General features: G+C 43.5%; 1 protein-coding gene across 2 annotated transcripts; it reads left to right on the top strand.

Annotated features, from left to right (window-relative positions):
* Window positions 1–24,381: 24,381 nt before the first annotated feature.
* LOC112220758 (CCR4-NOT transcription complex subunit 6) lies at window positions 24,382–48,192 on the top strand. Of its 2 annotated transcripts, none has more exons than XM_024382631.2 (12): window positions 24,382–24,591; window positions 25,524–25,659; window positions 25,969–26,155; window positions 26,382–26,467; window positions 26,580–26,684; window positions 26,765–26,833; window positions 27,029–27,186; window positions 27,340–27,494; window positions 28,325–28,479; window positions 40,302–40,535; window positions 41,247–41,455; window positions 42,356–48,192. In XM_024382631.2, exons 1-12 carry the CDS (start codon window positions 24,409–24,411, stop codon window positions 42,590–42,592), a joined length of 1,914 nt encoding a protein of 637 aa, XP_024238399.1. In that variant the 5' UTR covers window positions 24,382–24,408; the 3' UTR covers window positions 42,593–48,192. The 2 variants fall into 2 exon arrangements, with proteins under 2 accessions (XP_024238399.1, XP_024238401.1); XM_024382633.2 differs by having other exon boundaries at window positions 24,383–24,591; window positions 25,535–25,659.
* Window positions 48,193–72,089: the final 23,897 nt, after the last annotated feature.

The following is a 72,089-nucleotide window of genomic DNA, read 5'->3' as shown; positions in this document are numbered from 1 at the left end:
TGGTGATGCATTATACTTCTCTTTAAATTTAATGTTGCAGGGAAAGATTAAATCTATTTTCCCATAAACATTCATTACAGAAACATACAATCTTGTGCATAGGGCACAGAATGTACAAAGTCTCCTCTATTCTCCACTTCTGCCTACTCTTAAATTTCTTGAACTACAGCGCCCTTTACTGGTAAGGTTAAGTAAGCTGCGGAACAGCTTCCTCCAATACCATCAAGTTCAAAAAAAGGAAATAGAAAATGCAGTTTGCTACATGCACATTTTCAATCAGCGTTACACTTTCTAATATGAATTTGCTAGTTATTATAAAGTTAGTTAATTGGGCATGAAAAGCTCTGCTATTAATATACTCTTAGCTATTTTCAAATAAACTATGCAAAAACAGAAACGTCCCCTTTTCAGGACACTATCTTTCGAAGATAATTCTTAAAAATCCAAATAACATCACAGATCTTCATTGTAAAGGGTTTAAACACTGTTTCCCATGCTTGTTCAATGAACCATGAACAATTAATGAACATGCACCTGTGGAACGGTTGTTAAGAAACAAACACCTTACAGACGGTAGGCAATTAAGGTCACAGATATGAAAACTCAGGATACTAAAGAGGCCTTTCTACTGACTCTGAAAAACACCAAAATAAAGATGCCCAGGTTCCCTTTGTGAATGTGCCTTAGGCATGCTGCAAGGAGGCATGAGGACTGCAGATGTGGCCAGGGCAATAAAATGCAATGTACGTACTGTGAGACGCCAAAGACAAATCAAATCAAATTGTATTTGTCACATACACATGGGAAGCAGATGTTAATGCGAGTGTAGCAAAATGCTTGTGATTCTAGTTCCGACCATGCAGTAATATCTAGCAGGTAATCTAACAATTTCACAACAACTACCTTTTACACACAAGTGAAAGGAATGAATAAGAATATGTACATAAAAATATATGGATGAGCGATGGTCGAACGGCATAGGTAAAATGCAGTAGATGGTATAGAGTGCAGCATATACAGTGGGGCAAAAAAGTATTTAGTCAGCCACCAATTGTGCAAGTTCTCCCACTGAAAAAGATGAGAGGCCTGTAATTTTCATCATAGGTACACTTCAACTATGACAGACAAAATTAGAAAAAATCACATTGTAGGATTTTTAATTAATTGATTTGCAAATTATGGTGGAAAATAAGTATTCGGTCAATAACAAAAGTTTATGTCAATACTTTGTTATATACCCTTTGTTGGCAATGACAGAGGTCAAACGTTTTCTGTAAGTCTCCACAAGGTTTTCACACATTGTTGCTGGTATTTTGGCCCATTCCTCCATGCAGATCTCCTCTAGAGCAGTGATGTTTTGGGGCTGTTGCTGGGCAACACGGACTTTCAACTCCCTCCAAAGATTTTCTATGGGGTTGAGATCTGGAGACTGGCTAGGCCACTCCAGGACCTTGAAATGCTTCTTACGAAGCCACTCCTTCGTTGCCCGGGCGGTGTGTTTGGGATCATTGTCAAGCTGAAAGACCCAACCACGATTAATCTTCAATGCCCTTGCTGATGGGAGGAGGTTATCACTCAAAATCTCACGATACATGGCCCCATTCATTCTTTCCTTTACACGGATCAGTCGTCCTGGTCCCTTTGCAGAAAAACAGCCCCAAAGCATGATGTTTCCACCCCCATGCTTCACAGTAGGTATGGTGTTCTTTGGATGCAACTCAGCATTCTTTGTCCTCCAAACAAGACAAGTTGAGTTTTTACCAAAAAGTTCTATTTTGGTTTCATCTGACCATATTACATTCTCCCAATCTTCTTCTGGATCATCCAAATGCTCTCTAGCAGACGGGCCTGGACATGTACTGGCTTAAGCAGGGGGACACGTCTGGCACTGCAGGATTTGAGTCCCTGGTGGCGTAGTGTGTTACTGATGGTAGGCTTTGTTACTTTGGTCCCAGCTCTCTGCAGGTCATTCACTAGGTGCCCCCGTGTGGTTCTGGGATTTTTGCTCACCGTTCTTGTGATCATTTTGACCCCACGGGGTGAGATCTTGCGTAGAGATCGAGGGAGATTATCAGTGGTCTTGTATGTCTTCCATTTCCTAATAATTGCTCCCACAGTTGATTTCTTCAAACCAAGCTGCTTGCCTATTGCAGATACAGTCTTCTCAGCCTGGTGCAGGTCTACAATTTTGTTTCTGGTGTCCTTTGACAGCTCTTTGGTCATGGCAATAGTGGAGTTTGGAGTGTGACTGTTTGAGGTTGTGGACAGGTGTCTTTTATACTGATAACAAGTTCAAACAGGTGCCATTAATACAGGTAACGAGTGGAGGACAGAGGAGCCTCTTAAAGAAGAAGTTACAGGTCTGTGAGAGCCAGAAATCGTGCTTGTTTGTAGGTGACCAAATACTTATTTTCCAACATAATTTGCAAATAAATTCATAAAAACTCCTACAATGTGATTTTCTGGATTTTTCCCCCTCATTTTGTCTGTCATAGTTGAAGTGTACCTATGATGAAAATAACAGGCCTCTCTCATCCTTTTAAGTGGGAGAACTGACTAAATACTTTTTTGCCCCACTGTACATATGAGATGAGTAATGTAGGGTATGTAAACATTATATAAAGTGGCGTTGTTTAAAGTGGAATTTATTACAACAATTTTTTATTATTAAAGTGGCTAGAGATTTGAGTCAGTATGTTGGCAGCAGCCACTCAATGTTAGTGATGTCTGTTTAAAAGTCTGGTGGCCTTGAGATAGAAGCTGTTTTTCAACAATGTCGCCTATGGGCACAAACCCACTGTCGCTGGACCAGACGGGACAGGCAAAACATGCTCTTCACTGACGAGTCGCGGTTTTGTCTCACCAGGAATGATGGTCGAATTTGCGTTTATCATCGAAGGAATGAGCGTTACTCCGAGGCTTGTACTCTGGAGCGGGATCGATTTGGAGGTGGAGGGTCAGTCATGGTCTGGGGCGGTGTGTCACAGCAACATCGGACTGAGCTTGTTGTCATTGCAGGCAATCTCAACGCTGTGCGTTACAGGGAAGACATCATCCTCCCTCATGTGGTACCTTTCCTGTAGGCTCATCCTGACATGACCCTCCAGCATGACAATGCAACCAGCCATACTGCTCGTTCCGTGTGTGATTTCCTGCAAGACAGGAATGTCCGTGTTCTGCCATGGGCCAGCGAAGTGCCCCGGATCTCAATCCCATTGAGAACGTTTGTGACCTGTTGGATCGGAGGGTGAGGGCTGGGGCCATTGCCCCCAGAAATGTCTGGGAACTTGCATGTGCCTTGGTGGAAGTGTGGGGTAACATCCCACAGCAAGAACTGTCAAATCTGGTGCAGTCCATGAGGAGGAGATGCACACACCAGATACTGACTGTTACTTTTGATTTTGACACCCCTATTGTTCAGGGCGACATTATTCCATTTCTGTTAGTCACATGTCTGTGGAACTTGTTCAGTTTATGTCCCAGTTGTTGCTTCTTGTTATGTTCATACAAATATTTACACATATCAAGTTTGCTGAAAATAAACGCAGTGACAGAGGACGTTTCTTTTTTTGCTGAGTTTATGTACTTTCGAGAAGTACAGAGCGGGCTGCGGCAGGTGTCATAAACTGAAGTTGCATGTATCGTGTGACCGTAAAAACAAAAGTTATACTTCTCCTAGCAGCAGGATATTATGCTGGAAGCACAATTGTCCCCCTGCAAAGACAGACTAAACTTTGAGAATATTTTTCAGTCTTTTGTTTTTAATATTGTAATATTTACACTAGCATTTATTTTGAAAGTTTACACAAATACTGGTATGTTTAAAGCTATTGTGTAGGCTATTGTGTGTCTCAATGGCACCGGAGTGGATGGCCTGCCGTTTTACGGGCTCCTAACCAATTGTGCTATTCTGTGTGTTTTAATGTTTTGTAACTTTTTTGGACATAATGTTTCTGCTTCTGTCTCTTATATCGGAAAATAGCTTCTGGACATCAGAACAGCTTTTACTCACCTCAGACTCGAGAAAGACATTTTCTTGAATGAATCGGAGGCAAAAGATTTCCGACCTTTCCCGGACTAGGTCCAAATCCCGTCATTCGCATGAAGAGGAGATGCTGATACAGAGTCCGCATATCCGGGTGCTTCTGGAGGATTCATATGCAAGTTGATAAGCAACCTTTTGTCACAGGTACTAGGTGTGGTGGGTAGGAGTGAGGCGCAAAGAGCAGAGGGTTCGGTGATTAGTAAGATTTATTCTCCGGCACAAAACGGTCTCGCCAAATTACAGGGCGTATAACACTGACCAGCCCAAACACAGGACAAACAGTCCGGAGAAAACAACAACGAGAACACATCCACAACCGACAGAACAAAATAATCCTGCACAAACCTAAACGGGCATAACAGGCTTAAATAGACAAAAATCAAGCAACACAAAAAGGAACAGGTGCAACTAATAAGGCTAAACTAACAGAAAAGGAAAAAGGAATCGGTGGCGGCTAGTAGACCGGCGACGACGACGACCACCGAGCACCACCCGAACAGGCAGGGGTGACACCTTTACCATTTGCCCTACTGGCGAAGGTGCAATCACTGTAGAATAAACTTGATGACCTCGGTTCGAGACTATCCTAACATTAAAAACTGTAATATCTTATGTTTCACTGAGTTGTGGCTGAACGAGGACATGGATAACATACAGTTGGCTGGCTTTTCCGTGCATCGGCAAGACAGAACTGCAACCTCCGGGAATACAAGGGTTGGCGGTCTGTGTCTATTTGTCATTATCAGCTGATGCGCAATCTTGCCTGAGATACAGTACCTCATGAGAAGTTGTAGACCACACGATTTACCAAGAGAGCTTTCATCTATATTTCTCATAGCTGTCTATTTACCTCCACAAATGATACAGGCACAAAGACCTCACTCAACGAGCTGTGTAAGGCCATAAATAAACAAGAGAATGCTCACCCAGAAGTGCCGCTCCTAGTGTCCAGGGACGTTAATGCAGGAAAATGTAAATCCGTTTTACCTAAATTCTACCATCATGTCACATGCAACCAGGGGGAAAAATAACTCTAGACCACCTTTACTCCACACACAGAGACAAGTACAAAGCTCTCCCTCGCCCTCCATTTGACAAATCTGAACATAATTCTATGTACCAGTGACTCGCTCAATACGGAAGTGGTCTTTTGACACTGATACTAAGCTACAGGACTATTTTGATTGCACAGACTGGAATATGTTCCAGGATTCATCGAATGGCATTAAGGAGTATACCACATCAGTCACCAGCTTTATCAATAAGTGCATCGACGACGTCATCCCCACGGTAGACGTAGGTACATATGCCAACCAGAAGCCATGGATTACAAGCAACACTTCTAAGAAATCCCACTATTCCCGCAGACAAACCATCAAACAGCCAAAATGTCAATACAGGACTAAGATTGAATCCAACTACACTGGCTCTGACTGTCACGCCTGCTCCCGCTCTTCCTCCCTCTTGCGCTCGAGAGTACAAGACTCCCCAACATTACGCACTCAAGCCACTTTCAGTACACACCACTGCCTTTCCCCGTAACGCGCATCAGAGCTCATTGGACTCACGTGGACTCAATTACTTGTGTAGTTTCCTAGCTCTGACCCCTGCTTCGGGATTGTTTGTCATATGTCCTTCTTTACCCGTGTGCTGATGCTGTTCCTGTCATGTTCTTTGCCCATTCCTGAATAAATGTTTGACTCCCCGTACCTGTTTCTCCTGTCCGGTGTCGGTCCTTACAGAATCCTGAAGCCGTCACACGAAGCATCAGGGAGTAGTGGCATTCCAGTTGGAGGTGACGTCGGTTCTGGGTTGCCGCCAATGGAACTGGGCGTGCCTAGCCAGCTCGTCGGGCATCCACGCCTAGCTGGCTCGAGAGGTTTCCTTTCCCCGGTTGGCTCGAAAAGCGCCCATCCCAAGTTGGACCTCAGCCGGATTGTTCACCCAGCCGGCTCGTCAGACTGTCATGTCTCCGTCGGATCATCGGGCTTCCACGTCGCAGCGGGATCGACAGGCGTTCATGCCTCAGCCAGCTTGCCAGGCTCCCACGCCCCTGCCTGTTCGTCGGGAGTTTACACTTTGGCTGCCAGGTTCCAACAGTGCTGCGTTTGGAAATGTGTTGAATACCTGAGTAGTGACTTACCCACTCAGCTCCACTAGTTGTAAATCTGTCCCGCAGCATTGGGTAGTACTCTATGAGACGCTTCGCCATTACAGTGAGTTCACGGCTGTATGGATACTGGAAGTCATCCCCTGCTGCTCTCTTCATGGAAATCATGCTTGTTACTGTATTCCTGATTAATCGACAGTGAAGATCTTTGGAAAGGATATAGTCTCCTTGTCCAACACGCTGTTTTTCAAAAAAGGTGCTTCTTGATTGCTCCAACTCTGTGTTTGTGTATAAGACATACTGTGGGCTGACAAGCTGTACGGTTCTGGTGGCACCATGTTGGTCTCTTGGGTTTGAAGAGGGGTGGGGGGATGGAGGGGACAGGAGGGTGGAAGAAGGGGGGTGGGAGTGGGGCTGAAATCACAGGTCCCAGAGGAGGTGCCTGGTCTACACAGGTCTGATTCTTCACCCTGTATAAGGGTTATTCAATGGTAATTATAAAGAAAAAAAGAACACCATACTGTAACAACAACCTAACAGCAAACACCAAAACAACTACATCTTTAGATACATGTATTGTAATGATGGTCAGGAAATGCTACTTTGATAACAGGAAACACTGTCTGCATGGTTAGATTAAATGTCTCCCAAATGTCAAATCTAACATTACCTAATTTTCACCATGAGTAAATCTCCAAATGGTTCTCCTTCTGAAGAAGTGCTCTGGCCCGGGAAAGAGATCACGTAAATCCTCCTTAGAGAGGCTGGGTAGCACGTCTGTGCTTATATTAGCAGCTGAAAAACACATTTAAACACATGGTAAATAGTTAAGTAATTAGCAACTAAATCATAGTTTATAGATGCAAAGTGTCAGGTTGATATAGGTTATGAGACATTAGCATACTGTCTTCCCTTTCCAGTTAATGCAGGAATGATTTACCAAGCTAGCTAATGTTAGCTAACAAAATTAGACTACCAGTATATCATTAACGTTGACGTCAATTACTTTAAGCCGAAGGATACTGCAAACTAATGAAACTAACATTAAATTGTCTCCCATATTGAAAATCTTAGTTAAAGTTAGTTCATCTTTGCTTGCCTAGGTAAGATTGTAGACATTGACTGACACCATCGATAATTTAGCTTCGCCGTCTTTGGCGCCCTTTCTATTTATTTTCTATTGTCAATCGAAAGGGCGTCAAAGACAGCGAAGCTAAATAATCGACGGTGTCATTTACACCTCGTTAACACTATTACTGGCAATAAAGCACGCTCAATCTAACCAAAGTTCAAGCCTTTTCAACGAATGGCCGTTTGTGCAGTTATTAACTGCTAACAGTCAATGTAACCTAGTTAAAATTAGCATGCTAACTTGGTTTGCCAACTTTCCAATTCAAATGAACGTTAGTTAACGTTAGCTTGCTAAGGAGAAAGGTAGACGGTATAAACAAATGAACATGACCTTTTAATACTGCGGTTGATATATGATCCATGCCTGGATACGTGTCATCCATTCCATCTTCATTCATGGTGTTGTTAGATGACTCAAAGATTTGGACCGTCTTTGACTTTTTAGTTATAGGCCTCCCTTATGTAGCTAGATAATGTGACGAACGTACGTCCGTTAAAAGCAATATCACACGAGAGGGAGTGCTGAATATCAGCACGGCTGTTATTCGGTCGTAGGTACGAGTATAACAGCACGACCTCGAGTGTGATATTGCTTTTATACCACAGTTCTACAAGCGCAATTTATTCGATAACAGTAATAAGGGACAACAGATTATGATTTGTTTATTCATTTATTTGGCACCGCCAACACACACAGTTCCACAACTGGACTGGGACTGGACTGTTGCCAAGCACCACATGTACATTTTCCTACACACTAGCTTGCTACTGCTACTTTGTGTAGGTCTACACGTTACCGTCCTCTCCTGACGACCATTCCAAATTTCAAACTCAAATGTTATTTGTGGAAATATGTTCATATTTGCGGTACGAAGTTTGTTACAATTTAAGATAGATAACGACCGTTCATGTAACTAAGGGTTATTAGAACACCTGTAAAGCGGAGTGATACATGTACAGTTAAAAGTCCCAGTGCTGTTTTACTCTACTCCAATCAAATAACTTGATCGTATTATAAATACTTGTGAACATCAGATCATTCCGCCCTTTTCATTGAAAGCAGTGGGAACGTTTCACTTGCGTTTGCGCATAGTAACGTTCAAGATGCTTTTGCGGTGCGTTATCTGCTGTGTTTTTATTACTTTTTCATTGAAACTGGTATTGAGCAATGTCAATAGATTGCACAGTCGCAGCCCTGATTTCTGGTTACTCTGTGGTATTGACTGATGCACTGAGGAATATAGAGGGTATCATTCCTTCTATCCTCACGTAAAGAGAAGACACCTTCAACACCTACTTGATTGCACCCGGACAGATGGACAGCCATCGGAGGAAAGCCAAGTACCACCGGAACAAGTAAGTATCTAGCTAGCATTTATTTTTTTTTGTTCTCTGGATTTAAAAAAATAATTTAATGAATGATACACAGGCCAAAGTCATACTGGTCATAGGCTATTCGATCATTTTAGCCATAATGACTCTTATGGCTAAAGCTGGGTTAATGTGAAAATAATCAATGATAAATTGGAACAAAACACTTAAATAGCTCAATTGGTGAAACTAGATACAATTTCAAATAATCTGTTTCTTTGATGTGTGGTACACAGGACAACATTCAACCCGATCAGCTTCTAGCTAACTCCAGCATCACTGATCAGCAACTCCATTCATCTGACTCAGATGAAGGGCAAAGGGGCATTGACCAACATGGAGCTGTCACAGTGCAACAAGTAAGTTACTCGGTTGGTGGCAATCTACTGAAATTGACCATATTTTTTTAAGTACTTAGATTTACTAATAGCATTCAGAGTCAGTCTTCGCAACCACTTCTCCTGTTACAAACATTATACTTGTCATGAACTAGAAATGTCCAGCCTCAGGATACTATATTCAATGTCAACATTTTTTTAGGATTTGAGAACACATGCCACTGCATTTGTGATAAATGCCAGAGCCAAGGCATCGTCTCTCACAGGTAAGATGCGTTTTCATGCCCAGAGCACAGAATTTGGTTTGTTACATTATGCAGAGAATCTTGTAGTGGTTCAGTGATGGTTGAGTTCATTCTCAGTGCTAGGTTGTCCACCTTACTATTGTTGATCCCTTATGTCCTTATGTTAATGAATATTGTCATAAGCAAATCTGAAGGTAGGTAGGTATAGGTATACATGATGTGATCCAACCTCCATGTCTGTCTGTCTGTCTGTCTCTGTCTCTGTCTCTGTCTCTGTCTATATGCAGGATGAAATGTGGAGGATCAAAATACATTTTCATCAAAGACAAATTCTTTTATAATGTACCATTAGTCAAAAGTCTAGAACAGTTCTTATCCCACCCAAGGATTTTGTCTATGGTTGAAAAGGGACCCCATGTGATGTGTAGGGAAAGTTTTTTTTCATGACATTGTTGATGGTGCTCTTCTAAAATCACATCCCTCATTTTCAGATAAACCAAAGGCATTGCAGATTGTTCTGTACATGGATGAAATAGAAATTTGTAATCCACTAGGATCCTTTGCATCAAAAAACAAGTTGTTAATGGTGTACTACACCCTAGGAAATATAAATCCAAAATACAGGTCTAAACTGGCTGCTATCAGACTACTTGCCATGGCTAGATAGCAGACCGTCAATCTGGTGTAGATGTAATATTGAATAGAATCAAGGAAGACATGGATGCATTGTACAGTGGGGTTAAAATGCTAACTATTAACGGAGAGAAAACGATACATGGTGCCATGGTCTCTCTCTGTGGAGACACCCTGGCACAACATGAACCAGCAGGGTTCAAAGAGGGTGTGGGCTTTGCCTACAGTAAGTGCAGACACTGTTCTTTTGAGGACATGCAGTCACACTTCAATGAGGATGCATATACTAAAAGGACATTGGAGAAGCATGTCAGACGCTGTGATGAAATAGAAAAGGCGCAGACGGACTTGCTACTCAACAGCCTGAGAACAACATATGGGATCAATAGAAAGAGCAAGTTAGTTGAATTCCCAGTCTTTGATATCATACAAACGCCACAAGACATTATGCATTTAATTCTGGAGGGCATAGACCCATTGGAAATCAAATGTGTTTTGTATCATCTTGTGTCAGGACAGATTGATCTGGACTCAGTGAATTCTGCTATTCTTGGTTTCCCTTATTCCCCTCTAGATGTTAGAGATCGGCCATCCCCAATTTCTGTTAGTACATTAACGTCAAGTAAACTAAAACAGTCATCTGGGCAAATGCTTGTCCTGCTAAGGATATTGCCATTTGTTTTGGAGAGTTTGGAAGTCGATGCATATATACGACTGATAATTGAGCTAATAGAGATTGTACAGATAGTATTTGCACCTGTTCTTTCCATTGTGACTGTCTAGGTTGAAGTTACTCATTGAAAATCATTTGAAGCATTGGAAGGAGCTTTTTCCAGACCTCAATGTTGCACCTAAACAGCATTATATGATAAATTTGCCATCACAGATAGTCATTGGGTCCAATGGTTAGACATATGTGTATGCGGTTCGAGTCTAAACATTGTTTCATTAAACAATGATCTTCCAAGCTCAATTTTTAAAAAAATTGAAAGCTGCCAAAATGGTGACAGTTCAATGCACCCAATTGTTTCAAATGAAAGGGAGATGGGACCTGTATCAGAGGTTAAAGATCTACAATATTTACGTGGAAAATTGAGGGACTTTCTAGGTTTCAATGAAGTTAACCATGCTGTATCAGTCAAATGGCTTGTAATCAATACTAATAAATACATAACTCAGAAGTCCATGATCTTTGCCAAAGTACTGAATGGTAATATGCCAGAATTTGGACTGGTCAAAACATATTTCTTGTTGATTCTAGGGTTTATTGTTTGGAATATCAACCATTTCAAACAATACGCTTTGATAGAAACGTCGTGGCTTATCAAGTTGAGGTCCCACACCTTGCACAGGCCACTGAGTTACTGGATACTGAAAAGCTGGTTGATTTTACCTCTTATTACACAATTAGCAACAAGAGCCAAAATGATGTACAAGTCTAATACCATCTTGGGGATGTAATAGAATTGAACAACAGTTCAAATGACTCATAGTGTGTTCCCCAGATATGAAAAGTGTGCTGTCTTTGTTCTGTACTGTATTTTGTCTACACAATAGCTGTGTGTAAGATTGACAATAAACAGTGAATTCCATTTGGTCATTATCTGTTCTTAATATGTGAAGAGATGAAAAGGATAAGATGCTTGAAATAAGAAATTGTGACTTTGACAAAGCAGTTTTGTACTTGTCAGTGTTGATCAAACAGCTTTATAATTCTGGTAATTCTAGTTTTGAGCATTAAGTTACTCAGAACCAGTAATGCAATCTCAGTAACAAGTTATATTATCTTATTAAGATAATTAAGGACAAAACCGCTTGAAACAAGTGAAATTCTCCAACATAAAAACTGCCTGATAATAAGAAATACCTTGTCAGACAAACAAGCATAATATTGCCTTGATTTAAGATATTTAGTCTTACTTAGATTTCAATTTTTGCAGTGTAGACAGCCCCTATGTCCCAGATGATTTAAACCCGGTCCCTTTCAGGTTCTCAGAGGATTGGGGGGTTGCACATGAATCTCAGCACAACGACACCTGTTATTCCCCTACACACATCCCCTTTGGGACATCTCTCTCTCCAGCTCCACATGAGGATCTAACACCATGTCTCAACCAGTCACCCAGCGAACTACCCCACCCCCCCACCAGTACACACAGTTTCAAACAGGATCCAGTCTACCCCCATACCTCCCCTAGCAGTGGGACTGAATTAGGGCTGTTGGAGGCCTGAATCCAGTTCCTGCCCTCCCTCCATAGAGCCAAACCAGCTTGCTCCCCAACGGGCTCCCCAACGGGCTCCCCAGGATTCCCCCCTCCCTCCACAGCTAACCACTAGCTCCACATCCCCATACCGCTTGCATGGGATGAACTTATAGCGATAATAAAAGCCAGCCCAGTCAGACCTCCAGCCCTACGTCCACAGTCATCCAAGCTGGGGAGACCCCAGACTGGGCTGTGGATGAGACTGAGGCGGACCTGGCTATGGATAGCCCCCCAACTGGTTAAATGTGTAGCAGTATCCCCAGTGACCCTCCAATGTTACTGCGGTTCGAGGAGATGGATGGGGAGGCAGAGCCCAGATCTCCTGGAGATTGTCAGGATGGTTTGGGTGCTGAGAGCCTGATGACTACTGCATGGAGGGATGGTAGTGATGGAGAGGAGATGGGTGGAGAGAGGGGAAGGGGTGAGGATCACTCTGAGCCAGAGGTCAGTAGAGGAGACAGGAACTATGTGTGTCCAATCCAGCTCAGTAAACTGAGGCAGTTGACAGCTGGACCTGTTCAAGACCTGGTAATTAGGAGTAATGTATCCCTCTCCTCTGTTTCTCTCTGTCTCTGTGACCCAGGTTAAAGATGTCCAGGTTAGGACAATGTAAGAATTCCATGCATAATAATTTAGCTTTCGAAAAGTAACAAATTCATGGGACCAGCGCCGTTGCTAAAGATTCTACAGGATTAGCATTGAAAATGTGACCAGTAGTCAGGAAATCAAGTAATAAAGTAGCTGTAGATAATTAGAAAAATGTTTAACCCTCAGAGTGGATTTCTGCAGCTCTGTGGAAAGCTAATTAGCATGATTTAGAAGATCCCATAAAAATCTGTCAGTTTCAGCTTGAGATATCGATCCACCGCATCTGTCGATGTCACATTTGCACATCTACGGTGAAAGGTGACAGAGCGGTGTTTGTCAGACCGTGAGACATCCCGAAAAAGAAGGGCACCTATTGGTTTATGGGTAAAAATATAAAATACATACATTGAATATCCCTTTGAACATGGTGAAGTTATTAATTACACTTTGCATGTGTAAAAGGGTTGGTTATTTTCCCCCTTGACACTGCAGAAACATGTATTCGATGTTTATGTATTCCAATTGGCTTGGTTGAATTTACATATCAATAATGTACTATGCCATTGGTCATGCTTGCAAATAGGGGGATATCGCAAACGTACACTATAAATTCTTCCCAGTCATCCCTGTCTGTACCGGACATTGTTAAAAACATGGGCACCTGGGTCATGCAGGCAGCCTGGCTGGCATGATGCTGTCTGTGGAGCAGCATGAGGCTATAAGGCAGGCAACAGTTGGACAGCGCACCAACACCTACTCATACTGCTCCTCCTGTCAGTACCTGTTTTCAGGGAAGCCAATGGTCCCAAAATATTCCACATACAGCAGTTCATAATAACACACACTAGGCTCCCGGAAGAGGTTATATTACATACAAGTTGTGCACAAAGCAGCCAACTTCATCATGGGCACAGTGGGACTTTATATCTGTGTTCAAATGATTTCTTATCCCCTGTGTCTTATCTGCTGAAGGCCCTAGTCATCCCTGCCTTTACCTGACATTGTTGAAAAACAAGTGAACAATGAATAAAGATCATACACAAACAACAGGCTCCTGGAGAAGGTTATTTTACTTTGAAGTTTTACTGAAAGCAGCCAACTAAAGTAATGTAGTTAACGTAAGTTCAATCACAAAGGCTGGTCTGAGTGCCTCTCTTCAGTTTCATTCAGCAGTAAAACACAATTCACGTTGATTTTATCATGGGCACAGTGAGAATTTATTGTGTTTTACACAATATTGCATCATATTTGATGACTTACTGACCTGTCGGTCCACAGGCTCGATGTGCTGTAGTCTCCACATCTGGACGCCTTTGCTCGGATCACACTGGCACAGGATGTCCATGAACCGGATGGTCTGAGGGTTGCACTCCTGTTGGACTGGAAAGCAAAGAGACATTTGGTCAGTGTATTTTTCCATGGTTTATCACCGTCTTTATCTGGACAGAAAACATATTGTTTATTATAACACAAACCCACCTTGGGCAACGTGGCAAGTGGTCCCTTAACACCCAATCCTTATTGTTTGTTCTTGTTTCCCAATCAACAGTCTGGATCTTCCTCTTCTGCCATGGTGGATGAGCTATCTTTTCTGGTAAATACAGGGCCATTTCTCTTTCTCACTGGAAAATGGCAGTTGCAGACCGCGGTGTTGTCACTGGGAATCTGGGCCACCCATCTGAAAGACAAAAAAAAAAGTTTCATTTACTTGCCAGCTAGGTGGATTACTAAAATGGTAACATCTATATTAAAATACCATAACCCAAAGACTTGACTATAGTAACGGTAAAATAGACTGGGCTTTGGTCTATCTGCACATCTAAAATCCTACTATGTGGATTGTACATTTCTGTTGGGATGGAGGAATTATCTGGAATGCTCAACTAGATGATCAGGACAATCTAGGGTACTATTTGTGACAGGGGACCAACAGTGACAGGGGACCAACAGTGACAGGGGACCAACAGTGACAGGGGACCAACAGTGACAGGGGACCAACAGTGACAGGGGACCAACAGTGACAGGGGACCAACAGTGACAGGGGACCAACAGTGACAGGGGACCAACAGTGACAGGGGACCAACAGTGACAGGGGACCAACAGTGACAGGGGACCAACAGTGACAGGGGACCAACAGTGACAGGGGACCAACAGTGATAGGGGGATCGTCTGAAAGGGACTGACATGCAGGGATGAAACATAAGGTGCAGGGATGAAACATAAGGATTTTGGACACTGGCCAGCAGACTACAATTTCTAGACCATGTGATGTTTGTTAAGGCAAAATGTTGCTGCTGTGTGAGGCTCGTTTGTCTACTTGCCCAGTCTAAAAAGTACTAAACATGGGCTAGCTTCATTTCCATCCCGGATGACATGTATAACTGACCTCACAGGTCATTTGATTAGACATGTACAGTACAACAGATGCACTTGTGGAGCAAAACCGATTGTGTTTTGTACGGGAAAATATTGAGCTCACAAGTCCTTTGTTAGCTCACCAACGTTAGCTCACCATTCGTGTAGTCCAGTGGCGACCTGTCATTCAGGGCAGGTGGGGCAGAGCCAGAAGCGTGCAAAGCTGTCATCAAGGCAAAGGGTGACTACTTTGAAGAATTTAAAATATAAAATATACTTTGATTTGTTTAACACTTTTTTGGTTACTACATGATTCCATATGTGTTATTTCATAGTATTGATGTCTTCACTATTATTCTACAATGTAGAAAATAGTACAAATTTTGACTGGTACTGTATATAACATTAACAAACGGGTAGCCTAAACAATTCTCACAACGACACAATAAATGCGCACGATTTGTCTGGAGACAGAAACATGCCTTCATTGCGTCTTTGCCACACACCCATTCCCTCCTTCTTGTCAGATTTTTAAAAATAATAATAATTATACTAAATACACACAGCCTAATTTTTACAACATTAACAAAGAAAGTGCTCGGTTCTAGGCCCTCTCCTCTTCTCTCTATACACCAAGTCACTTGGCTCCGTCCTATCCTACATGGTCTCTCCTATTATGCGGATGACACACTCAACTACTTTTCTCCTTCCCCCCTTCTGACAACAACCAACCGAGCCACTGCCTGTTCACCCCGCTATCATCCAGATGGTGAGGGCTCAGTACAGGTGCATCAAAGCTGGGACCGAGAGACTGAAAACCAGCTTCTATCTCAAAGCCATCAGACTGTTAAATAACCATCACTAGCACATTAGAGGCTCCTGCCTATATACACTGCTCCAAAAAATAAAGGGAACACTTAAACAACACAATGTAACTCCAAGTCAATCACACTTCTGTGAAATCAAACTGTCCACTTAGGAAGCAACACTGATTGACAATAAATTTCACATGCTGTTGTGCAAATGGAATAGACAACAGGTGGAAATTATAGGCAATTAGCAAGACACCCCCAATTAAGGAGTGGTTCTGCAGGTGGTGACCACAGACCACTTCTCAGTTCCTATGCTTCCTGGCTGATGTTTTGGTCACTTTTGAATGATGGCGGTGCCAGCATGAGAGAGTGTCTACAACCCACACAAGTGGCTCAGGTAGTGCAGCTCATCCAGGATGGCACATCAATGCGAGCTGTGGCAAGAAGGTTTGCTGTGTCTGTCAGCGTAGTGTCCAGAGCATGGAGGCGCTACCAGGAGACAGGCCAGTACATCAGGAGACGTGGAGGAGGCCGGAGGAGGGCAACAACCCAGCAGCAGGACCGCTACCTCCGCCTTTGTGTAAGGAGGAGCACTGCCAGAACCCTGCAAAATGACCTCCAGCAGGCCACAAATGTGCATGTGTCTGCTCAAACGGTCAGAAACAGACTCCATGAGGGTGGTATGAGGGCCCGACGTCCACAGGTGGGGTTTGTGCTTACAGCCCAACACTGTGCAGGACGTTTGGCATTTGCCAGAGAACACCAAGATTGGCAAATTCGCCACTGGCGCCCTGTGCTCTTCACAGATGAAAGCAAGTTCACACTGAGCACGTGACAGACGTGACAGAGTCTGGAGACGCCGTGGAGAACGTTCTGCTGCCTGCAACATCCTCCAGCATGACCGGTTTGGCGGTTGGTCAGTCATGGTGTGGGGTGGCATTTCTTTGGGGGGCCGCACAGCCCTCCATGTGCTCGCCAGAGGTAGCCTGACTGCCATTAGGTACCGAGATGAGATCCTCAGACCACTTGTGAGACCATATGCTGGTGCGGTTGGCCCTGGGTTCCTCCTAATGCAAGACAATGCTAGAACTCATGTGGCTGGAGTGTGTCAGCAGTTCCTGCAAGAGGAAGGCATTGATGCTATGGACTGGCCCGCCCGTTCCCCAGACCTGAATCCAATTGAGCACATCTGGGACATCATGTCTCGCTCCATCCACCAACGCCACGTTGCACCACAGACTGTCCAGGAGTTGGCGGATGCTTTAGTCCAGGTCTGGGAGGAGATCCCTCAGGAGACCATCCGCCACCTCATCAGGAGCATGCCCAGGCGTTGTAGGGAGGTCATACAGGCACGTGGAGGCCAAGCTGACTTGTTTTAAGGACATTACATCAAAGTTGGATCAGCCTGTAGTGTGATTTTCCACTTTAATTTTGAGTGTGACTCCAAATCCAGACCTCCATGGGTTGATAAATTTGATTTCCATTGATCATTTTTGTGTGATTTTGTTGTCAGCACATTCAACTATGTAAAGAAAAAAGTATTAATAAGAATATTTCATTCATTCAGATCTAGGATGTGTTATTTTAGTGTTCCCTTTATTTTTTTGAGCAGTGTACATAGACTTGAAATCACTGGCCACTTTAAAAATGGAACACTAGTCACTTTAAAAATGTTTACATATTTTGCATTACTCATCTCATATGTACAGTTGAAGTCGGACGTTTAATTATTCTTAGGTTGGAGTCATTAAAACTAGTTTTTCAACCACTCCACAAATTTCTTGTTTGCAAACTATAGTTTTGGCTTGTCGGTTAGGACATCTACTTTGTGCATGACAAGTAATTTTTCCAACAATTGTTTACAGACAGATTATTTCACTTATAATTCACTGTATCACAATTCCAGTGGGTTAGAAGTTTACATACACTAAGTTGACTAATTTTAAACAGCTTAGAAAATGATGTCAATGGCTTTATACGTTTCTAAATTACATAATTTGAGTCAGTTGGAGGTGTACCTGTGAATGTATTTCAAGGCCTACCTTCAAACTCAGTGCCGCTTTGCTTGGCATCATCGGAAAATCAAAAGAAATCAGCCAAGACTGCAAAAAAAAATGATAGACCTCCACAAGTCTGGTTCATCCTTGGGAGCAATTTACAAGTGCCTGAAGGTACCACGTTCATCTGTACAAACAACAGTACGCAAGTATAAACACCATGGGACCACGCAGCCGCCATACCGTTCAGGAAGGAGACTCGTGTTGTCTCCTAGAGATGAAAGTACTTTGGTGCGAAAAGTGCAAATCAATCACAGAACAACAGCAAAGGACCTTGTGAAGATCCTGGAGGAAACAGGTACAAAAGCATCTATATCCACAGTAAAACGAGTCTTATATTGACGTAACCTGAAAGGCCGCTCAGCAAGAAAGAAGCCACTGCTCCAAAACCGCCATAAAAAAGCCAGATTTCAGTTTGCAACTGCACATGGGGACAAAGAGCGTACTTTTTGGAGAAATGTCCTCTGGTCTGATGAAACAAAAATAGAACTGTTTGGCCATAATGACCATTGTTATGTTTGGAGGAAAAAGGGGGAGGCTTGCAAGCTGAAGAACACCATCCCAACCGTGAAGCACGGGGGTGGCAGCATCATGTTGTGGGGGTGCTTTGCTGCAGGAGGGACTGGTGCACTTCACAAATAGAGGGCATCATGAGTCAGGAAATTATTTGGAAAATTTGAAGCAACATCTCAAGACATCAGTCAGGAAGTTAAAGCTTGGTCTCAAATGTGTCTTCCAAATGGTCAATGACCCCAAGCATACTTCCAGTTGTGGCAAATAACATTTTTATTTTTTTATTTTTCACCTTTATTTAACTAGGTAAGCCAGTTGAGAACAAGTTCTCATTTACAACTGCGACCTGGCCAAGATAAAGAAAAGCAGTGCGAGAAAAACAACAACACAGAGTTACACACGTGATAAACAAATGTACAGTCAATATCACAATAGAAAAATCTGTATACAGTGTGTACAAATGAAGTAAGGAGGAAAGGCAATAAATAGGCCAATCGTGGCGACATAATTACAATTTAGCAATTTACACTGGAGTCATATATGTGCAGATGACGATATGCAAGTAGAAATACTGGTGTGCAAAAGAGCAGAAAAACAAATATGGGGATGAGGTAGGTAGTTGGTTGGATGGGCTTCTTACAGATGGCTGTGTTACAGCTGCAACTATCAGTAAGCTGCTCTGACAGCTGACACTTAAAGTTAGTGAGGGAGATATGTCTCCAACGTTGTTGCAATTCATTACAGTCATTGGCAGCAGAGAACTGGAAGGAAAAGCCAAATGAGCCAAATGAGATGTTAGCTTTGGGGATGACCAGTGAAATATACCTGCTGGAGTGTGTGCTAAGGGTGGGTGTTGCTATGGTGACCAGTGAGCTGAGATAAGGTGGAGCTATACCTAGCGAAGACTGATAGATGACCTGGAGCCATTTCGTTTGGCAACAAATATGTAGCGAGGACCAGCCAACGAGAGCATACAGGTCGCAGTGGTGGATAGTATATGGGGCTTTGGTAACAACACAGTGTCCCAAAAAGGGTCTGATGTATACAGAATGGTGTCGTCTTCGTAGAGGTGGATCAAAGAGTCAAAGCGACATCATTGATATATACAGAGAAAAGAGTCGGCCCGAGAATTGAACCATGTGGCACCCCCATAGAGACTGCCAGAGGTCCGGACAACACCCCTCTGTTTTGACACACTGAACTCTCTGAGAAGTAGTTAGTGAAACAGGTGAGGCTGTCATTAGAGAAATCAAGGCTGTTGAATCTGCTGATAAGAATATGGTGATTGATAGAGTCGAAAGCCATGGCCAGGTCGCTGAAGATGGCTGCACAGTACTGTCTTGGTGGTTATGATAACGTTTAGAACCTTGAGTGTGGCTGAGGTGCACCCGTGGCCAGCTCGGAAACCAAATTGCATAGTGGAGAAGGTACGGTGGGATTTGAAATGGTCAGTGATCTATTTGTTCACTTGGCTTTCGAAGACTTTAGAAAGGCAGGGCAGGATGGATATAGGTCTATAACAGTTTGCGTCTAGAGTGTCTCCCCCTTTCAAGGGGGGATGACCGCGGCTGCTTTCCAATCTTTAGTAATCTCAGACGATACGAAAGAGAGGTTGAACAGACTAGTAATAGTGGTTGCAACAATGGCGGCAGATAATTTTAGGAAGAGAGGGTCCAGATTGTCTAGCCCAGCTGAATTGTAGGGATCCAGATTTTGCAGCTCTTTCAGAACATCAGCTGTCTGGATTTGGGTGAAGGAGAAGCGGGGGAGGGGGGCTTGGGCCAGTTGCTTCGGGGGGTGCAGAGCTGTGTGCCGATGTTGGGGTAGCCAGGTGGAAAGCATGGCCAGCCGTAGAGAAATGCTCATTGATATTCTCGATTTCTTCCAAAGTTGTGGCAAAATGGCTTAAAGACAACAAAGTCAAGGTATTGGAGTGGCCATCACAAAGCCCTGACCTCAATCCTCAAGAAAATTTGTGGGCAGAACTGAAGAAGCGTGTGCGAGCAAGGAGGCCTGCAAACCTGACTCAGTTACACCATCTCTGTCAGGAGGAATGGGCCAAAATTCACCCAATTTATTGTGGGAAGCTTGGGGAAGGCTATCCGAAACGTTTGAGCCAAGTTAAACTATTTAAAGGCAATGCTACCAAATACGTATTGAGTGTATGTAAACTTCTGACCCACTGGGAATGTGAGGAAAGAAATAAAAGCTGAAATAAATCATTCTCTTTACTATTATTCTGACATTTCACATTCTTAAAATAAAATGGTAATCCCAACTGACCTAACATTTTAAACTCGGATTAAATGTCAGGAATTGTGAAAAATTGAGTTTAAATGTATTTGGTGTATATAAACTTCTGACTTCAACTGTATATCTCAGCTTGGATGTCAGCCCACCACCTCAAGGTCAACCCCGAAAAAATGGAACTGCTCTTCCTCCCGGGGAAGGCCTCTTGCTCAAAGACCTTTCATCACCTCTCATCAAGGTTGACAACTCCACAGTTTGCCCTCCCAGAGTGCAAAGAACCTTGGCGTGACAATGGACAACACCCTGTCGTTCTCTGCAAACATCAAAGCAATGACTCACTCCTGCAGATTCATGCTCTACAACATCCGTAGGGTACAACCCTACATCACACAGGAAGAGGTGAAGGTTCTAATCCTGGTACTTGTCATCTCCCATCTGGACTACTGCATCTCTCTGTTGGCTGGGCTATCCGCTTGTACCATCAAACTTTTTAAGAACGCTGCAGCCCGTCTGGATTTCAACCTTCCCAAGTTCACCTATGTCACCCCACTCCTCCGCACACTTCACTAGCTTCCAGTCGAAGCGCGCATCCATAAAAGACCATGGCGCTTGCCTACGAATCAGCAAGAGGAACTGCCCCTCCCTACCTTCAAGCTATGCTCAAACTCTACACACCAACCCGAGCAATCTGTTCTGCCACCTCTGGTCTCTTGGCCCTCCCACCCCTATAGGAGGTAGCTCCCGCTCAGCCCAGTCCAAGCACTTCTCTGTCCTGGTAGCACAATGGTGGAACCAGCTTCCCCCTGAAGCTAGAAGAGCAGAGTCCCTGCCCATCTTCCGAAAGCACCTGAAACCCTACCTCTTCAAAGAGCATCTTAAATTAATCCCCCTCCTCACCTACGTGTAATCCCCCTCCTCACATGACGTGTATGTGTCACGTGACGTGAACGAGTCAGCAGTTTTGATGCCTTACAAAAAACTTGGCTGCATTTACAGTCAATGTTAATACATAGCAGTATCCTATGGCGCTAGGAAGATGTTAGGTGACTTGGTGAGAGGTATCAGTAGCTTCACTAGGCTTAATTTTGGCATGAATCACTCTCCATACGAGATATGCAAACAGCGCCCATCTGTCTTAATATATGTAGTACAATGTATCTGATCCTGTCTGGCCAGAAATACAGACATTTTTTTTAATGCAACATACAACAATTTCTACGATTTGACTGGGTTACAGTTCATATTAGGAAATCAATAAATTAAAATAAAGCCATTAGGCCCTAATCTGTACATTTCACATGGCAGGGAATACAAATATCCATCTGTTGGCCACAGACACCTTTAACAAAAAAGTAGGGTGGCGTAGATCAGAAAACCAGTCATTATCTGGTGTGACCACCATTTGCAGCACGACACATCTCGCTCGCATAGAGTTGATCGGGCTGTTGATTGTGGCCTGTGGAATGATGTCCCACTTCTCTTCAATGGATGTGCGAAGTTACTGGATATTTGCGGGAAGTGGAAAATGCTGTTGTACACGTCAATCCAGAGCATCCCAAACATGCTCAATGGTTGTCATATCTGGTGAGTATGCAGGCCATGGAATAATTGGGACATTTTCAGCTTCCAGGAATTGTGTACAGATCCTTGCGACATGGTGTCGTGCATCATCATGCTGAGACATGAGGTGATGGCGGCGGATGAATGGCATGACAATGTGCCACAGAATCTCATCATGGTATATCTGTGCATTCAAATTGCCATCGATAAAATGCAATTGTGTTCGTTGTCCGTAGCTTATCCCATACCCTAACCCCTCCACCATGGAGCACTCTGTTCACAACGTTGACATCAGCAAAATGCTAGCCAACACGACGCCTTACACGGTTCTCTGGCAACAGCTCTAGTGGACATTCCTGCAGTCAGCATGCCAATTCAAATTCAAATCACATTTTATTGGTCACTTACACATGTTTAGCAGATGTTATACAATAAAGCATGCTCTCTCAACTTGAGACATCTGTGTCATTGTGTTGTGACAATTGCACATTTTAGAGTGACCTTTTATTTTCCCCAGCAAAAGGTGCACCTGTGCAATGATCATGCTGTTTAATCAGCTTCTTGATATGCCACACCTGTCAGGTGGATGGGTTATCTTGGCATAGGAGAAATGCTCACTAACAGAAATGTAAACAAATATGGAACCTTAACCTTTATATATGGAACATTTTGGGGAACTTTTATTTCAGCTCATGAAACATGGGACCAACACTTAACATGTTGCGTTTATATATTTGTTCAGTGTAGTATGACATGCCATACTGTTTTTGTCCAGACAGCATGAGATACATTGTCTACACACACTGACACAGTGGGGCGCTGTTTCGCATGATCGGATGCTGTATCTGAGATTGATGCGTCTTTCTGTCAGCGCGTCTTGGTCAAATACAGTATTAATATTTCTGTATTTCATATGGACGGGCAAGGAGGTATGGTAGGGCAGGCCAGGCCCCCTAAGGCCTATTGGGTATTGTGTGTAGATGACCGAGGAAAATAATCTATTTAATCCATTTTTAATTCAGACTGTAACGTAACAAAATGTGAAATAAGTCAAGGGGTATGAATACTTTCTGAAGGCCCTGTACAACTCTTCCATAAAATACGGGATATGTTTTAACTTGTTTTCTTTTGGAAGGCAGATAAAGTGTTTTTATCAAAAGCAATCATGCTGAAAACACAGACTCCTACTTATTACTCCAGGTGTTTAACCTACCTCACTTCTGTTTTGAGCTGACTTTTTGCCAGAACCAGGCACCAGGCTCACCCCTGGGAGGCAGCCCGGTTCCAAATAGAATGTCATCAACGCTCACCCGACTCAATCCCATCAATATCAACACAGGAAGTAAACCAGCAATTCAAGCCCAATATGCTGATATGTTGCATGGTCTCAAATCAAGCAAAGAACCTAGTGTATGAAGAACATAGCCATCTGCTGTATAGTTCAGCCCACCCCCTCATTATGAGTAGGATTAGTGTTCATTATTTGCTCATTATAAAGAACAATGAATGGTACAGCCAAGTGTAATTAAAGTTGAGACATGAATCCTGTGACGTCATATCAGTTTGATTGACAGCTGTTGATTCTTGAACACACCCCTGAAGTTTCACATAAACATTAAACCAAAGCCAGAGAGGTGTATAACTAAGCCAAGATAGACCACACCCTGTCGTTTCCAATGGCAACAAATTAGTCATAGTGGGCAGAACAGGCAAGGAGGTGGGAAGAGCCAAGCACGACCTAGCGAGATCCTATTTGCCTGTTCTAGCAAACATCTGCATATTTCAGTTAGGGAACGCCTACTCTGTGAAGTGCGTCCCTGTAAACAACACACTTTTAAAAAACTTTGGCAAAGGGAAAAATCTACAAAACCTAGTCCACTCTGTTCAAAATAGATTGTAGTGTTGGTAACATAATACTATATTGAGATCAAATGTTTCATCGATGAAAAAATGTGCAGAATGTCGGCCAAAATCCATCTCTTTTCATCTTCTCCCACTGCTGGCCACTGGGCTTCCTCTCACTACCAAATTTGGTAGTGTGTGGAAACGCCAAACGGAGGCTTCACATTTATATATCCGGTGAAATATCTGTCACATTGTTCCATCTGCGCCGAAGCCTTCCTGATTCAACCGCAGATGGTGAGGTCCATCCAAGAGCTAACCAATAGCACCAAGCGTTGTTATCACACAGAGAGAAAAAAACCTGACAGTCGCCATGATGCTTGTTTGTTCCTTGTGATACAGCAGCGGAAACGAGAAAGTAGAAACAAAAGAGAGCACACACTCGTCCTCGCGATACAGATTGGTATGCGTTTGCAGGTAAAATCAACACAAGCGACGAGTTGCTTTGGGTGAAACAGATCCACAACTCAATTGTTTTCAATTATTGCTGCATATGTGTTTCATAAAGTACTACTTATGCATATATGAAGTCGGACAGGTTTGGAAAATGTAGATACCTAGCTTAGCTAGCCAACATTAGCTTTCAGCGGTGATTTCCATTAGGAATAGCCAGCATAGTTACGCTAGCTAGTTAGCCATAAGTGAACTAGTTAGTTGCTACTCTGTCAGCCTAGCGTGTTATGGTCAGTTACATCTAGAATAATATGCAACCGTTAATATCTTCTCAATTCATTGGTTAGGTAACTATATCAGCTAACTATAATTCTCAAGAAGTTATTTTGTAGTGGACGGCCGTTCGTTGGCTAATTTGCTAGTTAGCCCCTAACAGTAGCTAAAATTCTCAGCTATCGAGCTAAGTCCATTTTTCCTGACCCGATGCCGGGCTCAACGAGCCACCCAATTGTCTAACTATCCGGCCAGTTTGTGTTCTCTAACTATTTAGTGGTGGTCAGTGCTCTGTGTGGCCTGTTGTGTAGAACTAACGGTAGTTTGCTGGTTAACTAGATTACCGAGCTGTTGCAATGAGTATTACAAGTTCAACTTTATTGATTTCCCTCGCTGCTAAGTTGTAAAGCAATGCGTTCTCGTTGAACCGGATTTATTTCTGCAATTAGTATCAGCAGCCAGCCAATAATATGGCCACATCTTTGAGCCTCATTTCCAGAAGTTGTCAGAATCAAGCGAAGCCCTCTTGAAAAGTTACGTTCCTCTTTGCATGTTTGTGAAGTACCTAGAAAGCTGCTAGTGAACAGTCACTTTCAAAATGTCCGTTTTGTGCAATGGATATCTAATTGCGTTTGACATGCATGTTATCAGTGGATAGATATAATGTTCAATTACTAAAAAAGCTTTTCCCCAGTGTTACAGCAGGAATGCCCAAGGAAAAATATGAACCGCCAGACCCCAGGCGGATGTACACTATCATGTCAACTGAGGAGGCAGCCAATGGAAAGAAGTCTTACTGGGCTGAGCTGGAAATCACAGGTGAGCATTGCAGGGGGGTGGCCCAGAAGCTGTGGAGGGGTGCTGCTCTCATATTAGGACTCAGCAAGTGAGGATGCTTTAGTCTAGGCCAGTTTATCAACCATTTTTTTTCAGTGACAAGCATTCTAGCGCTTAGAGGATAAGGTCCTCTGTTTTATAAGCATGTATATTGGGTTTGACCGGCAAGTTTAGCATGATTGTTTACTCAGGTTTGTTTCTATCCAATACATATCTGCTTTGAATGAAAAGCCACCACAGAGACATGACTCAACTGTGTGTTTATCTACCCCTCCACATCTCTCTCTCCAGGTAATGTCAGGAGCCTGAGCCCATCTCTGTGGACTCTGACCCACCTCACTGCCCTACATATCGCTGACAACTGTCTGTCACGCATCCCACCTGACATTGCCAAACTACACAACCTGTTGTACCTGGATCTGTCGTCCAATAAGATCAGGAGCCTGCCGGCAGAGCTCGGCCACATGGTCTCTCTCAGGTGAGCCGCTGGGAACCGCACTTCTCAGTATTCACTTTGTTCTAAACTTGTCACTAGTTGGTGCCTGAGAATAACCGTTGCCTGTTGGGCTCACAGAGCATTTACTTTTGCCTGTATAGATCACTGGTCAATGTGTTAATTGTTTATGGGAAAGTTGAGGAAGGGGCTGTATTGTCACAGGGGCTTGTCTCTGACACTTGCGTTTCCCTGTGTCCGTCCTCAACAGGGAGCTGCTTTTAAATAACAACCAATTGCGGGTTCTGCCATTCGAATTGGGGAAACTGTTTCAGTTACAAACACTGGGGTTGAAAGGTGAGTGTGGCTTATCGTCTTGGTAACCATTCCATCCTGGAGACCCCATTGTAGATCCCGTTGCATTTTTCAAAATGTCATTTAACGTTGTCTTTGTTCCTGCTCCTATCAGGAAATCCACTTGCACAAGAAATCATGAGCCTGTACCAGGAGCATGATGGCACGAGGAAACTGCTGAACTACCTGTTGGACAATCTGGCAGGTTCAATCAAATGCAGTAAGTCACCCTCTGTCTCTCACATAACGTTTTAGCAAAAATTACTAATGGCTAACGTGGACAACTCCTCCTGTCCCCAGCCCCCACAGAGCAGCCCCCGTCCCGGTCGTGGATCGCACTCCAGGAGCCGGACCAGACAAGACCTTCTGGTGAGAGACCAGCAGACAGTCCCTGCACACACACATGGGATGTTTTCCTAAAGAAGTTAAATCCGCTTAGTGTTTTGTTTCCTTGCCACAATACTAATGAGTATCACGGTACTGTTATATTCCCTGGCCTGAAATAAGAATACACTGAATAAGGTTCTATATCCTACGTCTCTCCCTCCCTGTCCTCCCTCTCAGCGTTGTTCTCAGTGATGTGCTACAATGTGCTGTGTGATAAGTACGCCACGCGCCAGCTCTATGGCTACTGCCCTTCCTGGGCCCTCAACTGGGAGTACAGGAAGAAGTCCATCATGCAGGAGATCATGAACTGCAACGCTGATATCATCAACCTACAGGTATGTGGGTAAACCTCGACCCAGTGTTAAACAACTCCTGTCGCAGTCATTTTGGTTTCTCTCTGGCAAGTCATTGATCAGTGAACCTGATTTCCCTGGTACATTAAGTCATCTGTCCACTTTAATGTATGGATTTTGATTTATTTTCTACAGGAAGTGGAGACGGAGCAGTACTACCAGTATTTCCTGCCAGAGCTGAAGGAACAGGGCTACGAGGGCTTCTTCAGCCCGAAGTCTCGAGCCAGAACCATGCATGAGTCAGACCGCAAACATGTGGACGGGTGCGCAGTTTTCTACAGGACAGAAAAGTGAGTGCACCGGAGGAGCACTGTCAATGCTTTCTTTTCTTCTCCACACAATGCTCAATGACACTAGCTAAGTTCCCATCCAAATGGTGACAGATTTTCAAGTAAATATTCTAAAATGTGCATAAAACCAATATGCACAATTTCCCACCAGTGGTGTTTCCATCAACTGACCTGTTGCTAATAAAAGGCTGCATGATGACGTAAAAAACAATTTTGCAGTTAAGTTCCCACGTACCGAGAACAAAAAAAACAGGTTAAATTTATCTCTATTGGTGGTTTTGTAACAAACTGTTGTGGTGATATAAATATAGCAAACTTGACCAATCTGGTTTTGGCGCATGCTCTCGACAACAGTTTGCTGATAAAATGGATAGCTTACGTGGATGAGCAAGATCATTTTATTTGATAATTGGCAGCCAATTACCGATCATGTCACCAGCGTTCGAATAGCCTACCCTAGATATTTAGCCTATTGGAGATTTGCATGATGCACTTAAACGCCATGTGAAGTTTATCCTAATTGATTTCATCTGCCTAATAAACTTAATGCTTTTCAGCTTTCTGGTGGTAGGTGTTTCCGCCACCATATCTCACATAATGAATTTGAATAACACAAAGATCCCACCATGTCAAATGAACAAATTGTCAGTTGACAATTCTAAAATTGTACTGACGTTTCCTGTTTCCATCAGCCCTGTTGTGAAATTTTTTTTTTATGCGTCAGGTAATTCATCTGCATGAAATGGTTGGATGGAAACTTTGTTACTTATCACATCTTACTTCATTTGTTTCTCTGCCTGTCTCTCTTCCCCCTTGCCTTCTTCCCTCAGGTTCAGTGTGGTGCAGAAACACACGGTAGAGTTTAACCAGCTGGCCATGGCTAACTCTGAAGGCTCTGAGGCCATGCTCAACAGGGTTATGACCAAGGACAACATCGGAGTGGCCGTACTGCTAGAGGTCCGCAAGGAAATGATGGAGGAATCCTGTGAGTGTTATGTTCCTTTTCAAATCATATACCCTACACCTAGTTATGTCCCTCTCCCTTTTCTCACCCTAGACCAGTGATGGGCAACTTTTGATGAGGGTGTAGGCCACAAATAAATCTGAAGTCATCATGAGGGGCCGCAGTGACGGGACTTTGTACCCACATCATACCCATACATGCAGTCAGAGCCAGCCCTAGCCTTTTGGGGCCCTTAAGTTAACTTTTGTTGTGGGGAGGGGGGGGGGCACCTTGCTAGCAAAACATTTTAGCGGCCCCTGTCCTGACAGTGGAGGACAAATGTTTTGGAGTTCATTTCGAGCAGTTCTACACATTTTGTCATGGGGTGGAGAGAAATGTTTGCAGTGATATGAGTGACTTAACTAAATCAATGTGGGCCCCCTGGTCAGTAATTTGACCATGATTACAAGTTTAGATGGCTGCCTAAAGTAATTTACCAATCTAAAAATAAAATAAAAATCTGACATGGGCTAATTGAGTGACTGACATAACAAGAGGATCTGCTGCTGCACAAGCAAATTTCAAAATTGCACCTTGTTTTCTACTATTCTAACTCCCAACATTAGGTTGAGACCCCGACTGAGTTCCAAAAAATGGAGATGTATACATGCATACAGTTCCAGTTAAAAGTTTGGAAACCTACTCATTCAAGGGTTTTTATTTGTACTATTTTCTACATTGTAGAATAATAGTGACGACAACACTTTGACACATGGAATCATGTAGTAACCAAAAAAGTGTCAAAATATATTTTACATTTGAGGTTCTTCAAAGTAGCCACCCTTTGCCTTGACAGCTTTGCACACCGTTGGCATTCTCTCAACCAGCTTCACGAGGAATGCTTTTCCAACAGACTTGAAGGAATTCCTGCATATGCTGAGTACTTGTTGGCTGCTTTTCCTTCACTCTGCGGTACAACTCATCCCAAACCATCTCAATTGGGTTGAGGTCGGGTGATTGTGGAGGCCAGGTCAAATAGTAAAAATAAAGAAACCCTTGAATGAGTAGGTGTGTGTAATATAATCACAACCATTTTGATTAGTTAAAGTTCATATAAGGAAATCATTCAACTGAAATAAATAGCAGAGTATGTGAGCGAGGTTCCCGAATTTGACTGGAGTGAGATTTCCGAAGGCTCAAGCGTTGACCTTCTTGCCCCCCCCCCCCAGCATGCGTTTGTAGTCTACTTGTGCTCCTAATAACCCATTGCTTTAGCTACTGTCATGGAGTTGGCTAAATATTTTCATAAATAAACTGACAAAACGCTAAATCAAGGTGACTTACAAAGGTGAGGAGGAAGAGCGGTGCTGTAGTGTCCACTTATGTGTAAGGCTTGGATGACACCTGCTGGTATGGTACTAAACTGTTAAGTTACAGACCAGATAACATTGTTCTACATGTGGGATATGGAAGTTGTTACACACTGGCTACATGAAACATCCACAACTAAAGAATCATTGTGGAATATGAAAAGACACTTATCCCAAAAGTTTGATGGTGTACTTACTATGTGCACATGCTAAAATAAAGGTGGGTAGATAAATGTCATTGTATCAAAGTATTTATAATAAGAAAATCAGATCTCAAACTTTTTGTTACATTATCAATACAATGGGCCATAATTAGATTTTTGCCCAATAGGCCTGGCATATTCCCACGTTCAAGGAGCTTTCTGTTTTGATTAAGTTATTTGGCCTAAAAACCTTTTGGGTCTACCTAATAGAAAAATACAAACTGCCTGGCAAGAGTGGCCAAAAGGGTGTTTAGCATCCCCAGTGGCTCTAAGTGTGGAGAGGATATTCTCCACTGCTGGCCGGCTCTCGCATGACCCTGAAGCCACAGGCTGGCCAAGCTCGTGATTCTAAAATTGAATTAAAGGCACTAATAAGTCATTTCATTTGTATTTAATTCTAAAGTAAGTCAAAGCCTATGTGTGATTTACAGACCTATGACTTCATACAAAAAAAATGTTTAAATGCTGTGTGGTTTATGTCCCTACCTTAATTGAAATGATATAGCCTAAATTAATTTGAATTCCTCCTTAGGCTCCCTTTCTGGCACCTGACCTTTTTAAAGTTTATATACTGTTTAATGACATGTAGCCTTTTTGAAATTGTTAGTGTCTTATGTTCACCTATTCATGGATATTCTTACTGTTCATTCAAATCTATATGGTATAGTTTCAATACATTAAACAGTTGGTAGGTCCAGGTAGTCATACAAATATATTGGTTTTGGTCAAATCCTTATTTTAATGAATGGTGTGAATTTGGGAGCAGAATATTCTTTTTCTGGAGGCCTGGAGCGTTTTTTAGCAAAGCGTAGGAAAGGACATGGAGCGCCTTGAGCGGCCAACTGCTGAACTTGACTCACATAATCTGCTGGGCAGGGGTGCAAGCATGGGGAGGCATAGACCCACCCACTTTGAAGTCAGGCCCAGCTAATCAGCATGTTTTTCCCCACAGAAGGGCTTTAATACATGCATAAATATTATTGAGCACCCCTTCCCCTTTAGTTGATCCCGCAGGTGAAGAAGCTAGGTGTGGAGGTCCTGGGCTTGAATGATTACACGTGGTCTGCGGTTTTGAGGCTGGTTGGACGTACTGCCAAATTCTCTACAATTACTTTGGGGGTGGCTTATGGTAGAGAAATTAACATGAAATTCTCTGCCAAAGCTCTGGTGGACATTCCTGCAGTCAGCATGCCAATTCCACGCTCTCTGAACTTGAGACATGTGGCATTGTGACAAAACTGTTCATTTTAGTGGCCTTTTATTGTCCCCCGCACAAGGTGCAACTGTGTAATGATCATGCCGTTTAATCTGCTTCTTGACATACCACACCTGTCAGGTGGCTGGTTTATCTTGGTAAAGGAGAACTGCTCACTAACAGGAATGTGAACAGATTTGTTCAAAACATTTTGAGAGAAAAAGCTTTTTGTGCGTGTTGAACATTTCTGCTGTCTTTTATTTTAGCCCATGAAACATGGGACCAACATGCATTTATTTTTTAAATGCATGGGCCTACAAAAGGGGGTTGCCCGTCACTGCTGTAAATCCTAGACCTTGCTATGACACTATCCCATTCAGGCTCAACATATATTTGATTAGGATCCTAATTAGCTGTTGCGAAAGCAGCAGCTACACTTCCTAGGGTCAACATAAAACATGGCATGATGCATAACAATAATAACAATGTATGTAGCTTACGGACAGAGCTACATACATTTTAAAAGCGGTGCACACAGCCTATATATCGATACATACACACTAAATATCTAGATATCTATGATAAAGTAAACACGTTTTGGAAATGCATAACGCCATCTAACCAGTTATCAAATAATGTTACCGGTATAAGCAGTTCTTAGCCAGCCAGCTAAACTTGGTTATTTTAGCCTGCTTGCTAGCCAACCACCACAGTCAACATATATCTAAGTAGTAAGCTAGAGAACAACTAGTCTAGCACTGGCAGGAACCCACAGAACACAACAAAAAGCCAGCAGATATAATGTAGAGAGCGGAGACTTACCGATTGACTGCTGAGTTGGCCACAAGTTAAGGGCCAAGGAAGGCCTTCAGCGGGAGAGGTCGATTCACTGGCCGAGGGAGTCCGCTTTTCCAATAGTGATATAGTGAGGTAAATCCATATTGAATTTACCCAGTTTATAGCCATCGCTGCTGATACTTGCGACGTTACCTGTAGGTTTGTAGAAAATGGCGGTTGAAGGCTTCAGTCACGCTCTGCACAGTACCTGGTTTGTCAGTCTCATTCCGAATTCTACCTTCCACTGGTTATACTAAGCCAGCAAAGTCGTACAGTAGATGTGTGCACGGTTCCCATACTCCAATCTGCTTGCTTCAACCAGACAAACCGGTCCCACTTCAAATGAGTAGTAACCCCATCCTTGTGGGTTTTAGTGTACTGGCTATGGACAGCAGAAGACCACTACAATGCTCACTCGCTCGACTACCACTTCCAAATGCACAGGAAATGAGGAGATGCAGTTTTTTTGCATTAATTTATGTTTTTTACTTTGGATGTACATAGAAGCTCACCAGCGCCAACACTTGGTTTGGAGTGTAATTGCATGTTACCTGCTAGCCATGCTAACGTTAGCCAGCTGGAACTACCTAGGTAGCACTGGTTCTCCATATGATGTTGATAAATAGTGCCTTGTGTGTAGTTCTGAACACAAGTTAATAAATATGTAAAAATGCTAAAACATAACTGTGTAGTTGTAGTTACGATCTGGTTACCTATAGTTAAGACTTTGACCACAGTTTGAGTAAAAACTCATACTTCCTACCATCTTCAAAGTTTTTATGTTACGGTCCCCACAACAACACGAAATACTTAAATACATGTCATTTTGTGGCTTCAAAGACTCTCATTGGCCAATGTATAGCGTCAGCAATCCAGAGTTTATATACATACTCTTCCGGTCAAAAGTTTGTGGTCACATAGAAATGTCCTTGTTTTTGAAAGAAATTGTAAGGACAGTTGAAAACTTGTGCTGATTTAAAGAAGCAATAAAACTGTCCTTCTTTAGACTAGTTAAGTATCTGGAGCATTTGCATTTGTGGGTTCGATTACAGGATAAAAATGGCCAGAAACAAAGACCTTTCTTCTGAAACTTGTCAGTCTATTATTTTTCTGGGAAATGAAGGCTATTCCATGTGAGAAATGACCAAGAAACTGAAGATCTCGTACAACGCTGTGCACTACTCCCTTCACAGAACAGAGCAAACTGGCCCTAACCAGAATAGAAAGAGGAGTGGGAGGCCGCGGTGCACACCTGAGCAAGAGGACAAGTACATTAGTGTCTAGTTTGAGAAACACACGCCTCACAAGACCTCAACTGACAGCTTCATTTAAATAGTACCTGCAAAACACCAGTCTCAACGTCAACAGTGAAGAGGCGACTCCAGGATGCTGGCCTTCTAGGCAGAGTTGCAAAGAAAAAGCCATATCCTGGCCAATAAAAAGAAAAGATTAAGTTGGGCAAAAGAACAGACACTGGACAGAGGAACTCTGCCTGGAAGGCCAGCATCCCTGTGTTGTCTCTTCAATGCTGACGCTCCAGATACTGGACACATTTTATTTTATTTCATTTCTAAGTGACATTCTAAGTGACCCCAAATGTTGAATGGTAGTGTAATTCATTTCAATTTATGATACAGCATTTACTGGTAGATACTAAGGCAACAGTGGGTATGAAGTCCCGGTTAAGTCTTTGAACAATTAAATCATGCTCTGAGGGAATACAATTTTTCTAAAGACTTTCCCAAAACACTTTCCCAATTTTAAATGTTGACTGCAAAGTAGATCTACAGTGCCTTGCGAAAGTATTCGGCCCCCTTGAACTTTGCGACCTTTTGCCACATTTCAGGCTTCAAACATAAAGATATAAAACTGTATTTTTTTGTGAAGAATCAACAAGAAGTGGGACACAATCATGAAGTGGAACGACATTTATTGGATATTTCACTTTTTTAACAAATCAAAAACTGAAAAATTGGACGTGCAAAATTATTCAGCCCCTTTACTTTCAGTGCAGCAAACTCTCACCAGAAGTTCAGTGAGGATTAAAGATATCCATAAAAAGTTTGCCACAAGCCACCTGGGAGACACACCAAACATGTGGAAGAAGGTGCTCTGGTCAGATGAAACCAAAATGGAACTTTTTGGCAACAATGCAAAACATTATGTTTGGCGTAAAAGCAACACAGCTCATCACCCTGAACACACCATCCCCACTGTCAAACATGGTGGTGGCAGCATCATGGTTTGGGCCTGCTTTTCTTCAGCAGGGACAGGGAAGATGGTTAAAATTGATGGGAAGATGGATGGAGCCAAATACAGGACCATTCTGGAAGAGAACCTGATGGAGTCTGCAAAAGACCTGAGACTGGGACGGAGATTTGTCTTCCAACAAGACAATGATCCAAAACATAAAGCAAAATCTACAATGGAATGGTTCAAAAATAAACATATCCAGGTGTTAGAATGGCCAAGTCAAAGTCCAGACCTGAATCCAATCGAGAATCTGTGGAAAGAACTGAAAACTGCTGTTCACAAATGCTCTCCATCCAACCTCACTGAGCTCGAGCTGTTTTGCAAGGAGGAATGGGAAAAAATTTCAGTCTCTCAATGTGCAAAACTGATAGAGACATACCCCAAGTGACTTACAGCTGTAATCGCAGCAAAAGGTGGCGCTACAAAGTATTAACTTAAGGGGGCTGAATAATTTTGCACGCCCAATTTTTCAGTTTTTGATTTGTTAAAGTTTGAAATATCCAATAAATGTCGTTCCACTTCATGATTGTGTCTCACTTGTTGATTCTTCACCAAAAAAATACAGTTTTATATCTTTATGTTTGAAGCCTGAAATGTGGCAAAAGGTCGCAAAGTTCAAGGGGGCCGAATACTTTCGCAAGGCACTGTAACTGGCAGAATTGTATCATGATGATTTGTGTCTATTAGGTCAGCATTTGTTTTGCAGACTCTGCCATCACATACTTGTTGCTGTTCATTGTGTAGTAAGCTACAGAAACACAAAGCCAAACCGTGATCTCTCAGTAGGTGGCAATTGAATTAAAGGGCAACTACACCTTCCCCAAAGGTCTCCTGATGTGGTTTAAGCATTGTTGTGGACATCCATTGGGAAATGTTTCTTAAGTAGACTGTAGACTGACTGCTTAAAATCGTAAAAAAATAACTTTTTTTTTTTTAATGTTGGACAGCATTTACGCAATCAATGTAAATATATTGTTAATGTTGTGTATGCAAATGATGTACCGATATTACATTTTTGGCCGATATCATATATTTTCCTTGCCCCAAGAAAACTGATACCGAAAACAGATATTTACCATTTTTGCGGCCCTTTTAAGCATTCTAGTACCGTTAAATAGTTAGACCGCTGCGTCTGTGTGTGTTAAGGCACTGCATCGCCGTGCAAGAGGCCTGGTTCGAATCCAGGCTGTATCACATTCGGCCGTGATTGGGAGTCCCATAGGGCAGTGCACAATGACGCAGCTAATTTATGGATTTTTCCCGCTTTCACAAGATTCATGCCGCCAAAAAACTGAGCACCGTCACATAATGTGACGTAAATCGAGCGCGCTCAAACTTCCCATCATTCTGATTACGGTAGTAATTTTGTCACCCTCATCATGGCAAAGACACGGAGAAATGCATATGATGCAGCTTTCAAGTTGAAGGCGATAAATCTGGCTGTTGGAAAAGGAAATAGAGCTGCTGCATGGGAGCTTGGCCTTAATGAGTCGATGATAAGACATTGGAAACAGCAGCGTGAGGAACTGACTCGGTGCAGAAAGACAACAAAAGCTTTCAGAGGGAAGAAAAGCAGATGGCCCAAAGTATTTGCAGCCACTCGACATCAGTGTAAATCGTGCATTTAAGGTGGCGCTCCTTGTTCAGTGGGAGGCTTGGATGACAAGTGGGGAGAAATCCTTCACTAAAACGGGCCGCAGGCGAAGAGCATCTTATGGTCAAGTCTGCCAGTGGGTCCTGACAGCGTGGAGCATTGTCAAAAAAATCCACTATCATCAACGGGTTTCGAAAGGCTGGACTGCTGCGTGTTGAAGGGGCAGCATGAGCTCAGTGGGGTATTTGCCTCCGGATGAAAGCGACGAGAGCGACAATGAAAACGATCCAACATCGGATGAAGCAATTCTGAGGCTATTCAACTCCGACACCGAAGGAGATGACTTCAGTGGTTTCAGTGCACAGGAGGAGGAAGATGGTGACCATTGACTTTCTTGGTAGGCTACTGTTTTTTAATTTTTGTTACAAGCAGTGTTTCGTTTAAAGGCTGTGTAAAGTTCATTTGTTTCAATGTACCGGTCTATAAGCCGCAGGTGCCTACATGTGCGGCTTATTTATGTACAAAATACATAATTTTTAAATAATTCAGTGGGTGTGGTTTATATTCAGGTGCGCTTAATAGTCCAGCAATTACGGTAGTTTCTGTGATTTTTGCAATTTGTTTCAGTCATTTGGCAGCAGAGAACTGGAAAGAAAGGCGGCCAAAGGGAGTGTTGGCTTTCGTAACTGACTGTGTATATAAGTTGCGGGGGCTATTCGATGCTAATGCAGAACACCACAGGGTGTCTTTGTGCTGGTCAAGGGAAGTCAAGTCTGTGGTGAACCAAGGGCTATATCTGTTCTTAGTTCTACATTTTTTTGAATGGGTCATGCTTATTTAAGATTGGAGAGGAAAGCACTTTTATAGCGCAACCAGGCTTCCTCTACTGACGGGATGAGGTGAGGATCCTTCCAGGATACCCGGGCCAGGTTGATTTAGAAAGGCCTACTCGCTGAAGTGGTTTAGGGAGCGTTTGACAGTTAGGAGGGGTGATCGTTTGACCGCAGGCAATGAGGCGGTGATCGCTGAGATCCTGGTTGAAGACAGCAGAGGGGTATTTAGAGGGCAGGTTGGTCAGGATGATATCTAAGAGTGTGTCCATGGTTACGGATTTAGGTTTGTGCCTGGTAGGTTAGAGAGATGGCCGGCGATCAATTCATATATCGTGTCCATGGCACAACTGGGGGTCTATAACAAGCAGCAGCGGTGAGAGACTTGCTTCTGGAAAGGGACATTTTTAAAAGTAGAAGCTCAAATTGTTTGGCCACAGACCTGGATAGTGTGACAGAACTCTGCAGGCTATCTCTGCAGTATATTGCAACTCCGCCCCCTTTGGTAGTTCCACCTTGTCAGGAAATGTAATCGTTAGGGATGGACATTTCAGGATTTTTGGTGGCCTTCCTAAGCCTGGATTCAAACACGGCTAGGACATCCAGGTTGGCAGAGTGTGCTAAAGCAGTGAATAAAACAAACTTTTAGGGAGGAGGCTTCTAATGTTAACATGCATGATACCAATGCTTTTACGGTTACAGAAGTCAACAAATAAGAGCACCTGGGGAATGGGAGTGATGCCGGGGGCTGCAGTGCCTGGGTTAACATATGCCCCCATTACCAGTAAAACATAATCAAAACTGATTTATTTCACTTACTTGCTGTGCTGTTCAGTCGTTTCATTCTCAACCAGGATTTCATAATGTCAAGCAGTGAAGTTTCAGCTCTGTCCGTGGCCTCTTCCTCGGTGCGCACTGTCACTGTCAGTTTCCATCTTGTCTAGCTGTGTGTGTAACATTTCATGTAACCCTGTTTGTCTGCATCAAAGTAGCGGTCCTTGTCCATAGCATCGCGCATGGTGACTACACAGTAAAGAGTGCCACCGAATCGATTTGTTGAGCATGCGTTTCAATGCCATGACAGAGGGTGTCTCGTGTGCTGCAGGCACAGTTGATGAGCTTATTTCTCGAGTCAGTTGTTTGAATGGAGCTTAGCTAGTGTGTTCATGTTTCAAACATGTTCTCAAATGCCATTGAAATGGCAGCAGCGGTATGACAACCAGCACATTCATGAGCCTGCAATACAACTTTCCTCAGTACGAAATCCTAGACCTACTGTGCTGTCAGACTCCGCATGCCCATGGGGCTGATATCGCTGGTCCAAATGTCAGTTGTGAAGCTAATAGCAATGCTTTTAAAACGTTTTTTATTTTCATAGCAGTGACTCTATTAATGTGTTACTCCAGTAGGGCAACATCTGAAAAGTAGCGTACTTGGTAGTGTGTACCGGTGCTCAACCAGTAGGCGAAAGCCAACGTCACCCACGACAGAGAACAGTTAATTGTCAAGGGCAATGAATTCTATTATCTTGGCATTAATGGGTTTTGCCTTCGAGTTGTCTCACTGAAATTCTTACTTTCAAATGCTCGACTTGACTGCTCGATCCACACAGCAGACATTGGGCTAGGTTAGGAATGCGGTGTTGCACGAGTAGCGCAAAATTTTACATGGCGTCATTACGTCATGTACCTACCTACGTTATATAGGTATGCACGTCAGCTTTGACATCGGTTTTGCACATTGGCTTTAAACTAGACATTGGGCCGATGTTGGCATTTTTAGCAAATAGCGGCCGATTCCGATAAGTTCACCGATATATCGTGCATCCCTAGAATGGAGGGTAGGTTATTATAGGCTACTTGATCATCCTGCAAAATTGAGAAAATCACCTGATATTGAAATTATGAGCATATCATGTGCTTTCCTGTGAGATCTTGTCCTGGCCCAGTATTTTCTTCATTTGTGCCAGTAGCTTTCAGTTGCTACTGGCCCGATTTTGCCACTGGCAAATTTAACTGAATGTCAAGCCCTGACATTTGTCACCCTAGCCCCTGCACCGGGCTCTTTGTCTGGTTCTTACTCATTTGGTATTCGTAGAACTGAAAGGACTGAGTTTTGTAATATGGTGGGTGAATTATTTGGCGGATATCCACATGGCTTAGAAATGGTCTCTCCCAGTCGGTTTTCAAGGGTGTACCACAGGGGCTTATCTTCATCTCACTTTAAATTTAGAACTTCAAAAGGGGAGAGGCTGTTGCTGCACTATTCTGGCTTGTGTCCCATGGCTGTGCTCTGCCTTTTTAAAGGGCAATTAGCTGTTGCTACATCAATTTTTGGACTTATAAAGGAATGATATATTCCTCAAGAATCAATGGGTACATGAGCTTAGTTCAACTGTTGTACCCCATCAGAAGCCAAAATAAAAACACCATGTGAAGTGTTGGACCCATGTTTAATGAGCTGGGGAAAAAAATGCCAGAAGTGTTCCATACTCTCAAAAAGCTTATTTCTCAAATGTTGTGCACACATCTGTTTACATCTCTGTTAGTGAGGATTTCTCCTTTGCCAAGATAATCCATCCACCTGACAGATGTGGCATTGAATCTGATTAAACAGCATGATCATTACACATTGCAGCATGATCATTGCACATTGTACTGGGAACAATAAAAGGCCACTCTATAATGTGCAGTTTGGTCACACAACACAATGCCACATATGTCTAAAGATTGGAGGGAGCATGCAGAATGCAGTAATGTCTCCCAGAGCGGTTGTCAGAAAATGTAATGTTCATTTCTCTACCATAAGCCGCACCAAATGTTGTTTTAGATTTTGGCAGAATGTCCAACCGGCTTCACAACTGCCGACCCATGTGTATGGCGTTGTGTGGGCGAGCGGTTTTCTGATATCAAAGTTGGGAACAGAGTGCCCGGTGGTGGGGTTATTGTATGGGCAAGCATAAGCTACGGACAATGAACACACTTGCATTTTGTCGATGGCAATTTGAAATGCACAGAGATACCGTGACGAGATCCTGAGGTCCATTGTTGTGCCGTTCATCCACTCATCACCTCATGTTTCACCATTATAATGCACTCCCCCATTTCGCAAGGATCTGTACACAATTCCTGGAAGCTGAAAATGTCCCAGTTCTTCCATGGCCTGCATACTCAACAGATGTATCACACATTGAGCATGTTTGGGATGCTCTGAGTCAACGTGTACAACAGTTTCCACCAATATCCAGCAACTTTGCACATCCATTGAAGAGTGGGATAACAGGCCACAATCAACAGCCTGATCAAATTGATGCGAAGATGTCGCACTGCATGTTATATTTTTGTTCAATGTATTGTCAACAAAGTAGATATTATAAGGAAAACTATAGCCTCAACATGGTTAAACTATAATATTGATATGGATGGCAGTACTTGCATCCATGGCTCTGTTTTATGATTTTTAAAGATGTTCCGTTTATCCATATTTTTTCCAAAACAGTGTTGGTGACATTCTTTGTTTCTACTGCTTATTGACCATTTTAAAGTAACCCCAACACATGTATTTTTTCTCTCTTCTCTCCAGCGGGGAAGTCTCCGCACGGCATGGAGAAACAGCTCCTCTTGGTGGCTAACGCCCACATGCACTGGGACCCGGAGTACTCCGACGTCAAGCTGGTCCAGACCATGATGTTCCTGTCTGAGGTGAAGAACATTGTGGACAAGGCCACTCGCAGCCTCAAACTCTCTTCTGTCTCTGGGGAGACCAATGGCATCCCTCTTGTTCTCTGTGCCGACCTCAACTCTCTACCAGACTCTGGTGAGTGGCTGGGTTAGAAGATGTTAGGTTCTAATTCTGAGTAAAAACTCACCGGAAACTGTGAAAGCTCAAACCAAGTTTATTCTTCCCATTGAGTCAATACAGCTGCTTTAGACAAAGACATGTTTACAATAGTTGTGATATAGCAACCCCACTTTTGGTGGAGTCTCCTCCTTCTTGCTAAACATCGTATCTTTATTGCTAGACAGGAAACTAAGTGATACGGGCAATGAACTTCTTTCTCCCTTAACCTGACCTGACTTCGACCCTCTTCATCACTAATCCGTGGCTCTCTCCCCCTATCAATGCTGCCACGATATTGTTTTCCCTGCACTCAGCACATTTCAAGCTTAATTGCGTACACCGTATATCTTCCTCCTACAGATAACCATTCACTTCTGATGTGGACCCTCTAAACCTAAGCACTCTATTTCAATAGGATACCTAATAATCAACCCTATCCCAAGTTTAGGACTTAGTACCCAGAATCCATCAAAGGGAAAGGTATAATCGATAAATATAGTGATGGGCCCACTAGCTGCCTGCTTGGCTTGGTGATGGTTACTTTGAATGAAGGAATTAACAGACACTTATGGGTTGTTCCATAGGGAAAACATTTTGCAATGGAAAAGTAACTGGATAAGTTTAGGTAGTATATTCCCCTTTACTGAACAGGACTCATGTAAACCCCTACCGTCCCCCTCTCTCCAGGCGTGGTGGAGTACCTGAGTCAGGGCGGAGTGGACTGCACCCACAAGGACTTCAAGGAGCTTCGCTACCTTGATAGCCTCACCAACTTCAACTGCAATGGCAAGAACGGCAACTCCACGTCCAACTCCAGGATCACCCACGGCTTCAAGCTGAAGAGCGCCTACGAGGACAGCCTGATGCCTTACACCAACTACACCTTTGACTTCAAGGTGAGGGAGCCACACAAACACAGGCAGACCCGAAGCAATGTCTCTGACACCGCCTTTTGACAGTGCTACAGATTGCTTTTTGTTCTTGTCCATGATTTATCAGGAAATCCTATTTTTCCCGACGTTGAAATTGACCCATGGTCTTTTCTGCAGCATTACACCTGCTTTGCAAAGGTTTCATGTACTCTGACGTTTTGTCCACTGTGTCTAATTGTTAGGCATGTTCTCTTCCTCAGTCATCAACTTTTCCGTTAGCCGGAAATGTAACTTCTGTACTGATTTTAAAATAAATGTCTCTAAATTACATTTAGCAATGCACGGAAGTTGTTTCAGGTTGTTTGTCTTTCAAACGCATCATCTCTCTCCTCTTCCTGTCTGCAGACTTGCAGTATTTTATAACTAATACTGGCCCACAAAGTTTCTCGCACCAGTGAATCTGCGACTGACTGTTTGCATGCAGGGGAGAAGTATTCAGTTCAATATTTTTGCTAATTTACAGAAATATCATACAGGTCCACCAAGGTGGTTTGAGTAGTTGGCTTAGAAATGCTAAAGCATTTGCAAAGCTAGCTAGATAGCTACTGTACAAAGGAATGGATCCCAGATAAGTGGAAAGAGACATTGACACTAAAATGGAGGATATTGCCAAACAGATGACAAAGGAAGATGTGCCTTGTGCAAGGAGCCAACGCTCACTTTGTAGGGTATCATTCCTGCTTGTTTAGCTCAATCATTGCAGTCAATTTGGCAGTCGGCACTGGGCATTCCTTAAAAAGCAGTATCCTGCTGTAACAACATTCAAACCGTTTTTTTGTTTAATGGCCGATTTTGCCCTCCTAATTAAAATCTGTTTTGTAAACGCTGTCACTCATCCCCCTCTCTGTCTCGCTCTCTCCTCAGGGTGTGATTGACTACATCTTCTACTCCAAGCCTCAGATCAATGTGCTCGGCATCCTGGGTCCCCTGGACTCCAACTGGCTCCATGAGAACAATATCAGCGGCTGCCCGCACCCCCACATCCCCTCTGACCACTTCTCCCTGTTCGCCCAGCTGGAGCTGCTGCTGCCCAGCACTCTGCCCCAGGGCCAGGCCAACAACCAGGTCAACGGCATCCACCTGCCTGGAGGACGCAGGTAGTGGTGAGACAACCCCACTCCAGGGGCGCTGTATGCTAAAGCAGTGTGCAGCCTCTAGCCCTCCAGCTCTTCTCTCGTTGTCACTTGGAGGAAAGAAGATGAGACGGAATACACAACCAACCTGTAACATAAGAATCAGCCGTACAGTGAGGTCTGGCCAACAGGGATTTCTGTTATATATTTTTTATTTTCCTCATTGTCGTTTTCCATTTTGTTTTCATTTAGAAAATGTCAATCCTGTCTGTTGTGTTTTGGATTCCCCCCCGGTCATTCTTACACAATGCTTTTCTAACTCCTTAACAGACAGAAAGGATGCTAGCTTTGATTATATCACCATATCCCCTCTGGCCCCTGTATAGATATTTAGATCTTTAGCAATATCACCTGACTCTTGGTGTCTTTGACATGGCCTGTGCAGTCTTGAACAATGGCACAAGAAATACCTTGTATCACTCGATATCTGTGGACACCCTTCACAAGGCAAGGAGAGAAAGGACACCACTTCTAAAGCTTGCAGCTGATAGTCTGTCCTATACCAATCTCAAACCAGCAGAAACAGACATGTCTAATGTCTCAGCCAAGGCTAAGAGTGGGCCTTGTCTTTTCTCTCCCCACTGAGATCAATGTGATGGTATATCTATCTACCATATAAGGCATAACATGGTGTGCCACTCCTCCTTTCTGTGCTATAGGGCCAATCTCTCTGTGGGTCCAAAATTGTGGTGCTCACCGGGTGCTTTGTGGTGCTCACCAGTCCACTACTATTGAGTAATAGAACCTAGTCAGTTGTCTCCCTCTCCAAGTGGTGCAATAGGAACTAACCCCACTGGTGCATGTAGACTGATGTCAAGTGCTGGGAGGCAATTCCATGGTAACTGACTGACTCCGATTTGTAACTTTAAAATGTATGTCAAACAAAAACCAATGATTACAAAGTTAAACAAACATATAACTCTATGCACAAGGGCTACTTTTTAACAATTTCCACTGAATTTGACAAAAACACATTTAATTGGATCAGTGCAGGTGCATAGTTTGGTAACAGAATGACAGTTTGCCATCGTTCTGTAACCAACTTTTCATCTGCACTGTTCATCAAGTAAATGTTTTTGTTCAGTCTTCTGGAATTGTTGAAAGTAGTCCTTGTGCATAGAGAGGGTTTGTTTGACATGTGTTTTTAAAGTGAAAAATCTGGGTCTCTGTTCCTGTGGAATTGCCTCAGTGTTTTTAGATGTTGATGATTATTATCCTTTTAGGAAAGGATGACCGCAACCACCAAATACACTTGTCTGGACCTGTTGTATGGAAGCAAGTAAGCTCTAGTTAGCGAAGGCTTGTTGGCATGCCGGTCAGGCATAGTGCTAAAAAAATATATCTGTTTCCTCTGGATTGGAACAGATTTGAATGATTTTAAGTAGTTGAATAACATGTAATTAGTGGCCAGCTCCCATCCCCTTTTGCACACTTTTTCCTCTGCATGTGTACGTGACAGAGTCATTGTTAATATGACTTCATTTGGACCAGGGATGTGCAACTCCAGTCCTTGGGTGCCGGAGTGGTGTCTCACTTTTTCACCAGCTCTAGCCAACACAGCTGATTTTAAACGAATTGGGTTTTAAACTATCACTACTAGTTGGGTGCGTTAGCTGGGGCGAAATTGTGACTGCAATCAGGCCCCCCAGAGGACTGGAGTTGCCCATTCCTGATTTGGACCATATACCACCTTTTGTAATGGGGTAGGGGATTTTGGCTGAGGGGCAATGCAACGGAGGAAATTCTCAACTAAACATTTTTCAGATTTGTTACTTTTTAAAGAGGGAGGGCAATAGCTGATGTACAGGAGTTTAAACCAGCAATCCTCTCACTGTCACACACGTGGACATACGCAGAGATCTTGTAGCACTGTCTCTTGAGGCCAGTATTGATTTTTTTCCCTCAGCCATAAATTCCGTACTCTACAGCAGTGGGTTTTTTTTCACAAGTGTTTGTACAGAATATAAATCTAGATTGTCTTTACACGATTGTATATGAGTCACAAAAGACCTGTTTTCTGGCAGGGTTTTTTTTTGTACTATGAGTAAATTATGATCCAATTTGAAGAAGAAAAAAAAGACAGGATTGTATTGTAAACTATGGCAATTTTTTTTTATCCAGTAAATGTTAAGATGAAATTGAAATGACCAGCTTGTACAAAAGACGTAAGGGGTTGTTCCAGGCGTTCGCTGCCACTACTTTGCACTCCTGCCCTAGTTTAACTGTTTCTATGCGTCTGTATTGCTTGTTTTCCTGTTATGATTGAGAACATGTGTCTCAGATTGTAAATAGATCTACTGACTAAATGATGATGCGTCTTCAAATCCATTCTATTAACAAGCCATTGGTCCATACTGCTGCCAGCCAGCCTGCCACCAACCGACCCATTCATCCACTCACAGTTCAGACAAAAGTAAGGTTAGCTCTCCAATAACACCCTATTCACTATAGTGCACTAATTTTGGCCAGTCCCGTGTAGCTCTGTTCAAAAGTGCACTATATAGGAAATAGGTTGTCATTTCAGATTGACCCTAAGAGTGATTTGTTTTTTTGCATCACGCACATCCAGTATCCCACAATTGGCGTTGTACAACCGGAACATAGTCGTTTTGTTGTCTTGCACTACTTCTAATCGGCCAACTCTGGAACAACCTCTTCTCCCATTTTATTTTTTAAATACTGTTCAGACATTTGATGTCCTTTGGGGTTTTTGTTATCGTTTTGTATCTTCTTTCTCTTTTTTTTTGTATGAGCTGTGACAATGTTATGTGTATATACTCCTTGTTGAGCGATCTAGTAATCCGGTATGGAATATTTGTCAAGCTTTAGTTTTTTTTTCACCAGGGCAAAGTGAAGACCTCTTCTGGAACCCCCTTACTTCCAGAATGTTTTGCACCCTCCGTGTACTTTAGCTCAGCTCTTAGAACCCCTTGATAGTCCCTTGTCACCTAGCCTGTCTTGCCCCTCCACCGCTGAATTCTGAATTTAGAAAAGCATGTTCCCCTATATCTAGCCCTATGTCCAACCCCCTAGACACTTAACAGTCAAGTGTATTACTTTAGTCCTTTTAACCCCACTACTGAAGCCCCTGTGCGGTTCCATCTCCTCTGCCGTACCATCTGTGAGGAACTGACCCGTCTCCCCATCTGTCAGGTGGCCCAGACAGAGAGCGTCTATCTCTGTTTTGTTACCATCGGGACTGAAATATGTCTGTGACTGACTGTATATTGCAACTGTCACATTTTAAACGGGAAATGGAATGATCACGCTCCCCACCCCTCCTTTCCCACATTTATTATTGAATAAATTAAAGTCACCTTTTTAAAGTAAATATGATTCTTTCGCCATTGTGCTAAAGTTAGAATTTTATGAATTTTTACAGAGGGGAAAGGTTGAAATGGGAAATATAAATTTAGTCCTAGTTCAAAAGTTTTTTTCTGTCCTTACCCCCCCCCCTTGATATATTTTATTTGTTTTGAACAGAAGCAAATGTCCAGTTTGATACCCCTGAATTGCTGGTAGTATTGTAGTAGATAGATTTAAAGACTTAGCTTTTTTTGTAAAGTGTGAATAAAAGATGTATCTCTTGTTTCCTTCCTAAAACTTTGAATTGTGTTGTGTATATCCTATGGTTGCTACGCTTTCATTTTCCCCCATTGCTTTTCCATACCTTACCCCACCTTTCCATCAAACAAATGATTATATTTTTTTGGTAGAAATTATAGTCATCATTAAAACATTAACTTGGTCAACTTTGGGTCGCTGTAAAAAATGGACGCAGAATGCTTATCGAATCAAGACTCCTAAGCGGAGTAGTTTAACTCCAAGCGTGAATATTTACACTTTCTGTATTTGGGATGTCACTTAGGCTAGCAGATGTATACTATTGTCTTAGGCCAGGATAGCCTTGTCTTATTAGCCGATTCAGTTCTAGACAGCACTATTGTTGACTGGTGGGAAATCAACATGAATGTAAAACGAAGCAGTAACGTATTTATACTACAATGCAGGATCAATGAGTTACCCATTTAACTTTGATTAACAACCAGAAATAACTAGATTTTCTGGTTCATTTAAAGATGCAATCAAACTTTGGTGTAATTTCACGAAGTAGTTTCGAGTGGTTCTCACGATCCAAAAGTGGCCCCAGTTTTGTGTACTTAAGTCATCCATTTCATATGTTGCAGTTTGTGTGGTATGTAACGAATCCAGTTCATACTATGTTATGAATTTGTGCTTAAGATCCTGCTGTGCATCCCCACTGCTTTGTAGTCTGGTCCTGTGGTGATTTGAGTACTATTTGGTCCTTGCCACTGTTCTTGTGCTTCATAGTGGCTAAACGGAGTAGTTACTCTGGTCCCTTCCTGGCCCTCACTTTGAACCCCCAATCTATGATTGGCTCAAGGAGGGAGAATCGCACTGCTTGAAGTGTCACCATTCACTTCAGTTAGTTAGTGATCCCTGTTGAACTCTGTTTACTTTTTCACTTTTGCATTGTGCTTCTGTTTTCTCTGTTGTATTATAGGACTTGCTCTGACTGCGCTACCTGTCATGGTGCACACTGAAGCTGCTTTCTGTGTCCAAGTGTAGAGCACCCTCTAACCTTAACGCGTGTCAAACTCATTCTGACTGCTGGTTTTTGCTCTTCCCTTGTAATTGATTAAATTAAGGTCCCTAAATGGTAAGGATCTCTCCTCACCTGGTTGTCTAGGTCTTAATGGAAAGGGGAAAACCAGCAGACACTAGGCCCTTCGTGGAATGATTTTGACGCCCCTGTTCTATACAGTACATACATCCAAAGACCACTGTCATGACTTGGTTCTTTGCCTTTTCCAAAAGCCTTTTATACATGTTTTTACAACCATAACAGTAATTTGTTTGATTTTGGCTTGCAACAGTGCATCTTATTTCAGACTGGTCATTTCCATTCCCCAGAAACTTGGCAGTATTATCCTCAGAGTCATTAAGAAAATGTTTTTGAAAATATTTTTTTTTGGGGGGGGAAGCTAACTTATCCACTACTTTTTTCATTTTTTTTCAGCCACCCATTTTTCCGCTGCCTTTCCTGTAAGACCGAGTGCAATTACAGCAGATTCCACCTCTACTAACAATCACCTCATTCACTCATCTCTCACTCATCTCTCTCTCCTGCCTCCATGTCTCCATCTTGTATAGGCCTCACCCTCCCCCCTGCTGATAGTGATAGACAATCCTGATCATCAAACGATCTGTAGCCAGCTGAGGACATGCTATATTGATGTGTCACTGTATTGTACATACACAGGACCAACTGCTTGTTTACCATTCACGGAATACCAGCAAAAACACTTGCACAACATTCAAAGAATGTTCATCAACAGAGAATAAAATGAAGGCAGCTGTTTTTAAAATTATACAAACTGTTAAACTGAATGGTAAACAAGGCTTTTTCAGTTTTCTTCTTAAGCCGTCTTCGTGGTTTGTCTTTGGACTAGTTTTCTGTTTATAACACCCTTTGGCTTGTTTTCTTTAGTCCTACCTATATATTTTCCTACTTCTGGTTGAAAATAAATTCTATATCTGTTTCAATCGGTCTCCTCTGATTCTTTGCAGCGGAACTTGAATAATATGGTTGTCAATACATGCTATATGTGTTCCCCGTGTCCTGCCTCCTTTTTCACAGTATTTGGAGTATGTTTAATGTAATCACAAACATGTTTGTGTTTAAATAAATACAAAATCTAGCCTTGCGAAGCTGAGGTTCATTGGAAGTAATCAGTGAGATTTGATCGGTTATCCAGATATGTTTATCTACCTGTATTTTATTAGTTATTTATTATTTTACAGGTGTAAGACAGACTCCGTGGTAGGTTATTGCAGCCTGATGTCCCAGCATGGATTGAAGACCACTAAGTAGGTAAGTATTATTTTTATGACCACAAGGTGGCAGTATAAGATCAAACACCGTTGTGCTTAGCAAATAAGTTTCCTGTGTTTTTTGATCACTGTCTGACACCTGTGGAACATTTACGTGTTTATAGGGGTGTTTATTGAACATATACACTGTACAAAACATTAGGAACACCTGCTCGTTCCATGACCTCAACCAGGGGTTGTCACTCATTTGACGGAGGGCTGAGTGTGCAGTTTTTATTTTTTTCCTTTCAATTAAGACCTAGGCAACCAGGGGAGGGGAGATCCTTACTAATTAGTGAGTTAATTCATCAATTGAGTACAAGGGTGGAGCGAAAACTCAGCCCTCCGTGGATTGAGTTTGACACGTGACATAGACTGACCAGTTAAATCAAGGTGAAAGCTATGATCCCTTATTGATGTCACCTGTTAAATCCACTTCCGACAGTCTAGATAAAGGGGAGGAAACATGTTTAAGAAGGATTTTTAAGCCTTGAGACATGGGTTGTGTATGTGTGCTGTTCATAGGGTGAATGGGCAAGACAAATTTAAGTGCCTTGGAATGGGGTATGGTAGTAGGTGCCAGGCACACCAGCTTGTGTGTCAAGAACTGCAACGCGGCTGAGTTTTTCACGCTCAACAGTTCCTCGTGTGGATCAAGAATGGTCCACCACCCAAAGGACATCCAGCTAACTTGACACAACTGTGAGAAGCATTGGCGTCAACATGGTCCAGTGTCCCTATGGAACGCTTTCGACACCTTGTAGAGTCCATGCCCTGGCAAATTGAGGCTGTTCTGAGGGCATAAGGGTGTGTAACTTAATATTAGAAAGGTGTTCCTAATTTTTTGTACACTCAGCGTATAATATTTGTAGTGCAGTAAAATCAAATCTGAGGGTGTTGAGCATATTACTTAGTCACAGTGTGGCTGCTGGGTGAAAAAGGGACATTTATGGCTGAGGTAGGGCAGGTGTGTGCTTATTAAATTAGACTTGGTTAGGGTCAAACGACCGCAGACATCTTAGAATCAAAAACAGAATGAGTAGAGCTCGCCTCACATCCAGAACAAACCCTGAAGAGGTGGTTATTGATGTGGTGATTATTGATGAGGTGCTTAAAAACCGCTTAAGGATCTGACCCTTTTTCAGGACCTGAAGCAAGGACGTGCATATTCTTGATACCATTTGAAAGGAAACACTGAAGTTTGTGGAAATGTGAAATTAATGTAGGAGAATATAACACATTAGATCTGGTGAAAGATAATACAAATACACTGCTCAAAAAATAAAGGGAACACTAAAATAACACATCCTAGATCTGAATGAATGAAATATTCTTATTAAATACTTTTTTCTTGACATAGTTGAATGTGCTGACAACAAAATCACAAAAAGTATCAATGGAAATCAAATGTATCAACCCATGGAGGTCTGGATTTGGAGTCACACTCAAAATTAAAGTGGAAAACCACACTACAGGCTGATCCGACTTTGATGTAATGTCCTTAAAACAAGTCAAAATGAGGCTCAGTAGTGTGTGTGGCCTCCACGTGCCTGTATGACCTCCCTACAACACCTGGGCATGCTCCTGATGAGGTGGCGGATGGTCTCCTGAGGGATCTCCTCCCAGACCTGGACTAAAGCATCCGCCAACTCCTGGACAGTCTGGTGCAACGTGGCGTTGGTGGATGGAGCGAGACATGATGTCCCAGATGTGCTCAATTGGATTCAGGTCTGGGGAACGGGCGGGCCAGTCCATAGCATCAATGCCTTCCTCTTGCAGGAACTGCTGACACACTCCAGCCACATGAGTTCCAGCATTGTCTTGCATTAGGAGGAACCCAGGGCCAACCGCACCAGCATATGGTCTCACAAGGGGTCTGAGGATCTCATCTCGGTACCTAATGGCAGTCAGGCTACCTCTGGCGATCCACATGGAGGGATGTGCGGCCCCCCAAAGAAATTCCACCCCACACCATGACTGATCCACGCCCATGACTGAGCCAAACCGGTCATGCTGGAGGATGTTGCAGGCAGCAGAACTTTCTCCACGGCGTCTCCAGACTCTGTCACGTGTGCTCAGTGTGAACCTGCTTTCATGTGTGAAGAGCACAGGGCGCCAGTGGCGAATTTGCCAATCTTGGTGTTCTCTGGCAAATGCCAAACGTCCTGCACGGTGTTGGGCTGTAAGCACAACCCCCACCTGTGGATGTCGGGCCCTCATACCACCCTCATGGAGTCTGTTTCTGACCGTTTGAGCAGACACATGCACATTTGTGGCCTGCTGGAGGTCATTTTGCAGGGCTCTGGCAGTGCTCCTCCTGCTCCTCCTTGCACAAAGGCGGAGGTAGCGGTCCTGCTGCTGGGTTGTTGACCTAATATGCCCTCCTCCATGTCTCCTGATGCACTGGCCTGTCTCCTGGTAGCGCCTCCATGCTCTGGACACTATGCTGACAGACACAGCAAACCTTCTTGCCACAGCTCGCATTGATGTTCCATCCTGGATGAGCTGCACTACCTGAGCCACTTGTGTGGGTTGTAGACTCCGTTTCATGCTACCACTAGAGTGAAAGCACCGCCAACATTCAAAAGTGACCAAAACATCAGCCAGGAAGCATAGGAACTGAGAAGTTGTCTGTGGTCACCACCTGCAGAACCACTCCTTTATTGGGGTTGTCTTGCTAATTGCCTATAATTTCCACCTGTTGTCTATTCCATTTGCACAACCGCATGTGAAATGTATTGTCAATCAGTGTTGCTTCCTAAGTGGACAGTTTGATTTCACAGAAGTGTGATTGACTTGGAGTTACAATGTGTTGTTTAAGTGTTCCCTTTATTTTTTTTGAGCAGTGTATATATATTTTGTACCGTATTTGAAATGCAAGAGAGAGTCCATAATGTATTATTCTAGCCCAGGCACAATTTAGAGTTTGGCCACTAGATGGCAGCAGTGTATGTGCAAAGTTTTAGACTGATCCAATGAACCATTGCTTATCTGTTCAGAATGTTGTATCAATACTGCCCAAATGTGCTTAATTGGTTTATTAATACATTTTCAAGTTCATAATTGTGCACTCTGCTCAAACAATAGCATAGTATTATTTCAGTGTAATAGCTACTATAAATTGGCCAGTGCAGTTAGATTAACAAGAATGTAAGTTTTCTGCCCATATAAGATATGTCTATGTCCTGGGAAATGTTTTGGTTACTTACAACCTCATGCTAATCACATTAGCCTACTTTAGCTCAACCGTCCCGCGGGGGACACACCGATCCCGTAGAGGAGTAACTGTCCAGTGAAAATCTAACTTTTAAATGCTTATCTGTTGACTCATACCCAAATAATGTTGTTGACCCGTCCTATACTGGCTGAGCTAGCCAATCAGCTGTTTTACTTGTCATTAATATTTTTATTGACTGGTATACGCCCACACCATTCTGTTGTTGGGGTATGCCCACATATAAGATGATATAAGATGTCGCTGCAGTGGATAGCAGCCGTCTTAGGGGCTCCTGACCAATTCTGCTATTTTGTGTTGTTTTATGCTATCTTAACTTTTTTGGTACATAATGTCTCTGCCATAATTTCCTATGACCAAAAACCGCTAACCTCGATTTGGATGAAAATGTCTACTTCAATGAGTCGGCAGCTCTGGACATTCTGCTTACTCCGGACCAGGCCCTGATCCCGAGACACGAAAGAGGAAGCTGCGGCGAAAGAGATGCATGAGAGGTGGCATCCTGATGAAACTACACCGGCAAGCAAATAGGGTGTCATTTCCCTCCGTTCTCTTGGCGAAGGTGCAGTCATTGGATAACAAACTGGATGAGCTCCATTCAAGACTATTTTATCAACAGGACCTGTTTCTCAGAGTCGTGGCTGAACAAGGACATGTATAATAAACATCTCGCAGATTTTTCAATGCATGGTCAAGACGGGACAGCAGACTCGGGTAAGAAGATGGGAAGAGGTGTGTGCCACTGGGCATATTGGTGGGAACTGGAACACGCTGTCGTAAACTTCGATCCAGAGGATCCCAAACATGCTCAATGGGTGAGATGTCTGAGTATGCAGGCCATGGATGAACTGGGACATTTTCAGCTTCCAGGAATTGTGAACAGAACCTTGTGACATGGGGCCGTGCATTATCATGCTGAGACATGAGATGATGACGGCGGATGAATGACATGACAATGGGCCTCATGATCTCGTCACGGTGTCTCTGTACATTCAAATTGCCATCGATAAAATGCAACTGTGTTTGTTGTTCATAGCTTATGCCTGCCCATACCATAACCCCACTGTCACCATGGAGCACTCTGTTCATATTGTTGACATCAGCAAACCGCTCGTCCACGCGATGCCATACATGTGGCTGGTCGGCTTATGGTAGAGAAATTAACATTCAATTCTCTGGCAACAACTCTGGTGTACATTCCTGCGGTCAGCCTGCCAATTGCACACTCCCTCAAAACTTGCACATTTTAGTTGACTTTTATTGTCCCCAGCACATGTTGCACCTGTGTAATGATCATGCGGTTAAATCAGCTTCTTGATATGCACACCTGTCAGGTGGATGGATTATCTTGGCAAAGGATAAATGCTCACTAAAAGGGATGTTAACAAATTTGTCCACAAAATTTGAAAGAAATAAGCTTTTTATGCATATTAAATGGGGTTGTTTTATGGGGATGTTTTATTTTAGCTCATGAAACATGGGACCAACACTTTACATATTGCGTTTATATTTTGGTTCAGTGTAAGTGCATCGCCGACGTCATCCCCACAGTGATCATACGTACATACCACAACCAGAAGCCATGGATAACAGACAGCATCCGCACTGAGCTAAAGGCTAGAGCTGCCGATTTCAAGGAGTGGGACACTATAATCCAGACCCTTATAAGAAATTCCGCTACGACCTCAGACGAGCCATCAAAGAGTCAAATTGTCAAATCCTACTACGCCAGCTCTAATGCTCGACGGATGTGGCAGGGCTTGCAAACTATTGTGGATTACAAAGGGAAACGCAGCAGGACGGCTGCGTGATCTCCGTAGCCAATGTGAGGAAAACCTTTAAACAGGTTAACATTGGCAAGGCCTCAGGGCCAGACGGAATAACGGGACATGTACTCAGAGCAGACATTTCAGTCTAACCCTGACCCGGTCTGTAAAACCAACTTGTTTCAAGCAGACGACCATAGTCCCCGTTCCCAAGAACGCCAAGGTAACCTGCCTAAATGACTATCGCCCCGTAGTACTCACATCTATAGCCATGAAATGCTTTGAAAGGCTGGTCATGCCTAACATCAACACCATCATCCCAGACACCCTGGACCCACTCCAATTCACATACCACCCCAACAGATCCACAGATGGCACAATCTCTATTCCACTCCACACTGCCCTTTCCCACCTGGACAAAAGGAATACCCATGTAGAATGCTGTTCAGTGACTACAGCTCAGCATTCAACACCATAGCTCTTCACCAAGCTCCGTATCCTGTGACTGAACACCTCCCTCTGCAACTGGATCCTTGACTTCCTGACAGGCCATCCCCCAGGCAGTGAGGGTAGGCAACAACACACCGGCCACGCAGACCATCAACACGGGAGCCCCTCTAGGGTGTGCTCCACAACATCAATGGCACTGTAGTGGAGCGGTTTGAGAGCTTCAAGTTCCTCGGTGTTCACATCACTAAGGAATTAACATGGTCCACTCACACCCACACAGTCGTGAAGAGGGCACGGCAGCGCCTCTTCCCCCTCAGGCGGCTGAAAAGATTTGGTATGAGCCCTCAGATCCTCAAAAAGTTATACAGCTGCACCGTTGAGAGCATCTTGACTGGCTGCGTCACCGCTTGATACGACAACTGCAAGGCACCCGACCGCAGGGCGCTATAGAGGGTGGTTAGTATGTCTCAGTACATCACTGGTGCCGAGCTCCCTGCCATCCAGGGCCTCTATACCAGGTCTTCCGGCGCCGACAGAGATGGCCGCCTCGCTTCGCGTTCCTAGGAAACTATGCAGTTTTTTGTTTTTTTACGTGTTATTTCTTACACTAGTACCCCAGGTCATCTTAGGTTTCATTACATACAGCCGAGAAGAACTACTGAATATAAGATCAGCGTCAACTCACCACCAGTACGACCAAGAATATGTTTTTCGCGATGCGGATCCTGTGTTCTGGATTACATGCAGCAACCCAAAAAAACGACTCAGAAAAAGAGGGAAACGAAGCGGTCTTCTGGTCAGACTCCGGAGACGGGCACACCGTGCACCACTCCCTAGCATTCTTCTTGCCAATGTCCAGTCTCTTGACAACAAGGTTGATGAAATCCGAGCAAGGGTAGCATTCCAGAGGGACATCAGAGACTGTAACGTTCTCTGCTTCACGGAAACATGGCTAACTGGAGAGACGCTATCCGAAGCGGTGCAGCCAGCGGGTTTCTCCACGCATCGCGTCGACAGAAACAAACATCTTTCTGGTAAGAAGAGGGGCGGGGCGTATGCCTTATGACTAACGTGACATGGTGTGATGAAAGAAACATACAGGAACTCAAATCCTTCTGTTCACCTGATTTAGAATTCCTCACAATCAAATGTAGACCGCATTATCTACCAAGAGAATTCTCTTCGATTATAATCACAGCCGTATATATCCCCCCCCCAAGCAGACACATCGATGGCTCTGAACAAACTTTATTTAACTCTCTGCAAACTGGAAACGATTTATCCGGAGGCTGCATTCATTGTAGCTGGGGATTTTAACAAGGCTAATCTGAAAACAAGACTCCCTAAATTTTATCAACATATCGATTGCGCAACCAGGGGTGGAAAGACCCTTGATCATTGTTACTCTAACTTCTGCGACGCATATAAGGCCCTGCCCCGCCCCCTTTCGGAAAAGCTGACCACGACTCCATTTTGTTGATCCCTGCCTACAGACAGAAACTAAAACAAGAGGCCCCCACGCTGAGGTCTGTCCAACGCTGGTCCGACCAAGCTGACTCCACACTCCAAGACTGCTTCCATCACGTGGACTGGGAGATGTTTCGTATTGCGTCAGACAACAACATTGACGAATATGCTGATTCGGTGTGCGAGTTAATTAGAACGTGCGTTGAAGATGTCGTTCCCATAGCAACGATTAAAACATTCCCTAACCAGAAACCGTGGATTGATGGCAGCATTCGTGTGAAACTGAAGGCGCGAACCACTGCTTTTAATCAGGGCAAGGTGTCTGGTAACATGACTGAATACAAACAGTGCAGCTATTCCCTCCGCAAGGCTATCAAACAAGCTAAGCGCCAGTACAGAGACAAAGTAGAATCTCAATTCAACGGCTCAGACACAAGAGGCATGTGGCAGGGTCTACAGTCAATCACGGACTACAGGAAGAAACCCAGCCCAGTCACGGACCAGGATGTCTTGCTCCCAGGCAGACTAAATAACTTTTTGCCCGCTTTGAGGACAATACAGTGCCACTGACACGGCCTGCAACGAAAACATGCGGTCTCTCCTTCACTGCAGCCGAAGTGAGTAAGACATTTAAACGTGTTAACCCTCGCAAGGCTGCAGGCCCAGACGGCATCCTCAGCCGCGCCCTCAGAGCATGCGCAGACCAGCTGGCCGGTGTGTTTACGGACATATTCAATCAATCCCTACACCAGTCTGCTGTTCCCACATGCTTCAAGAGGGCCACCATTGTTCCTGTTCCCAAGAAAGCTAAGGTAACTGAGCTAAACAACTACCGCCCCGTAGCACTCACATCCATCATCATGAAGTGCTTTGAGAGACTAGTCAAGGACCATATCACCTCCACCCTACCTGACACATAAGACCCACTCCAATTTGCTTACCGCCCAAATAGGTCCACAGACGATGCAATCTCAACCACACTGCACACTGCCCTAACCCATCTGGACAAGAGGAATACCTATGTGAGAATGCTGTTCATCGACTACAGCTCGGCATTCAACACCATAGTACCCTCCAAGCTCGTCATCAAGCTCGAGACCCTGGGTCTCGACCCCGCCCTGTGCAACTGGGTACTGGACTTCCTGACGGGCCGCCCCCAGGTGGTGAGGGTAGGCAACAACATCTCCTCCCCGCTGATCCTCAACACTGGGGCCCCACAAGGGTGCGTTCTGAGCCCTCTCCTGTACTCCCTGTTCACCCACGACTGCTGGCGGTCTGTCAGTGTTGTGTTGACGTGGCAGTCCAGAAGCCTGTAAAGCGCTTGCAGATGTCGCTTCTCTACTCCTCCTCATCCTCCTCCCTTTTTCCCCTCCAACTCAATCATCAAGTTTGCGGACGACACAACAGTGGTAGGCTTGATTACCAACAACGACGAGACGGCCTACAGGGAGGAGGTGAGGGCCCTCGGAGTGTGGTGTCAGGAAAATAACCTCACACTCAACGTCAACAAAACTAAGGAGATGATTGTGGACTCCAGGAAACAGCAGAGGGAACACCCCCCCCATCCACATCGATGGAACAGTAGTGGAGAGGGTAGCAAGTTTTAAGTTCCTCGGCATACACATCACAGACAAACTGAATTGGTCCACTCACACAGACAGCATCGTGAGGAAGGCGCAGCAGCGCCTCTTCAACCTCAGGAGGCTGAAGAAATTCGGCTTGTCACCAAAAGCACTCACAAACTTCTACAGATGCACAATCGAGAGCATCCTGGCGGGCTGTATCACCGCCTGGTATGGCAACTGCACCGCCCTCAACCGTAAGGCTCTCCAGAGGGTAGTGAGGTCTGCACAACGCATCACCGGGGGCAAACTACCTGCCCTCCAGGACACCTACACCACCCGATGCTACAGGAAGGCCATAAAGATCATCAAGGACATCAACCACCCGAGCCACTGCCTGTTCACCCCGCTGTCATCCAGAAGGCGTGGTCAGTACAGGTGCATCAAAGCTGGGACCGAGAGACTGAAAAACAGCTTCTATCTCAAGGCCATCAGACTGTTAAACAGCCACCACTAACATTGAGTGGCTACTGACAACACACTGTCAATGACACTGACTCTACTCCAGCCACTTTAATAATGGGAATTGATGGGAAATGATCTAAATATATCACTAGCCACTTTAAACAATGCTACCTTATATAATGTTACTTACCCTACATTATTCATCTCATATGCATACGTAGATACTGTACTCTAACATCGACTGCATCCTTATGTAATACATGTATCACTAGCCACTTTAACTATGCCACTTGGTTTACATACTCATCTCATATGTATATACTGTACTCGATATCATCTACTGTATCTTGCCTATTCTGCTCTGTACCATCACTCATTCATATATCCTTATGTACATATTCTTTATCCCCTTACACTGTGTATAAGACAGTAGTTTTTTGGAATTGTTAGTTAGATTACTTGTTCGTTATTACTGCATTGTCGGAACTAGAAGCACAAGCATTTCGCTACACTCGCATTAACATCTGCTAACCATGTGTATGTGACAAATAAGATTTGATTTGATTTGGTATACGCACACAATATACACACATGCATACTGACACCACCCACCCACCCACACCATTTCACACTCATCACAAACGCTGCTGCTGGTTTCTATTATCTATCCTGTTGCCTAGTCATTTTACTCTTACCTATATGTACCTAGCTAATTTCCTCTTGTCACTGCACTTCGACTCGGTACTGGTACTCCCTGTATATAGGCATGTTATTGTTACTCATTATTCGCTGTGTATTTATTCCTCCTGTCACAATTTTCTTCCCTAACTCCATATTGTTGGAAAAGGACCCATGAGTAAGCGTTTTACTGTTAGTCTGTTGTTTATGAAGCATGTGACAAATAAAATGATTTGATTGATTTTTGACCATTCAAACACGGAAAATCTCTTTTTTTTAACATAATTAATAAAAAACTATTTTAAGGAAAACTTAATATTTAATAGAAATCTGGAAACACTGGACACCTACTTTAAAAAGGCATTTCGAGCAACACACACTCAAACTATGGCCCCCTGGGATTTAAAGTTTTGAAACGCATTGCTCTTTTAGCCAAAGAGCCTGTATCTACATGGCACCTTAAGAAGGTGTTAAAACACAGTGGAAATTAGGGGGGAAATGCATTCAGAAACATCACAGGTACAATATATAGTTTTTTACTCAATACCGCACATCTGGTAAAAATGGTGACTCCTCTCAAGTTGGATCACACTGAATCATTCTTATATTTGAGCAGTTCATTGAGCTCTGGTGTATTTATTTAAGCTCCAGCTTACATAGCTGTGAGGTTATTCTCACTCTGAGTTTAGCGGCAAGACTTTATCAATTATTCTGCTCAAATTACCTGTGAAAGAACACCCTTTTCACTTGTATTAGACTGCTCTCATTCTCATGTTTTCTGATTCAATGGAGTTAATGTGTTGAAAATGAGGCTGTTGAGAGGATTGGGTCAGGATATAAAAAAAAAAGCAGTTTTTTTTTCAGGTCATGAACCTTTTTTTATTTTAATGTGAAATTTGATGTGTGTGTTTGTATCTGCGTGTATGTGATCCTTCCCGGGTTGACTCCAGTGCTGGCGGTCTGTCAGTGTTGTGTTGACGTGGCAGTCCAGAAGCCTGTAAAGCGCTTGCAGATGTCGCTTCTCTACTCCTCCTCATCCTCCTCCCTTTTTCCCCTCTTTACAAAATAAACTCTACATGACCGAGAAGTTCACATGGGGATCAGTAAACATGCCTGCCTCGTGCACTCTGTTTTTTGTGCCATTTCACTGTGTGTGCGTACGTGTGCATGCGCATTTGTTCTTGCTTGCATGCGTGTGTTCTTGGCTGCATGTGAGTGTCTTCTTTCTTGTGTGTTCTTTCTTGTGTGTGTGTGTGTGTGTGTTCTTTCTTGCATGTGTGTGCTTGTATATGTTTGCGTCTCTACACAGGGGAGAGGAGAGGAAGCCTGGCTAAGTGCCTGTGTGTGTATGGAATTATAGTTCCCAACTTCCCATGTAGTAATGTGGAATTCACAGAAGAAGTATGAGCCCATTGTTGATATGATCAGTGGTACATTTCTTAGCAGTTATTCTGACCTCAAAAGTTAGCATGACTGCTGTGTAATGTTTCGACTTGCTGTCGCCAAATTATAACTTGACAATGACTTTTGCACATGTTAAGGTATGTGGAAGGAGTGACACCTGAACTTTTGTAGGCCTGTGTGGTGTTTGTCAACTCCTGTTATACCATTTATTACAGAGAAAGGTGAGAAGCATGAGTTATGACCAACGTATATAATCCCTGCATAGCTGACACTATGTCTTGGCCAATAAGAGCCTTGAAGCCACTAGGCTGCCATTATCATACACCTCCTTTGGGGCTTTGAGTAACGGAAGTGAATCAGAGATAAAACGATATCCCTATATTAGAATAGCCAACTTGTCAACAATGCCACGATGTGAGGCATATGCAGCCAGCACCAACTCAAGGGATGCGGGAAGAAATTTCATATGTAAGCAACGGAAATGATTTGTCTAGAAAATGTACTTTTTGGTCTATTTTGAGAGACTGACTGCTTCTGGCAGCTTGTGGTACTGTGTAACCAAAGCAACGCATGTAAGCAAATGCCTGTATGCTAGCTAGCTAGCTTACTTAAGCAATAAGGCACATTCAAGCAATACTTAAGCAATAAGGCACAATAAGGTCAACATTCACAAGGCAGCAGGGCCAGACAGATCCTCAACATGGAGGCCCCTCAGGGGTGCGTGCTCAGTCCTCTACTGTACTCCTGTTCAGTCATGACTGCACGGCCAGGCACGACTTCAACACCATCATTAAGTTTATTGATGACGCAACAGTGGTAGCCCTGATCACCGACAACGATGAGACAGCCTATAAGGAAGAGGTCTAAGACCTGGCCGTGTGGTGCCAGGACAACAACCTCTCCCTGATCAAGACAAAGGAGATTATTGTGGACTACAGGAAAAGGAGGACCAAGCACGCCCCCATTCTCATCGACCGGGCTGTAGTGGAGCAGGTTGAGAGCTTCAAGTTCCTTGGCATCCACATCACCAACAAACTATCATGGTCCAAGCAAAACAAGACAGTCGTGAAGAGGGCATGACAAAACCTATTCCCCCTCAGACTGAAAAGGTTTGTCATGGGTCCTCAGATCCTCAGAAGGTTTTACAGCTGCACCATTGAGAGCATCCTGACGGGTTGCATCACTGCCTGGTATGGCAACTGACGGTAAGTGTGTGCGGCCCAGTACATCACCGGGGCCAAGCTCCCTGCCATCCAGGACCTCTATACCAGGCGGTGTCAGAGGAAGGCCCTAAAAATTGTCAGACTCCAGCCGCCCTAGTCATAGACTGTTCTCTCTGCGGGACCGAAGCGCCAAGTCTATGTCCCAGAGGCTCCTAAATAGCTTCTACCCCCCCAAGGCATAAGACTCCTAAACAGCTGATCAAATGGCTACCCAGACTACGAAGATGTTCATCTTACCTTGACAATTACCCCGCACATTGACTCTGTACCGGCACCCCTTGTACATAGCCCTGCTATTGTTATTCAATGCTGCTCTTTAATCATTTGTTATTCTTTATCTCTTACTTTTTTTGGTATCTTTTTAAAACTGCATTGTTGGTTAAGGGCTTGTAAGTAAGCATTTCACTGTAAGGTCTACTACACCTGTTGTATTCGGCGCATGTGACAAATACAATTTGATTTGTTTTGATTTGATACAACCCTTAGCTTGGTTTATTGGCCATATACCACAACCCCCCGAGTTGCCTTATTGCTATTTTAAACTGCTTACTAAAATAATTAGAAAGATAAAAAACAATTTTTGTCATAACTGTGGCATTGCAGTCTGATATACTACAGCTGTCAGCCAATCACCATTCAGGGCTCGAACCACCCAGTTTATTCAGCTGGGTTTGAACCCTGAATGGTGATTGACCGGTTACATGTGTTTATGTATGCCTGTGCGTGTGGGTGTGAACACACATGTGCACATATTTTTGTGAGTGTGTGTGCCGTGCGCAAGGCACATAATCCAAACTCCATATTTCCACATGAAACACACAAAATTAAGTAGAGCCGTGATAAAATCACACATGCACACACACACACACACCAGGATTTCCTGTAGCCGGTAATTGCCAGCTTTTGGCAAATAAATAAATCATTTAAAGTTGAGAAATAGAATTGCTGCTAAATTGACCGGTGAGAAAAAACAGTCCCATTTCAAAATAATGTTTTTCATTCATTGTTGGAAATATCAGTCGATGTAAATACATTTGACGGTCTATAAGTTCATTTACATTATGCATTTTGAAAACATATACTCATTTGTTTGAAACGTGAACATTTTTACTTCATGTTATGAAGCATCTTACTTTTCTTCAAAGTATCCTCTGCAAAATACAACTATAGAAACACGAAGGCAATCATGTTATGAAGACTTCCTCATATGCCATTGAAATCCGCATTTAGTTCCTGTTCTATTGGATTTCATATCAACTTCCTGTCGTTGTCCAGAAGCCAAAGGCACCATCCTAGTCATGTTGGCAAACCATCCTAGTTGTTGCGTCTTCAGATTCCCCGCCTTTCGAAGTTTCACGTACAGAACCGCTCGCATCAGGTCCACTGTTTCGTTTTCCTGCGAATTGCATTTTGGCAATGTTTGAAAATGATGTTTTATAGGCTGCTTCATTACAGAAGTTGCATGTTCTGTTCAGATGAATTACCATAATTAAATTGTCATTCTGAGCACCGTGGGTGGATGCCCTAATGAGTTATGCACATAGGTCCGGTAAATTTCTCAAATGGCCAGTAATTGAAAGTATTTCTGGTCAGACACACACACACACACACACACAGCAGTGTGTCTGTATCTATATGTTTTCTGTTAGGTAATGGAGCAGGTCTCAGAGGGCATGCTTCTCTATTTATCAGAGGAACTAATGAGTGTCAGGTTGATCTAAAGGTCTGTGTATTAAATGATAAGTCATCATCAGCCTCAGCCACACCGCTCACCTCACACTGTACCAGCCTAATCCTCTACCTACAGCCACACACACATTCACGCATACACATACATGCACATTTATGTGCATGCACGCACACACACGTACACACAAACGCATGCACGCAGCCAGACATACGCACACACCCAGGCATGGACGCACAGGGATTACTCGTTGTCAATGGGGAAGGGAGAATAATAGCTCTTCACAGAAACGTAAAATTAGACATGAAGTGCGGGCTTAGCTGTCTAGATTTCCCCTGAACTACAAGAGGAGAGGGGAGTAGGAGCGGAGGGTTGCATCTGGAGGGGTAACCTAACGCTACCGAGACGGCTGGGTTCACATCCCTCGTCTCTCCTCAGGGAGCTGTCGCTGTCGCCTCGCTGCGCCTCACCATGACAGCCAAGTGATCGTCCCCCCTCTCTCTTCTATCTAGGCGATGGCCGTGCTAATTGTAGTTGGGTCTGGGAGCGGACGGCCGGGCGGCGTGTCCGAGGGTCACAGGCTCCAGAGTCGCCTGGGCGGGCTGATGACAGGTCCTACATTCCTCACACACTAATGAGTGTGAGGGTGGATGAATAGAGCCTAAATGGAGAGAGCGAGAGACACAAAGACCGAGAGGTTAGGGGAAATGGTAGAGAGAGACTGGAAGATTCAGAAGAGAAAGCCCTTTGGCCACATGTTAAGCTGTTGGTTTCTCTCTCACACACACAACACAACATACTTTACCTTCTGGGCCCTGCTCCCAATCTTCCCACCAGAGACTATTTTTGACTCAACCATTATAGCCATATATGTGAGAGAGAGAGAGAGAGAGAGAGAGAGAGAGGTTAAACTGTGGCCACTCTCTCTGGCCTAGGTTGTTGTTCTGGGAGCTAGCTATGTGGTAAGTATAGGAGCGGGTTAGGCTACACTCACTCACTTCAGTTCAATAGGCTGTTGGCTGGGTGAGCCTTTGTTTACGCCTGTTTAGTCTGTAGTATTTATAAAGGTATGGAGCAGTCTAAGGCAGATGTATTATACTGCAGCCATGGAGATGATTGCTGTAGTAATTGGTTGGGGTCCTACTTTTGCTTAAACCATGGTTTAAACCATAGGTCTAAAATGGCTAGCTGCTAGCTTTTTTTTTCTCCATAGGCCAACCTGGCACAATAAGCCACAATGTTGAAGACGGTCAGCTGAGCAGATAATTATATCCAGTAACAAATTCAGTCTGAGCCAAATAAAATTGTGCACGTAGTTGGAGGTGATCCAACACTTTTTCACTAAAGTATCCTTACCAGAAGTCCACTGGCACACTCAGATACACAAAGGACAAATGGGGTCATAATTTTCCCTTTGACACGTGGACCTCATTGTCGTATTGTGTTGAGAATGAAAGTGCAGTCATCGCCTTAAAAATTAAGATTAAGAATTAATTTAACAAGGATAATAATGAGCTAGGCCTACAACTTTCTTCAGCCATTTCGAAAACACCCTGCTATGGCCTAATAATGGTTCAGCATATGAGGCTGCATGGACGTGTACACTTGCCAATATGTAGGTTATGCCTAAAATGTTTTATATGCGTTTTTATAATCATTATTTTAGCCTACCTTGTCACACTTGTAACAAAGTGTAAATTGACTGGCCTGGCTAAGTTCACCAAGTGTCCAGTAGAGGGCGGAGTTACTCCAGGAATCCACTGAGGTGCAGCCTTTTATGAAGCCAATGCAGTAGAAGACACTTCATCTGATGGTGCTTTCCTGTCAATTTTGTAAGACATTCAGCTCAGCAATAGAGGTATTGTCATGGACTGTTAGGCTATCATGTCCAAAAATGGTGTTGATCTAGGCAAGCCTACTATATGTTGAACGTTGCACGCATTCACACCAGATAGTGTCCTCCTTGCTATAACCTATTGCAAATGGGACTTTAGTGTAGCCTATTTGGGATTTGCCAAGGAAGCATCATGCAAAAATATATATAATAATATATTGGCACACTCCCCTTAGACCATGGGTATCAAATTAAACCAAGCAGTTGGATGGTTTAACAATCTGCCTCTGGTGGCCAAACTGTTGAACAAATGCGATTGGATGGGGACTCTACAGTTTAAGGTCTCTGATAGGTTGATTCGTTATTTCAGCTGGCCGTCCTCGGCATCGTGAATAATTTGGACAGGTTGGCCTATGAGAAAAGCTAAGCATCTAGCCTTTCTACACCAACGGTCTAAGCAATTGTTCACGAGTACGAGTTGGGTTTCTAAAGCATTCAGAGGTTGTTTTTCCTCTCGCTCTGCTAGGATACACCACACTGAGTGGAGGGGCTTTCTGCTGTCACCTTGGTGTGTGTTTGTGTGTGTGGTACATACTGTGTGCATTTGTTTACGTGTATATTTGGAGTGACAGCAGCTCATAATCGTGGTAATAGTATTAAGGACCATAAATCGCATTGACACCTTACTCGTGTCTGCCAAGGCCTCCGTGACCCCACGCACTCTACGTCATTCAGTGACACAACCCAATAATCTGCCTTAATTATGGATCCAGTGAGAGCTGCTCCCAGGTCAGTCGTTTATCCTTCTTTGAGGTTCACAAGTTCAGCCTGACGTTCAGACAGTATCATACAACCCAAATGGCACCCTATTACCCTTTATAGTGCAGTACTTTTGCCCAGAGCCCTATAGGCCCTGGTCAAAAGTAGTGGACTGTATAGGCAATAAGGTGTCATTTGGGTTGTATTAAGGCCACCTGTCCTGAACTTATTACCTTGTCCTCTTCCTCCTTTGCCACTCTGACGTTGATAGTCTTAATATTTATATGTTTCTTAATCCATTATTTTACTCGTAGATTTGTCTGTATTGTTGTGAAGTGATAGATATTACTGCACTGTTGGAGCTAGGAACACAAGCATTTTGCCACACCTGCAATAACATCTGCTAAATATGTGTATGTGACCAATAAAATGTGATCTGAAAGTGTCTAATGCTCCACTGTAAATTAGATTCATGGCTGCTCTTCGGTCTGTCTGTACGTGTCAGTGAAACTAGTAGGGTCGTGACTTGGTTAATAGTGTGTGGTAATTAACTTTTGAACATTGGTCTAATTGTGTCTGTCTTCCTTGATTGTGTATGAACATACACACCACGATGTGAACTGTGTGTTTTGCGTGGCGAGTGTGCGTCTGTGATCGCATGTAAACAACAGCGTATTCCTAATCTGGCCCCCGAGCAGGAACACAGAACACTCCAGTCAATCAGCTGCAGCACTAACTCACTACAGATCCTTCGTCAGGATGGACAGAAGGGTGAAGATGGAGGGAGGGATGACACCATATGTGCATGGCGGATGTTATGAGCATACCTTCGTAGTAACGCATGAAGACACATTATCAAAACACCATGTCCTGACTTCATTCTGGGGTTATTGGGGCTGGAGCTGGGGATGGGGTAGTGTGTGGGTCAGTGGGGGCTCTGACAGTAGAATAACAACATTAGAAGTGAGGATACTGAGATGTTCCTCTGTGTTAGTCTGCAGTGGATGGATAGGAGGATGTTTTTCAGTTTAAACAATCAGTCATAGGCTGGAATTCACTGAAACCATACAGAAGCAGGTGACATGTTCTCCTCAGAACACGATAACAGTTTTGACAGGAAGTAAAGAGCTTTTGGAGGGGAATGAGGTGGGTTTGAGTAAGGATGTGTGAGTTTGAGGGTGTTGGATAGTGTGTGTGTGTGTGTGTGTGTGTGTGTCTCTATGTTTGAGGGTCTGTGTTGTATAATGTTTGTGCGTGTGTCTGAGAGTGAGGGGGTGTCTGTCTGTCTGTCTGTCTGAGGGTATCGACCAGTAATGGGCTGAGGCTGGAAACAGGGTTACCTGCAGCTGCTTCTGTGCTCACTTATTTAAGCAATAAGGCACAAGAGGCATGGCTGTATAATGAATACAGTCACAGGTAAATGGCGTTGTTCGGACCGACGTGATAGCAAAGGGCCAGTGAAACATTTGGACAGGCAGACAGCGAGGCTTATCTTAACCCCCGCTGTACCAAACGAAATGGCTGGGAGCAAGGGGAAATAATGTGCGATAAATGCAAGAGATTCAGACAGCAACATGAACATGAAGTTCTTATGGATTCTTAGGAAAATTCTCATTTTCAGATGGAACTGTTAGCAGACATAAGTGTGTCTGGTGGCCAACACAGCATGGCTTGGAACGCTGCTCGTCCAATCAGCATCCAGGATCCAAACAACCATTTTTATAATTAAGCAGTAAGGCCCGAGGAGATTTGGTATATGGCTCCTGAGGTGCTTTATTGATATTATAAACTGTTAATTAGAGCAACGTAATTAGAGCAGTAAATATAACTTTTGTCATACCCATGGTATATTGGCTGATATACCACGGCTGTCAGCCAATCAGCATTCAGGACTCGAACCACCCAGTTTATAATTCATTTTTAAACTCCAATATATCAAGGAAAGTGTGTGTAAGGGCAGATGGATGTACAGACTCCTCCTTGTTTGTATCTGAATGTGTGTTTGTGTGGAAAGGGAAACTTGTTGAGGTGCATATGTGCACTCATGCGTGTTCTGTGTGCGTCACACAGACGCTGACACACCTGGTTGGGGTCAAATGAAACTCACAACACCATCACATCCCTCTGTTGTTTTCCCCAAGTCTCTTCACAACGAGCGTGAGCTGAAAGCAAAGAGCTTGCATCCTTTTCTCGTTGATTGACAGAGGTTATTTAATGCTAGTTGACAATCCTGGGCATTGCTGCCAGTTTTGTGACTGACAAGACGTGTGGTTCTCAACAACTCTATTTCGTTGATGCATTCTTTAACCAACTATTTTATCGGGGAATGCTAAACAAAAAGGCTGGGCCCTTTAACCCTGAATGGAAGAAACAATGAATAAGATTATGGAATCTGCATAGCTGCCTATAATAACATTCCATATTATCTTTGTTTGTCTTTCATTGTCTTTATTAGGCTCTTTGTCACGGAAGGCCTTATCAATGTTGCCTTGTCGGTATTGTATGGGTATTATGTTATTATTGTCACCTACCCCTTGACTTTTTCCACATTTTGTTTGGTTACAGCCTTATTCTAAAATGGATGCAATAATACAAATGTATCCTCATCAATCTACACACAGTACCACATAATGGCAAAGCAAAAACAGGTTTGGAATTTTAAAAAATACCCTTTGCTATGAGACTCGAAATTGAGCTCAGGTGCATCCTGTTTCCATTGATCATCCACCTGTGGTAAATTCAACCAAGCCATGAGGTCAAAAGAATTGTTCTTAGAGCTCTGAGACAGGATTGTGTCAATGCACAGATCTGGGGAAGGGTACCAAAAAATGTCTGTAGCATTGAAGGTCCCTGAGAACACAGTGGCCTCCATCATTCTTAAATGAAAGAAGTTTGGAACCATCAAGACTCTTCCTAGAGCTGGCTGCCCAGCCAAACTGAGCGATCGGGGAAGAAGAACCCAGGGAAGTGACCAAGAAACTGGAGATGGAGATGGGAGAATCTTCCAGAAGGATAACCATCTCTGCAGCTCTCCAACAATCAGGCCTTTATGGTAGAGTGGCCAGACAGAAGCCACTCCTCAGTAATAGGCACATGCCAGCCCGTTTGGAGTTTGCCAAAAGGCACCTAAAGCATTCTCATACCATGAGAAACAAGATTCTCTGGTATGATGAAACCAAGATTGGACTCTATGGCCTGAATGCCAAGCGTCACGTCTGGAGCAAACCTGGCACCATCCCTACGGTGAAGCATGGTGGTGGCAGCATCATGCTGTGAGGATGTTTTTCATCGTCAGGGACTGGGAGACTAGTCAGGATTGAGGGAAAGATGAACAGAGCAAAGTACAGAGAGATCCTTGATGAAAACCTGCTCCAGAGCGCTCAGGACCTCAGACTGGGGGGCGAAGATTCACCTTCCAACAAGACAAAGACCCTGAGCACACAGCCAAGACAATGCAGGAGTAGCTTGGGGACAAGTCTCTGAATGTCCTCGTGGCCCAGCCAGAGCCCAGACTGGAACCCGATCAAACATCTCTGGAGAGACCTGAAAATAGCGGTGCAGTGACGCTCCCCATCCGACCTGACAGAGCTTGAAATGATCTGCAGAGAAGAATGGGAGAAATTCCTCAAATACAGGTGTGCCAAGCTTGTAGTGTCATACCCAAGAAGACTCGAGGCTGTAATCGCTGCCAACGGTGCTTCAGCACAGTACTGAGTAAAGGGTTGATAGTATGTTTATGTGATATTTCCGTTGAATTTATTTCTTTGTAACATTTGCAACAAATTCAACAACCTGTTTTTGTTTTGTCATTATGGGGTTTTGTGTGTAGCCATTTTAGAATAAGGTTGTAACGTAACAAAATGGGGGAAAAGTCAAAGGGTCTGAATACTTTCAGAAGGCACTGTTGGTGATGATAAGGACATAGTAACATTATGACCCATACAATACCGACAAGGCAACATTGATAAGGCCTTGCGTGACAAAGAGCCGAACCAATCATCATAAATAAAAGACAACCAAAAAAAAAAAAAGATAATATGCAAAGTTGTTACAGGCAGCCATGCAGATTCCATCATCTTATTCACGTTGTTTCTTCCATTCAGAGTTACAGGTCTCCGCTATTTCGTTTAGCATCCCCTGACAAAATAGTTGTTTAAAGAATAAATGAGCGAGAAGGAGATAGCTGAGGAAGAAAGATAATGATGCAGCTGGCGTGTGAGCCCACAAGGATGCTGTGTGAGCCCACAAGGATGCTGGGAAAGCGCTTTCGTGTCCTGAGGTGGAGATCACCTATATTCTATTGTCATGGCGACCGAGGTCATGCGTTCTGGTAACAGAAGCGCACACTGTTTTGATTAGGGTGATTCTGTTTTCTTCACTCTCATGTGCTTTGTCTGTCTGTCCCAGGGTTTCCATTAGCAGGTAATTGCCGGCTTTTCACCCACCCCCAAAAAATGAAGAGCGGATAAATAAATGTGATGCCTGCCAATTTGTCCGGGAGAAAACAATGGTAGGCAGGCTATCAACGCGTCACCCTCCACTTTACAATGTGATCTGGAGGCAGTATGCATTTTGAAAACATACTTAATTGTTTGAAACCTGAATGTTTTACTTCATATTATGAGGGATGTCTTATCTTGCATGAAAATTCGACAATAGAAGGGTGGAGGCAATTATTTCCAAGTTTGTGGAAGCATACAATTTGTCCGACCATTTCTACTGATTTGGGTGTCAGTTATGATTTTCATAAGTGCATTTTTGTGGAACGGTTTCATTTCAATCAATAATAACGTTTTTTTTCTATAGTAAAAATACATAAAGCCGACAAACAAAAACTGCAGAAAATATAACCTACTGATAAATTCTGGTTCTTTCAATCACATCTCTCTACTCAGCCTGTCTTGACTTGAGCTATAGCTAGTGCAGTGCAACATTGTATCAAATCAATCAACTGGATCATACTGGAAGTGTCTCTAGCGAACTTGCAATATTGTATCAACTAGTCTATTCCAGGCCATCAGAGTTTCCAGCACCAGAGCTCTGGACAGACAGCTGTTTTTACGCAAGGGAAAGGTATTTCATGATGTTTCCACTGGATATATGGGATCATCAGACGATGATATTTTGCCCTTTCACACAAAGGCTTTATCGAGGGGGTGATTGTTGGAAAGATGTTTCAAACAGGCCTACTGTGAGGAATTATTAGGCTATCATTTGCAAAGAAAAACGGACTTAGTTGACTTAGTGTGTGAAGTTGACTTAGTGTGTGAAGTTGACTTAGTGTGTGAAGTGCACAAAAAATGACTGAGAAGCTCAGCTTATTAGTGGTGGTTGTGGTGACCAAGACACTCAGACGTCAAGCATCTCCAAATGGGCTTTCCTACATTTGCGTGCAGCAAATGCACACAGAACAATCCCGCACAAAGAGCAGGCGGGCCGGCTGGCTAATAAAGCCCAACTAATAACCAAATTAAAAACAGGTGTAACCAATAAACAGACAAGGAGGGGGAGGAAAAAAATCAGTGGCAGCTAGTAGGCCGGTGACGACGACCGCTGAGAGCCACCCGAACGGGAAGGGGAGCCACCTTCGGTAGGAGTCGTGACATGGACAGAGGAACTCTGCCTAGAAGGCCAGCATCCCGGAGTCACCTCTTCACTGTTGACGTTGAGACTGGTGTTTTGCGAGTACTATTTAATGAAGCTGCCAGTTGAGGACTTGTGAGGCGTCTGTTTCTCAGACTAGACACTAATGTACTTGTCCTCTTGCTCAGTTGTGCACCGAGGCCTCCCACTCCTCTTTCAATTCTGGTTAGAGGCAATTTGCGTTGTTCTTTGAAGGGAGTAGTACACAGCGTTGTATGAGATTTTCAGTTTCTTGGCAATTTCTCACATGGAATAGCCTTAATTTCTCTGAACAAGAATAGACTAACGAGTTTCAGAAGAAACTATTTGTTTATTTGTTTCTAGCCGTTTTGAGCCTGTAATCAAACCCACAAATGCTGATGCTCCAGATACTCAACTAGTCTAAAGAAGGCCAGTTTTATTGCTTCTTTAATCAGAACAACAGTTTTCAGCTGTGCTAACATAATTCCAAAAGGGTTTTATAATGATCAATTAGCCTTTTAAAATGTTAAACTTGGATTAGCTAACACAACGTGCCATTGGAACACAGAAGTGATGGTTGCTGATAATGGGCCTCTGTACGCCTATGCAGATACAATAGTCATTTACAACATTAACAATGTCTACACTGTACTTCTGATCAATTTGATGGTTTTGTTAATGGACAAAAAAAATTGCTTTTCTTTCAAAAACACCGGCATTTTTAAGTGACCTCAAACTGTAGTGTATGTGTCCGATAAATTTCTCAAATAGCGAGTAAATTCAAATCTTTCTGGTCACGTTGTTTGGCCCTTTTCTTATGGAAACCCTGGTCTGTCTGCTATCTGCCCGTCTATTTGCCAGTGCATATGTTTGTCTGTGTCTTTGTCTGTCTGTCTATCCACCTGTCTGATCATGTCTTTGTAGTGTGGTAAGTTTGGCGTCAGTTGTGTCCCTCAGACCCATGTGTCTGTGCGTGACAAATGTGAACCCTAGACACACAGAGTATCAGTGAGACTACACTGCCGTTGTGGTGAAACCTCTTTTCACACATGTGTACGTGAATGACCACCTGTAACAGAGGTAAACCGTAGGAACCAAAGCAAACTATGGAATTCATACAGCATTCTTTCTCACTTCCTAATGTACGTTGTTATAAACAGTGTACTCTATGATGTTCCAACTGGTGAAGAGGACAGTAAATGTGGGTTGCGTAACCACCCAGCACTCTTTGAACTGCCTCCCACTGTTACACAACTGAGAAAGGGTTACACCTGCACGGCTCTCGCTAACCAGACCCGGCTGACACCTGGGCAGCGTAGGTTGTTAGAACCCATTCTAATGGTCTGACCCGAGTGTGTCACCCCTTCCAGTCTTAGGCTCGGTGGCCACCGGGCCCCCAGCAGAAATGTCAGCGAGCATTGCAATCACTCACTCCT

Source organism: Oncorhynchus tshawytscha, linkage group LG21, assembly GCF_018296145.1.
Source record: "Oncorhynchus tshawytscha isolate Ot180627B linkage group LG21, Otsh_v2.0, whole genome shotgun sequence".
NCBI classification, from domain to species: Eukaryota; Metazoa; Chordata; class Actinopteri; order Salmoniformes; family Salmonidae; genus Oncorhynchus; species Oncorhynchus tshawytscha.
Note: the sequence above shows the minus strand (reverse complement) of the source record. Positions and strands in the feature narration are given on the sequence as shown.

Bases quoted from the DNA above. Each gene is read 5' to 3' on its own strand.
- LOC112220758 (XM_024382631.2), top strand. From the start codon at position 24,409: ATGGTGAGGTCCATCCAAGAGCTAACCAATAGCACCAAGCGTTGTTAT. The intron at 25,660-25,968 runs GTGAGCATTGCA...CTCTCTCTCCAG, and splicing joins GGCTGAGCTGGAAATCACAG to GTAATGTCAGGAGCCTGAGC. The intron at 26,468-26,579 runs GTGAGTGTGGCT...TGCTCCTATCAG, and splicing joins ACAAACACTGGGGTTGAAAG to GAAATCCACTTGCACAAGAA.